Below are 72,089 nucleotides of genomic sequence, written 5' to 3' on the forward strand. Positions count from 1 at the left end.
GTATTTCAGCTCCTCTGCAGTCAGGGCGGAGCTGGGGAGTCCGGTCAGGAGGCCAAGCCCTGGCAGAGAGCTGCAGTCATGGAAGGATCCGGGATCTGCCCAGGCATCCTAGCAGGAGGAGTGGCAGTCCAGCCCTGCAGAAGTAGCAGGGGGAGGCTGCAACCCTGGGCCCTGGGCCAGACTGCAGGCACCATGCCCACTCAGGAGCCACAGTGGGGCCAGCCCCGCCCTGCAGCATCCATGGCTGCCAGTGCCTACTGTCACAGCTGCCGAACGACCCTCTGCAGGCTGTGGTCTGAGTCTCCCTCTTTAAGATGACCCATCGCAGGGCTCTGCCTGCCTACCTGATCGCCCCTAACCCCTCGCCTGCCTACCTGATCACCCCTAACCACTTGTTAGGGGGCCATCTGCCTACCTGATCACCCCTAACCTTTCATCTGCTTACCTGATCACCCCTAACCACTCATCTACCTGCCTGATTGCCCTTAACTGCTTGCTGGGGGGTGGGGCCAGCCCAGCAAGGGGCCGTGGTGGTTCTGGTTTCTGGTGGTTCTGGTCATTTTGCCCCTGGGCTTTTATTATATAGGATGTGAAGGAAGAGGTAGACTAGTATAGACAACCTTAACAGAGGAAGTGGAGATTAGGGCTTAGGTTTGGTGACTAGAGCAAGAGTGAGGGGGAGAGAAGTGACAGGAGAGACTGGGAGATGAAGAAAGTCACACACACAATTCTGGGAGAATTTTAGGAAGGGAAGAATTTACAGGGGTGAAGAAGAACAGCTGCTCCTGCCCGAAAGACAGGGATCCACTTGTCAGTGGGATGGGCGGAAGCTGCTGGAGCTATCTGAGTCTCCCACCGCTCCACCTCCCTCCTCTTGGGGAGGGTCTAGCTGCTCTGAGCATTAAGGGAGAAATAGCTTATCTGCCCTCTGACAAGGAGACACAGCTCTGTTGTTAGTGAAGTGAGAACCAAGTAATTCTCTGGGCAATTCAGGCATCCATCACCATTTTCAACTAACATGTTCAGGTAAAAAAGGTCTAAGAGTCAAGAAGAACAGATGAATCTGAATTAATTGCCTCAATTTACCATTTTATATTGGACTTGTCCAAATTAAGTCACATAAATGGCCTTTAGCCGTGCGTGTGGGTCAGCAGTGATGGAGAATGCTGCTGGCCAGTGTTCTGCCAAGGACTCTAGTCCCAAGACCTGGTCTGGAATGAGGGGACAGACATCATTTCACACTGACTCACTCTAGGAGGTACTTTCTGGGGGTGAGGCAGTGTGTCAATCCAGTAGGATTACCCACGCCAAGATCACAATGTGCAGGATAAGAATGGAAAAAGAACGGAGGTGTCTGAGCCAGCTTCTTGTTTACCTACTTGAAGAAGATGCAGGCAGGCATTTGGAAGGGGAAAATAACAAACAGTATCGATGTTAAGACCTCATCCAAAGAGCAGCAAGCACAGGTGTCGGCACATCTGTGCTTTTTCCCTAATCACATCTCCTCAGAAATCTGGATGTTATGAAAGGCAATGCTTAGCAAATGCCACTTAGCCACCAACCCCTCCTCTGGCAGCAGTATTTCTATGGTATTTTCATCTTGTCTCTCTTAGTATCCTCTCTGAGAGCCAGCTCAGGCTCAGAACCCCCATGCCTTTTTTTTTCTTAAAAAAAAAGAAAGCAAGATTTAGAGAGATCTGGGTTTCCTAATGCTCTCGTTGAGATTCAGGTTGGTGGAGTATAAGCCACAGAATGGCTGAGCTTGAGCTCCAGCTCAGTTAGTTATTATGCCAGGTGATCCTGAAAGCCATTTAACTCCAGGGAGCCTCAGTGTCTCACCTGTGATATATACCATAAACTCACAGTATTATTAAAAGGATTAAAAGAAATAATGAATACCAAAGCCCCACCAAACCTTACAACAGTGTGCGATGGCAGCTCTTGTTAGTAGAACACTGACTTATTTCCCCAGGTAGAGGGCAACTAGTGTGTGGATGCTCAGAGTCACTGAAATGCAACCTGATGGGGTTTATTTGATCCTCTTACACATCCATCCTCATCTCTTCTAGCTGCCTGTACTTGCATAATGAAGACAGTAGAAGTGGGTGAGTTATGCAGAATGCAGCCTAGCTTCCTTATTTGCAGGAACTGGGGTTAAAATATCTATTTTGTAGGTTTTGTCTTTTGAATAGTCAAGGAGATCATCTATGAAATTTATTTATCACAATGATTGGTAAAATTTTGGTTCTTAATAAATACTGGGTTTTTAATAAATATTTGTAACGACATGACTGCACAGAGGGATGACTGCTCACCCTCCCCAGCACCTGGCTCACAGTTACCATGTGAAGTGTGAAGGCCCCATCTCATTTTTTTTTTTTTGGTTTAACTGTTTTATTCCCCATCCTGACTCCCCATCACTACTCCCAACTCCTGTTCTCTACTTCACCCCAAAGCAACCAACCATTCTAAGGTGTTTGATGTCGCTTTATTTGTTTAATGATTCCTAGTTTTGTATATATTTTCTTGTAAACCATATTGAGCTGTGTGGGGTGAAGGAGAGCTTCGTGTCTCAACCACTGCATACTCTCCAAAGGAAAAAAGAATGCTCATCAGAGGATGATGCACTCCAAAAGCAGACCCAGAGACCGAGAACATCCCTTTTTCTCCTTCTGAAAGGGCAAGGGCTCAGGGCCTGGCCCCTCAGTGACTGTGAATGGAAGATTCCTTTCAGAATCTTCCAGACTACTCTTGGCCCCATGAAACTGATCACTGGTTGGAAAGCACCCGGGAGGCACAATACCCTGATAAGGGACTGACGCTGCTCATTGAGCAAGAAGACTGATGTCATCCTCACATGGGAAGAGGTCATGCCCTGTTAGCAGGGAGGCGGAAGAGGTTACTCGGGGCTATATGCAGGCTCATGGAACCTGGAAATGTCTAATAACAAGGCTCAAAAAGGAATCTTCCATTCACAAAAATTAATAGAGTGTAGACATAAACATAAGTCCTAAAACTATAAACCTCCTAGAAGAAAATATAGGAATAAATGTTCTTGACTTTGTTTTAGGCAATGCTGCTTAGATATGACACCAAAAGAACAAGTAACAAAAGAAAAAATAGGTAAAGTCAACTTCATCAAGATTAAAAACTTTTGTACTTCAAAGAACACCATCAAGAAACTGAAAAGAGCCAGGCTAGTGTGGCTCAGTGGTTGAGTGTCAACCCATGAACCAGGAGGTCACAGTTCGAGGGGGCACATACAGGAGGCAGCTGATCAATGATTCTCTCTCGTCATTGATGTTTCTATCTCTCCCTCTCCCTTCTCTATGAAATCAATACAAAATATTTTAAGTGAAAAGAAACACACAGAATGAAAGAAAAAATTTGAAAATTATATGTCGCATAAGAAACATATGTAGAATATATAAGGAACACTTACAACTTAATAAAAAGTGAAAACAACTCAATTAAAAAGTTCAAACTCAAAGGATTTGAATAGACATTTCTCCAAAAGAGATATACAAATTGCCAATAAGAACACAAAAAGATGCCCAACATCATTAGCCATCATAGGAACGCCAACCAAACCACAATGAGATATCACTTCACACCCACTAGGATGACTATAATGAAAAAGACAGATAATAACAAGTGTTGGCAAGGATGTGGAGAGATTGGAACCTTTAAACACTGGCGGTGAGAATGTTAAATGGTCACTTTGGAAAACAGTCTGGAAGTTGCTCAAATAATTATACATAGAATTACCACATTACCCAGCAATTTCACTCTTAGGCATATCACTAAGAGAAATGAAAACACATGCCCATGCAAAAAAAACTGTACGCAAATGTTCACAACAGCACCATTCAAAATAGCCATTAAATGGAAGCAACACAAATACCATCATTTATGAATAGATTAAACTGTGGTATATCTATTTCATGGAATATTGGTCGGCATTAAAGAGGAATGAAATGCTACAACATGGATGGCCCAGGAAAACATCAGGCTAAGTGAAAAAAAAAATCACAAAAGGCCACACACTGTGTGATCCCATTTGTATAGAAGGTCTAGCATAGGCAACTCTATAGAGACAGAGTGTAGATCCGTGCTTTGATTTGGGGGAATGAGGGCGTTTGGTAAGTTATGTCTAATTGGTACAAGATTTCTTTTTGAGGTGATAAAAATGTTACAAAATTAATTATGGTAATTGTTGTGGAATCCTGTGAATATACTAAAAACCATTAAATTTTACACTTTAAAGGGGTGTATTTTATGATTCTAATTTTATCTCAATAAAACTGTTTTTAAAAGAAGTCCCTTTCCAGGGTTGACCACAGAACATCTGAAGGTGGCCATTATTTTTTTAATGACTTTATTAAAAGCTGAATGTTGCCATTAAAAAAAGAAAGAGAAGTAAAATTGTCCCTATTCGCAGATGACATGATACTGTACATAGAAAACCCTAAAGACTCCATCAAACAATTATTAGGATTAATAAATGAATTTGGCAATGTAGCAGGATACAAAATTAATGCCAACAAATCAATTTTATACACCAACAATGAACTTACAGAAAGAGAGACTAAAAAAACAATCCCATTTACCATTGCACACAAAAAATTAAGATACATAGGAATAAACTTAACTAAGGAGGTAAAAGACCTATATGCTGAAAACTACAGGACATTGAAAAAAGAGATAGAGGAAGACATAAACAGATGGAAGAACATACCATGTTCATGGATTGGTAGAATCAACATCATTAAAATGTCCATAATACCCAAAGCAATCTATAAATTCAATGCACTCCCCATTAAAATACCAATGGCATATTTCACAGACCTAGAACGAACTCTCCAAAAATTCATCTGGAATAAAAAAAGACCCTGAATATCTGCAGCGATCCTGAGAGAGAAGAACGAAGTAGGAGGGATCTCAATACCAGATATCAAGCTGTATTACAGAGCCACTGTTCTCAAAACTGCCTGGTACTGGCACAAGAACAGACATATAGATCAATGGAATAGAATAGAGAACCCCGAAATTGACCCGAACCAATATGCTCAATTGATATTTGACAAAGGAGGCAAGAACATACAATGGAGTCAAGACAGTCTCTTTAATAAATGGTGTTGGGAAAATTGGACAGATACATGCAAAATAATGAAACTAGACCACCAACTTACACCACACACAAAAATAAACTCAAAATGGATAAAGGACTTAAATGTAAGACAGGAAACCATAAAAATACTAGAGGAATGCAAAGGCAACAAAATCTCAGACATATGCCAAAGCAATTTCTTCACCGATACAGCTCCTAGGGCATTGGAAACTAAAGAGAAAATAAACAAATGGGACTACATAAAAATAAAAAGCTTTTGTAGAGCAAAAGAAACCATCAACAAAACAACAAGAACCCCCACTGCATGGGAGAACATATTTGCCAGTGTTATCACCGATAGGGGTTTAATCTCCAACATTTATAGGGAACTCTTACAACTTAACAAAATGAAGATAAACAATCCAATCAAAAAATGGGCAAAGGACCTAAATAGATACTTTTCAAAAGAGGACATTCAGAAAGCCAAGAGACATATGAAAACATGCTCAAAGTCACTAATCATCCGAGAGATGCAAATCAAAAAAACAATGAAGTACCATCTCACAGCTGTCAGAATGGCAATTATCAACAAATCAACAAACGACAAGTGCTGGAGAGGATGTGAAGAAAAAGGAACCCTCCTGCACTGCTAGTGGGAATGCAGACTGGTGCAGCCACTATGGAAGACAGTATGGAGTTTCCTCAAAAAGTTAAAAATGGAACTCCCATTTGACCCAGTGATCCCACTTCTAGGAATATATCCCAAGAAACCAGAAACACCAATCAGAAAGGATATATGCATCCCTATGTTCATAGCAGCAGCCTCCCTATGTTCATAATTTACCATAGCTAAGATTTGGAAACAGTCTAAGTGCTCATTAGCAGATGAGTGGATTAAAAGACTGTGGTACATCTACACAATGGAATACTAGGCTGCTGTAAAAAAGAAGGAATTCTTACCATTTGCCACAGCATGGATGGAACTGGAGAGCATTATGCTAAGTGAAATAAGCCAGTCAGAGAAGGATAAATACCACATGGTCTCACTCATTTGTGGAATATAATGAACAACATAAACTGATCAACAAGGACAGATCCAGAGACAGAGAGGCATTGATTGGACTGTCGGGCCTTGGAGGGAAGGTAGGCAAGGGTGGGGGTAAAGGGGAGAGATCAACCAAAGGACTTATATGCAAGCATATAGGCCTATCCAATGGACACGGACAACAGGGGGTGAGGGCATGAGCGGGGGGGTAGGGGTAACGTGGGGATAAGGACACATGTAATATCTTAATCAATAAAAAAATATATATTAAAAAAAGAAAGAGGTGCACGATTTTTGTCCAGTCTCTTCCCGCATCCCCCACACCCCTTTTCCCCCCAAGAATAGTCAGTTCACTCCCTTTCTATGCCCCTGATTCTATTATAATCACCAGTTCATTCTGTTCATCAGATTATTCACTTGACTTTCAGATTCACTTGTTGATAGATGTGTATTTGTTGTTCAAAATTTGTATCTTTACCTTTTTCTTCTTCTTCCTCTTCTTAAAGGATACCTATCAGCATTTCATATAATACTGGTTTGGTGGTGATGAACTCCTTTAGCTTTTTCTTATCTGCGAAGCTCTTTATCTGGCCTTCAATTCTGAATGTTAGCTTTGCTGGATAAAATAATCTTGGTTGTAGGTTCTTGGCATTCATCACTTGGACAAAAATCGTGCACCTATGGATGAGGACAGTGGGTGGGGAGTGAGGGAGGAGGGTGGGGTGGGAACTGGGTGGAGGGGAGTTATGGGGGGGGGAAGAGAAACAAATGTAATAATCTGAACAATAAAGATTTAATAAAAAAAAGAAAAAAGAAAGAGAAGGAACCCCTGAAACTAATTGGTACATGTTTCTACCCCCGCTTCTGCTTTAGTAACCAAAGCCAACTGGGTTCTGGGGGTGGCCTGACTCCTTCCTCCTCCCCATGCTAATAACTTCTATTCCAAAGTAAATACCTTTCCCTGTGACCTGGATCGGGGACAGAAATAGAAGGAACCTGAGATATGACCTCAAAGCATTGCTATCTATATACAAGACCTATCTGGCCATCTATAGATTTGCAGGGAAGAGAAGTTTCCCTTTTAGGGACTCTTAATTTCTATGCTCACTAGAGCATTACCTAATTTTACTAAATTCTACCAGTTAGGCAGCCTGCTAATGGGTGGCCAGGTACTCTCAGATTGATGGAACCCTTATATTGGGAGATGAGTTGGATTCAATGACCTTAATGGCCCTTTGAGGCCCTGAGTATCTGTGATTCTATATAACCAGTTACATAGCAATATTTATTCTGAATACAAACCCACAAAAAAATCAATTAAGTTGATCACTTTTAATGACTAATCAATTACAAGGAGAAAAAGTATCAAAGATTCATCATCTTCAGAAAGCAATCTCCAAGGAATTTTATGTCGTCAACATAGATTTAGTGCAATTAAGGTAAAATGAATATTCTAGATTATAAACTAGAAGATCCAAGTTCTTGCCCTACCTCCATTTATTTTCATGGGGGGAAAAACCCACAGGCTGTCAAGACCTCCGTTTATCTGTGAAATGAGAATATCTAGAGTCAGTCTCTCTGGTCCTCTCCATGTCTGACACTTTCCTCCTCCATGTCTGACACTTTCCTCCTCCATTTCCCTTCATAGCTCTGGACCAAGAGAGTTGGCCCAATACCCATGGCCTTCTATACAATCTAGAGTCTTCATGCCATATGTGCTAAATTTTATGCTGAATACGTAAGATGCAGTTTATACAGTAACCCATAATTAAACAAAGACGGAATTAGCCAGAAAGTCCTGTCCACCGCCCAGGCACAATGAAGTATGATCTTTCCCAGTCCTCATCCGACTTTTCTTCACCTTCTCCATGTCCACAGACTCAGCTGGCTGGCTGGGTTACAGACTGTCAGGCATGTCTAACATAGTCTCAGCTTCCCGCCATTGCTCTTCCGTGGTGCCGCCCAACCCAATTACGCAAATCCTGCCCATCAACCAAGATCCTGCTCACGTTCACCTCCTCCAGAGCCCCTCAGAGCACCTTAGACCAATGCGGTCTAGCTGTGTAGACCCCACCTTGGGCGCGTTATGGGCACTCATTCCTAGCTGAGATGTGTATTCATGCCCCTTTACTTTTCTGTAGGCTCTCAGAGGACAGAAGGCTCAGGGGCTCCCTAAATCCTTAAAGAGAACCAGTGGTCCTGGGAATGGCAAGGCTTGTTTATCCAGCCAGCCAGCCATTTATCATGAGCACTGGTCTCAGCCTTTTGAGGGTAGTTCTTTCTGGTTCTTAGTCCTATGAGAATATAAAGAAAACTAAAACAAAACAAAACACAAATGGGTAAAGAGTAATTGACCGCCCTGGCCAGTGTGCTCAGTGGTTAGAGTGTTCTATTTCTCAGGCAGTGTGTCTTTGTAGAGGTGGGTCACCTCCTGGAAAACCCATCCTGCTAATGGTTCTGAATTCTCAGCCCCTAATTGCCCGGAGACTTGAACCCCATATAATTTATGCCTTTTAAAAAATTACCACATCCTCATAGAACAGTGGTCGGCAAACTCATTAGTCAACAGAGCCAAATAGCAACAGTACAACGATTGAAATTTCTTTGAGAGCCAAATTTTTTAAACTTAAACTACATAGGTAGGTACATTGTTATTAACTTAATTAGGGTACTCCTAAGCTGGCCTTTGCTAAAAATGTCCTCAATCTGATTGAGGTACGTTCACTGAGGTCGACCCCTTCCAACGCTCCCATCCACACTCATCTTGTATACTTGTTTCATCTACCTCCTTTCGTTCATCCTCTCTATATGTCCAAACCATCTCAATATACCTTCCTCAATCCTCAACACTACATCTTCTTTCACTCCACAACGTTCCCTAAAATTAACTTAATAAACTTTACTTAAAGTTTTAAGTCAACTTCGCACTGTACGTGCGCACCCGCATGTGGTATTTTGTGGAAGAGCCACACTCAAGGGGCCAAAGAGCCGTGTGGGTCGCGAGCCGCAGTTTGCCAACCACTGTCATAGAATCAAAGTAATCAGAGCTACAATGGGCCTAAGAGGTCATCTAGTCCTGTCCACTCATCACACAGACGGAACCAACACTCAGAATCTTAGAGACTGTCCCATGATCCTAGTTTATAGATGCTGCCCCTTCTCGTACTGATTCAAAGTTACCATACATACACCGAAACCGGTTTGGCTCAGTGGATAGAGCGTCGGTCTGCGGACTGAAAGGTCCCAGGTTCGATTCCGGTCAAGGGCACGTACCTAGGTTGCAGGCACATCCCCAGTGGGAGATGTGCAGGAGGCAGCTGATCGATGTTTCTCTCTCATCGATGTTTCTAACTCTCTATCTCTCTCCCTTCCTCTCTGTAAAAAATCAATAAAAAAATATATATATATCAAAGTTACCATACATTCTACATTAAGCTATACACATATAAAGCAAACCTATCTCACAAGGACCATCCCACATTATAATCAACAGTGTTTACTCCCTAGCTACTATGTGCCCAGCCTGAAAGAGGTGTTGGTGAGGGAGAGGGGAGAGGGATACAAAGGTGAAAACTTCACACCATTCTTGCCCTCTAAGCGTCTCTCTCTGGTTTCAAAGGTAATATGTAAACAGGTGAAAAACTAAGTCTTATTACTAGAGAAAAATATCAGTTCAGGGCAACAATAGACAGTTTGTACGAGGGCCCTCTATAGAAACTGATAGGAGATCAGGGTCAGAAGCCAGGAGGTCTAACTGGGCTGGACTAGGGAAAGGCTCCTTGCAGTAGGTGGGGCTGGATGGATGAGCTCTGCATCGTCAAGGAAGTGATACTGCATCGCACAGGAGTGCATATGGACAGTGTGGACTTCGGGCCTCTTTTCCCCAGAAGTAACTGCTGCTCAACATTCTGACCTTGGCTCTTGGATAGCAGAACGACAGAGTAGGAAGGTCTCTTTTCCCCTCCTCACCGCAAGTTCATTATCCATTGGTGATGTCTCCATTTGGTTGATACTAGCCCATTCCACCATCTCCCACCTGTGCCATTCACCTGAATGCCCTATTTTTTCTTGACAGTTCTCATTTGTGTGTGTGTGTGTGTGTGTGTGTGTGTGAGAGAGAGAGAGAGAGAGAGAGAGAGAGAGAGAGAGAGAGAGATGTACAGACCACACTGGGCATAGTTCCATCTATAATTCTTGAAGTTGATGAGATTTCCAGCTTCTGGGCATCATTTGCAATTATAATGCCATCATAGGCAGAAAAGAGATAGACTAATTAATCATTGTCAATACTCATCCCTATTTGCCAAATGAGCTTTCCGAGCAGCATAGCTGGAGGTTCTTTGTATCAAATCAGATACCCTTGTTTCATTTAGCATCATGGTCATTGTACGTAAGTATCCTGGTAGCAATGGGGTATATGAAGGGCATCGATTCATTGATTTGTATTCACCAAATGATGTACTGAACGCTTATTTCAGTATGAGAACAACACTGAACTCAGAAATTGGGCTTCTGAGGGGCCTTTCATAGCATCCACTGTTTCCTAGACTTGGCCAGGACCCTTCTGGTCACCTTCAGATAAACAGAATGCATAGTCTCCCTTCCAGAAGCCATCACTGGTCTAGTCCGCATTATCTAATTCCTTGAAATTCTGCCGGCCAGGCTGCTTTCTAATGGGTACCCAGAGCTCTGTGATCACTCAGACTGATGGTTCACCCCATGGGACTTTGCATTCATGAGCTGATAAGCCATAGCCACTCACTGAGATTAGCTTTGTGACAGCGGAGTGTGTCTCTGCTGGAGTCACTAATCTGTCTGCTGGAGCAAGGCCTCCTTTCCCTGCAAGAGAACAGTGATTTCAAATACCCAGAAATGTTAGGAAGCAGCAGAGACAAATGGTGTCTCAAGCACACCAGCAGCCGCAGTGTTCGTGGCCCTCCTGAATGCCTGATTTTGCTTCTGATCCCTTTCTTCAGCACTGACTTCCTATGTTTGTCCTATTAGCCTGTGTTCATATAAGTTGTGGTTAGCTAGCTCCAATTGGTACCCTTAACATGTACTTCCTCTCTAACACACACATATAAGTGGTAGCTGTTACCATTTACTGAGGATCTTTTATTTGCCAGGCATCCTGCTGTCAATGCAACTCTTACATAGTTGTTTCATTTAAAATATGTATTTTATTGATTTTTTTTTACAGAGAGGAAGGGAGAGGGATAGAGAGTTAGAAACATCAATGAGAGAGGAACATCAATCAGCTGCCTCCTGCACACCTCCTACTGGGGATGTGCTCGCAACCAAGGTACACGCCCTTGGTTGGAATCGAACCTGGGACCTTTCAGTCCGCAGACCGACGCTCTATCCACTGAGCCAAACCGGTTAGGGCTAGTTGTTTCATTTAATTCTCAGAAGTTCCTACGGGAAAGGGAGATCTTTTTAATTCCGTTTTAGGGATGATGAAAAAGAGACCCAGGCTGGTGAAGTCACTTGCCCAAGATTTCAGACCTCACAAGAAACCCAGCTCGGATTCGACTCCAGGTCTTCTTGACACTGGTTTCCTTTGCGTAAAGCTGACCTCTACGAACTAGTATTTTCTCTGTTCAATGAGTAACTTATACTGGAAGATTTTCTGACTCTTCGTTCTATGTGAGGTCTCTCTGAAAAGTGGTCTATAGTCTTGAAACTTAAAACATTTTTAGGAGAGGGAATTGAGAAATGTTCTACTTACTAGTAAAGGGAAAGGATGAAGGGTGGTATCTGTGGTCCCAAATAAAACTATATTTCAAATCACTTTTGAGAAAGGATCTAGGTGGATTTTGTAATTTAAGAAAAAATCTGTGCACTAAACCTTACCGTATTTTTGTGAGTCTGCTCAAGTTCAGCTCAACAATTCAACATGTGCTGTGGTGCTGGTGCACTTGAGAAATGAGCACGGAGGCCCAGGGCAGGGTGACTTCCAGAGGAAATCAGAGAAAGCAAGAGATCACCCCAGTCTCCAGGCTTTCTCCTTTAGAGATGATGACAGTCAACTCAGGGACAGCCAAACATCCCACAAGTTTTCCCTGCACCCAAGTTATCAGATTCATTTTTGATTCCCAAATCATAGAAATCACGTTTGTCTGCTGACGCTGACTCTAGGACAGTGACTCCATCTGTTATCAAGAGAGGAAGCCTGGATTTGTGCTGGTGAATTGGAGTTAGCCATCTCTATCTGGTTTCTTGTGACTCACCCATTCTCCTTAAAGAGACCATTTCCTAAAATACAGCAACTCCTTCTGTGGCAAGTCAGCCCACTTAAAATAGGTGTGTGTGTTTTTAATGCTCAGAGAATACACCTGAAACAAATACAAAATAAGTAAAATGTCATTTTAAAAAGATTTAATGCTCAGAGAAATGGCATTTTGGAGTGATGAGTTTCTCCAGCAACTTCACAGTTCAGTGGCGTAGGCTTGGCCAGCCTTGGGTTGAGACCTTTTCAATATCCTCCTTTTACAATGGATGCAAAGCAACTGACCTTTGAAGGGAGTGTAGCTGCCCATGGGGGTTTGTGTTAAACACAACAATACTGTACATGAATGAGGAGACAGGTGGAGCCCCGAGGCCGGGAACAAGGCCCACATCACAGTCTTTGTACACTGTTACTATTGCAGAATATGACCCTTCTGGAATCACCGGTCCCGCCAGCAGATTTTTAAATCTTCACGATTATTGGTTACATCTGGATATGGCACAGAAACAACGAATTTTAGCAAGTAGTGATTCTGTGATAGGTGTTTTGGGTATTCCTTAGTCCACACTCTCTCTTCATGGCCCTCCACGCCCACTCTGCCAGCAGGCATACCCGCACCATTCTGCCCTGCTCACGGCCTACCTCCATGGCTCACCAGCAGTTTCCTGTTTACCCATCTTGTCTACCCAACCAGATTGGAGGTGCCTTGAGGACAGGGCCAGTCCTAAGCGATCTGCACTGAGCCTGATTCTCCACAGCCTGGGAGAGGAGGGGCGCCTTGGGAAGTCTCCTGTGGGAAATGTCCTGTGGAGAAGGTTCCCAGATGTTTGGGAGGAACATGGCATGTCCAGTCCACTACTCTGCTTCTCCTTTCCAGCCTCCCCATCTCCGGAGGAAACCCAGGCTCCTCCCCTCAATTTGCCCAGAAGACTCTGCCCAAGGGGTGGGCTCTGGGGGGTGGGGGGGTAAAGGGGTGGGGAGACCCCCACTTCATGAGGGGTTCTGGAAGATTTGGGCACCTGGCTCCTGCTGTGACTATGACTTCCTTGCCCCTTGGGGTGACTTCAGGTCCCTCAGGGTAACTTTGGGTCAGTTACTCACCAAACCTCCCTCCTTCCCTTTTCTCTCTGCTTCCTTCCCATGATATGAATCCTGAGCAGATAACCACAGCCACGGGTACCTATCAGGATTAGGGGTGCCCCATCAACCCAAATGGGAAAGAATGGAGAGGGAAATGTCTCCACCAAGACACTGTGAAGGGCTGGCTCCCCAAAGGGCTACAAAGTGGGACTAGGGAGCTGGGGTGGGTTGGCCCCAGTGCCTGGTCATCTGAAGGCCCTCCTGGGCCAGGCAGGCTTCTCAGATGCCAGCCCACTGTCCCCATGGCCTCACCTTCTGAGACCCCCTGGGGGAGAGGACCAGCCAGGCCAGAGGAAAGGCCGGTGTGGCTCTGCTGGGTCCCAGCTGAGCCCCCTCGCCGCAGGCCCCTCCTCAGGTTCTGAGAGGAGCCCTGGAAAAGCAAACAGGCCTGGAGGCTGCCCTTTGGACCTTTTGTAGTTCACTGGGCGTTCCGAAAGCTGGGCGGGCGGCCTCATATAAATAGGGTGCCGACTCGGGGTGCGCATTCTCACCTGGGTGCGGAGACCTGCCTGCGTGTACCCCTCCCGGAGCGCCTTCTCACCTCTGTGCAGAGTTCTGTCTGTGTGAACCCCTGTGCGTGGAACCAGCGAGCGTCCTGAGGCCAGGCCCAGCCTGCGAGGTGCAGGGAGGTAGCAGGCCGAGGTCGGCCATGGGCCCATCAGGCCCCGCGCTGCTGGCGCTGCTGCTGCTGATGATCACAGCAGGCGCCCGGGCAGGTGAGTGCAGCGGCCCCCAGCCCGCCCGCCCCGCTGGGGTACAGCATCCAGGGTGTCCAAGAACCCAGCCAGAGGGGCAAAAAACCAGTGGCAGGAGAGGTGACTCAGACCTGCTGGGGCAGCTGAAACCTGGGTCAGATGGAGGGCAGTCACGTCCAGGGCCAAGGGGCTGGGGGGCCAGGGCCTGGTGGGTGGCTCCAAGCCTCAGGATGGGGGGAGGCCTGGGGGCAGGGGACGGAGGGGCTGGGGAGCCGGTTCTCCAGAACCTTCTTCCTCCTAAAAGAGAAAGGCGCTGTGGGTGCAGAGGTCCTCCCTATAAGACCCCAGGGCCCATCGGAAGACAGGAAAAACCCACAGTTGTCCTTCTCCATTTCTTACAGAAGATGAAGTGCTGGAAAATGTCAACCCGAGCTGTTCAAGTAAGGCATTTCCCCACTGGGCAGGGAAGGGCACCCCCAAACCCCCACCCACCCACCTGCACATCACGATGCTGTGATGCTGGGACTAATGTGCACCGCACTGAGCCCAAGGAGCCATTTCTTTGGCCTCTGCCCACCCCCACGGGGTCTCAACTCCCTTCTACCTGACCTTCTGTCTATCCGTGGCCAGGGGTAGGGTGGGGGTAGGAATGTCATTCTGTTGGCCCCTGGACATTTTGAGACATCACCATCCTGTTTGTCAGTGGCTAATCATTGATTCCAAGCACATGACTGTGAAAAAATGCTGACTTTAACCTTTGTGCGGAGACCCAGACACCCACCCCTTTGTATTTACCTGACCCCTAAGGGTCAAGGGAGCTGGCCTTGCAGTGGTACCCTGTGTTCTTCCGAGAGCAGAAGGGTGGCCTCTGACGGGGAAGCACTGCCATCTGGTGGGAATCTGCCATCACTGCAGCCCGGTGCCTGTCTCAAATGTCCTTTTTCTCAAATTGTTCAGAAAATTCCTCTCAAGCACAATGGCAACATTCCGATGTTTCTCCAGTCAGCCGATACCCCTAATGCTTAACGAGCTTCGCCTCAGGTGTTTAGGAGCACCGAGAAAGAGCCACAGGAGTGTGCTAGTTTCCAGCTGACCAGGCTTTGGCGATGTCTGCTTTCTGTTGGCCTCTTAATTTTCCAGTCTCTCTTTTAGATTTTCTGAGCCCCACCACTTGAAAATCACCTCCTTGTATCTCAAATGGCATATTCAAGGAGATCTAGCTAATTGAAACGTTAGCCCCAGCAAAACATCGTAGAGACATTAAACCTATAAAGGAAAATTCAGCATACTACGAAGTCAATTAAAAATAATTTGAAAAATAAAATTTAAAAAAAGAACAAACAAGCAGAAATCAACCATTTAACCTTTAATATAAATAAAGATAATTTGAGTTTAATTACCTTTTTTAAAAATTATCTATGCCCCTGCCCCTCCCTGCCCAGAACTGACTCTTAGGAGTTATTTCTGCTACGTGGCTGACTGATCTCTCCTCATTTTAGAAGGCACAACTCGATTCAAGCACCTCAGGAAATACGTATACAACTATGAAGCCGAGAGTTCCAGTGGAGCCCCCGAGTTTACTGACTCGAGGAGTATCACCAAGATCAACTGCAAGGTAGGAGGGGGGACACTGGAGGACCCAGAGGCCACGGCTGAGCAAACCCAGCTCACGCCAAGACGTTTGTGATCCCAAAGGGCTGGGAGCTGGCCCTCAGTGTGAAAGCCACTTTGCTGAGTTGTCTGCCACAGACACACACACACACACACACACACACACACACACACACACACAAAATGCCAACCGGAGTTATTTTCCCATCAGTTTCTAAGATGTCATTGTAATTTAACATGACGAGGGAAGTCTGGTGGGTGAGCAAGGGGAGTGGGTATCTCAGGAGAACATTCTGAAAGTCCGTGTTTATCATCTCAAATAGCATCTTTTACTAAAAACCAATGGGAAAGGAGAAAAAGGGAAGCATGCAGTTTGTTCTCAAGTCTGACTTTTCTTATTGAGGCTGGGCGCACTCCTGTGTGTTCATATGGAACAAAGCTAAGAGCCACAATGGGGGTTTGTGTGGGGAAACCAGGCCAGGGAGCTGCCCTTGTCTTCCTAAGGCCCCTTTGTCTGTGTGGTCAAATAAGGTAGCCATTAGCCAAAGTGGCTATTTCAATGGAATAAAAGTAAGACTTCTCTTTCTTAGTCCTACCAGCCACATTTCAATGGCCCGAGAGCCACACCCAGCTGGTGGCTCCCATGGTAGATAGTGCAAATAGGGATCCCTTCCATCATATGGCAAGTTTCTGAACAGTTCTGGGTGACAAGTAGGGAGCTGTTTAAACGCCAGCCAAATGTGAAGGCTTGAATGGTTCCTAAGAGATATAAACGGGTTTGATTTTTCTGATTTTTTTTTTTTTTTTGGTGTGTGCGATTTTAAGGACACCTTTGCTATTAAAACTAATGGTAGCCCTCATCCCACTTCCTGTTTTTTCTTCTTACCTCCCACTCCCAGGCTACATGTCTTCTGAGCAGTCATAACTCTTTATAACTGAAGTGAGCACATCTAGAACCAATAAAAGACATCCTCCTTGACATGCAGGAGGGCAAGCTTAAGAGACAGAACAAAACATCAAAAATAGGGCCTGGCCAGTATGGCTTAGTGGTTGAGTGTCGACCTATGAACCAGGAGGTCACAGTTCAATCCCCGGTCAGGGCACATGCCCGGGGTTGCAGGTTCTATCTTCTGTAGCAGACATGTAGGAGGCAACCGATCAATGATTCTCTCTCATCATTGATGTTTCAATCCTTCTCTCTCTCTCTCTCCCTTCCCCTCTGAAATGAATAAAAATATATTTTTAAAAGTAGGACTATGTCTAGGTTGATTCAGGAGGGCTACTGAGACCTGTTAAGGACACCTGTGGTGTCAGGGGGCAGATGCCATGTCTGACGGGAAGGAGGAAGCCCTGGGCCGCGGGGGTGGGGAAGCTCACATTCTTGTTGGAGGGTCTCAATGTGCTGCTCCTCTGTCTTCTAGGTCGAGCTGGAGGTCCCCCAACTCTGCAGCTTCATCCTGAAGACAAGCCAGTGCACCCTGAAAGAAGTGTATGGCTTCAGCCCCGAGGGCCAGGCCTTGCTGAAGAAGGCCAAGAACTCCGAGGAGTTTGCTGTGGCCATGGCCAAGTAAGCAAGCGCGGGCTGTGCATTCCAGCTCCTGAGCTTTCGGTGTTGTGTTGCGATCTGTGTTGTGAGTGAGGGTGTGTGTGTGTGTGTCCACTGAGGTATGAATATGTGTGTTCACAGTAGGCACATATATGAATGTATTTGTATTCGATATTCACCATGGATCAGGGAATTACTGAGTGTTCACAACAATCCAAGGGAGGAAAGCATTGTTTACCCTCCCCTAGCGATGGTCCCGTTATTTAAATGTGTGTCTAAAAGATCTCATGCTTAAATTCCTTGAGATAATAAAGCTGAGATGGTTTGTTCAAACACGGAAATTCTTGTTTAAGGAATTAAGTAAGAGTGGGTGGATGGTGGTCTCCAGGGAGGGTCCCAGCAGGACTAGGTGCTGGGGCCTAGCCATGGCAGGGCAGGGGCTGCTCAGTCTTCTTATAGACTACAGTGGGAAACTGAGAAGCACATAAGGGGGTCCTGGCCTGGCCTCAGGGAGTCCAGGGGGAGCGCAGGCCTGAGCCTTTGCCAGGATACCCCCACCGGTGTAGTCCTATGGTCCACCACTGGCACGTCTTCTGACTGATCGTGGCCACCTGGTACCAGTTGCTAAATACTTTGAACGTCGCCCCTGCCTCATCTTCCAATCACAATTTTTAAATTCCCATGAGTGTGGAAATTCAGGCAGTCATACATCCGTGGACTCGGTAGCATTGGAAACTCCCTGCCCATCTTTCGGTTGGCAGAGAAGGCCTTGACACTGCTGTCTCTCATCAATGCACCTTATGTGATCTGAGACTTAGATGTATATGAGGGAGCAAGTACAGTGATGGAAGGGAGTGAGCAGTCATTATGTGTTGGTCCTTACCCTCCTCCAAACTAAAGGGACTCCTGCCCTTGACCACCTCAACGCTTCGCAAGCCTGCATCACAGTGTCTGAAACTTTCTGAGGGAGCGCAGATCTGGGGGGACGTGCCTGTACTCCTTCTCCTCCTGACTTAACTAGAGCAGGTGTGGCAGGTGCTTTGAAATCCCCAAGAGGAAGTTCCCAAAGGGAAGTCCTTGAGAGTGAAGGCCTCGGACATGGCCTGAGACCATGTCAAAGAGTGAATGTCCAACAAGTGTGTGAAAAGGCGCTCAAATGGCCTAGCGGTCAGGAAATGCAACTGATGTCCTAGGATCTGTATCCCCTTTACTCATAAGATGACAAAACTGTGAAGCAGCTGTAGCACCTGTTGCAGGTGGGTCTGTGAGGAAAAGTATACTTTCATGCATTGTTGATGGAATGAGAACCATTAGTCAATATCTATTATTAATAAAAATACTATAGCCTTTTGACAGCAGTTTTGCATTGCAGGACTCCAGTCCATGAAAAGAAAAGCAGTATAGTGTGTGAAGATACAGACATAGGGATGTTCATTTCAGTGTTGTTCATGTAGGAAAAAAAATCCAGAAAGGGAGAAAGTCAATGCCATTAAATAGGGGAATGTCTGAATAATAATAATAACAACAACAACAACCCTATATAAGCATAGAATTCAGTGTTTTGCAATTTTTTAGAAAGAATCTGTTACGGCTCTACCAAATGACTCAGAAGGATTTTCGTGGAGAATTGAAGAAAGGGAGATAAAAAAAATGTGCAGAGTGTGATGCCACTTGTACAAAACAAGCGCCGAGGAACTCTTTCTGTGTAGATGTTTACACCCGCACGTCTATGTAGGACTATCTGAGTGGGGAGGGACAGCAGCAGAGCTATGGGTGGAGCAGAGAGGGGACAGGTGAGCCAGCATTAAAGGGAAAGAAATAAAAGAATGCCAATCACATACACACACTTGTATAACTTTTTAAAAAGGTAGGGATATATTTCTAAAGAAAAGATGTAAAAAGAAAAACAACAAGTAAAATAAAAAACTTTAAAAGGCTGCAGAGCCACCCAGCTTATGTCCAACAGGCTCCTGCTGGAGAAAGGACACTTCTGTGACCTCTCTCTCTCTCTCTCTCTCTCTCTCTCTCTCTCTCTCTCTCTCTCTCTCTGGGACAGGTTCGAGCTCAGGCTGGCCATTCCCGAAGGGAAACAGGTTTTACTTTACCCAGACAAGGAGGAGCCCAAACACATCCTGAACATCAAGAGAGGCATCATTTCCGCCCTCCTGGTTCCCCCAGAAACGGAAGAGGACAAGCAAGTGTTGTTTCTGGTGAGAATTTAGAAAGCTGATAAGAATGGCCCTTTGACCTCATCTCCCCATGTCTGAGCTGGTCCCACTGTAGACATGAAGTGTTGGCTTAGCTACATACACAGGAGACCCTACATCCGTGTGAAACACCAGTGCCCACGGCTTTCCTATTCTCTGGGTCCACTGTCAGATCGTCCCGAGCAGATCTAATGTTATAGCAGTTCCTAGGGAGCCCTGGCCACCCTACTCCTTTGTTGGGTTATGTTCTATTCCCACAAGGTGCAACGTGGTGAAACCTATGAGTGTTTCAAACACGGGAAAATGATTGAACCGGTTGCCAGCCTCATTTAAGGATTCAAGGTTTCAATCTGAGAGAATTCCATTTCCTTCAGTCCCACGACCATTTTTGAGCCCTTGCTGGGTTCTCGGTTCTAGACTTCATCACAGTTGGAGAACACAAAGCTACATCCTGAGGGGGCCTTCTTGGGGCCTGGGGGGAGAATCAGAACAGTACAACCCAAGGCAGATGGAATCCATGTTGTTAATGAGCAGAGGAGAAAATGTTCTGAGAGCACAGAGCATAAAGTCAGAGTCGGCTGGGTCCCAGGCGGCCAAGCCACTTTGCCTCAGAATCAAAACCCTCTTCCCCATGTCCTCACCGCACCTCTGGCTGGCCAGGCACCTGCAATGCCCACGCTCTGCCTGGGGGAAGAAGGTCCCTCCAAATCCATGTCGCTCCTACCTTCTCTTCCAGCTTCTTTCCCAGCCCTTTCCAAAGCACCTAAGGATATTTTCCCACGTTGAATATGCCTGTTGTATCTTCTGCTCCCATAGGATACCGTGTATGGAAACTGTTCCAGTGACGTTACCGTGAAAACGAGGAAGGGAAATGTAGCAACAGAAATATCCATCGAAAGAAACCTGGAGAAGTGTGACCACTTCAAGCCTGTTAGCACAGGAGTGAGCCCACTGGCTTTGATCAAAGGCCTAGTAAGTCTCACATCAGCATTGCTGTTCTCACTATCCTCTTTGTTAGCAAACTTCTGGAATGTAGAGCTAGCAGGAATCTCAGAGAAGGACCTGCCCAGCCTCCTCCTCTTATAGACTACAGTGGGAACCTGAGAAGCATATAAGGGAAGAGCTGCCCAAGGCCACATGGCCTGTTATGAGGTGATCCAGCACTACAATCAGGTTTCTCACTTCCAATCCAGAACTCTGTCCTTTTTGCTGTCATTCTGTCACTGGCACCAAATCTTCTGCCATCACTTGAGAATAATGACTGGCCATCCCTCAGAAGGCTCCAAGACCCAGGGTAGGCGAGCAAGCCACATCCTGTTCCTTCCTGTGCAAGGGCTGGATGTCTGCAGCTCTAAGCCTCTAGCCTCCAAGAAAGTCCCAAGACCTGGGTTCTGCCCTTCTCTCCCCCTAACTCCCATGGAGTGGCATGGCTGAGAGCACACCAGGGTCCTGTCTTTCCATTCCATGTATGACCCTGATCCATGCCTGGCCCCTCTGTCTCCTGCCTGGGACACACCCTCGGTACTGACCTCTAATTGTCCTTAACAAAGGTCATGTAGCACCACATTGCCTGAGCTCACCTAATGCTTATAATATCTCCTGGACATGAATCACAGCTTAACTCGGTAAACACAAAGGACTTGAGCAATCACGCCATGCCTGGCGGTGCTTCTGGTCACTGTCCTTGGCCCAGAAAACAGGGAGTCTGGTGACCACAGGGCCATCGCCAAAAAAGGCCAGTGCCCTGGTGTCTGTTGTTTTTCCTAAGCAGCTACTGTGTGCTCAGCCCCACTCCGGGCAGCACGGAGGGAGGGTCAGTGGCAGGTGAATGTGGACCTTGTCCTCAAGGTGTTTTCAGTCTAATGCGGGAATATGGTTCATACACATGTCAACTAAGGACAAAGATGATATAGTGATGAACTGAAGAGGTCAGACAAGCAGTCCTAGGCCTGACCACAAAAGGGAAAGCACTAGTCACGTAGCTCTTTGTGCAAAGCAGCTGGTAAAACCAGTTAGAAGAAATGATGAGTGAACATCGAGTCTAGCTCAGTTTCACAGAAGATGTGGAGCATGAGACTGAAAGATACAAAGGATGTATCGATGGAAGAGAGACACAAGGATGGGCTTCCAGGCAAAGGAAACATGGGGACCAGTCGTGTGTGAAGTAGTAATGTGTGGTGGGGCAGGTATGTGTAGGATGCCAGGCTGTATATCCTTTGTGAAGGATGAGGTGTCCAATGGGGCAGAATAAGAAGAGTCTGTAACTTGACTCAGCTTTGGGTATGCCAAGTTATTCATCCCCTTGTCTCAATGTCAAGTACCAAGTTCTCTTCTTCAACCAAGTTTGTCTAATGGTACATAATTCCCACTCTCTCCCCACCTGACCCCTTCTTCCTTGAAGGTAAATGCCTATGGCAGAAGACTCAGGTTCAAGCCCCAGGAACTGATCAAAATGCTTTTCCCTCCTCTCATTCACAGACCCAACCCTTGTCAACTCAGAGCAGCAGCAGCCAGTCCTGCCAGTACACCCTGGACCCCAAGAGGAAGCACGTGTCAGAAGCCATCTGCCAGGAACAGCACCTGTTCCTACCTTTCTCCCACAAGTAGGTCACCTGCTGCACCCCTGGTTTATCAGTGAATGGGGTCGGGGTGAGCTGAATGCCTCTCAGCTTCCCTGGTCCAGGCTAGGCTGTGAAGAAGTACAAAGCAGTGCCCATCCCTGACCCCTTTTCAAGCTAACAGGTGATCTGTTAGGAAAAATCTTAGACAATGCAAAAACAATTTGAGACCAACAAAGGATACCTGAGACTCAGACTTTAAGGGTTATAGGTCAGGAAAATCCAGGATCATTGCAGGCTTCCCTGGTTAGAAAGACTTTGTGGAGGATTTGGAATTTAGACTGGAGACCTATGTATCCAATCCATTTTGAAAACTGATCAATCAACTAATGTTTATTGAATAACTTACATTCTTGGCACTGTGGTGGGAGATACCAAGGAATTTTGAGGCACAGACTTAGTCCTTTACTCTCCAGACACTCCAAACTGGTTGAAGGTATAAGGTGCATATGTCCTTTGATAGAAGGATAGCTAGTGTGACCAGGAGGAGGTGAGTGCTGTTTATTAGGAGGGTCAGGATGTTTGGATTTAACTACGGTTTGAAAGGTGGGCAGGACTTAGGTAGAAGTGGAGACAGGGGTAACATTCAACATGAAGTTACTCTGGGGAGCGGGCCATCCCTTGTTACCTGTTGTCCTTCCTTTACTTCCAGGGACAAGTATGGAATGATGGCACTGGTTACACAGACTTTGAAACTTGAAGATACACCAAAGATCAACAGCCGCTTTTTTGATGAAGGTAAGACTTTATACCCACATGTTTTCCAGGGCTGGGGAATCTGCCCAACATGGTTCACATGTCATAGCTTAGCTCTTTGCTGGGGCCCAGGAAACATCTTCTGACTAAAGAGTTAAGTGGGCTCTGGTGTTCTAGCTGTGGGCTACTCTAGTGAGAAAGCATGTTCATTTGAGAATGTCAGAGTGACAATGACATATAGGAATGGGAGAAGTTTCCCAAAGCTACCTAGGTTTTTGTAAGTAGGCAACTGGCCTCCTAAGTCTAACTTTCATAGATCTGACAACCTCATACACCCTGTGATAAGACCTTGAACCTGGGGCAAGTGGCAGAGAGCCTTCGGAATCAGGAATCAGTCTTTGGTAGGGACTTCAGAAGTCTCAAGCCCAACTCTAGCCCTGCATTTGTCTTGTATTTAAATCTGTCTTATGCATTACTTCATTGTTCTCAGCAACCTGTGATGTTAGGTGGTAACAATGTGTGCTTTTACACTCCTTCTGCAGAAAAGAAAATGGCACATAGAGGGGCTTAGTGATGTATTCGAGGTCATAGAATATTAGAGGTGGTACAAAAGGAGTTCCTATGTTTAACCTCTTTCCAATACACATTTCCATGCTGAATTACACACACACACACACACACACACACACACACACACACACACACACTCACATCCTCCCTAGGAGGTCAGAGGAAGATACTAGAAGGGACACAAAAGGATCCTCCTGTCCTAACAAGATGCTGTTAGATTCAACTGGAAGAAATGATGGGTAAGCCTCAGCTCTCGCCTTAGCTGTAGCCATATTAGCAGCAGCACCTACTCAGGGGTTCTTGTGGCTAGAGAGGTCATCTAATACCACATTCAAATAAGCCTGGATTCAATTCCAGCTCTGCCTCTTATACCCAGAGAGGGCTTGGACAAGGCAAGACACTCCAACATGAATCTAAGTTCTCTTATCTTTAAATTGAGGAGTAATACTCATTCATAGTGTGATGACTCAGTGAAAACCTTGAAGTCACATGCCTAGCACAGAGCCAGATACACAGTAAGCCCTGATACAGGATAGTTTTCTTTTCTTCTCCCCTTTGCTGAAACCCCACTGATTCCCAGTCTCCAGTAGACCAAGATAGCATTGAGCTGTAGAGGTAAGCAAGGGTTCCTTTGACACTTTCCTCCTTCCAGGTACCGAGGAGGTGGGTCTTACCTTTGAGACCACCAAGTCTACATCACCGCCAAAGCAGGCCGAGGCCATTGTCAAGACCCTCCAGGAGATTCAAAAACTGCACGTCTCCGAGCAGAACGCCCAGAGAGCTAACCTCTTCAGTAGACTGGTCACTGAGCTGCGAGGCCTCAACAACGAGGCAGTCGCATCCCTCTTGCCAAAGCTGGTCGAGGTGTCCAGGTATTTCTTCAATGGTGGCAGCTCCGTCTTTCATAGGTTATACACCTATGGCAGTGCTGAACCTTGGCCAAACAGAAAAGCTCAGGGACCACTGAAATATTGACCCAGCTAGTCAATGAGTTCACGTTTGCTGGACAGAGAAATAGCAGCTAAGCTGCCTAGAGTTCCATGGGGAACACACGCATACTTTGCATCTAAGACAGATACGTATATTTTTTTAAATAAGGAAATATTTCCCACATTTTGATGGGTATCTTCTCATTCCTTGTTCTGTTACCCTAGAAGGTTTCAGAGACAAAGAAGTCTGGCCTTTTGGAAGCCTCTTAGTGGGAAGAGAGCTCAAGCAAACAAAACAATACTGTGGTTTCTGTATACGTCAAGGCACTTGCTCTTAGTGCTGTGAAGGTCAGAGAAGAAAGTGAGGGCTGAGATGAGACCATGCTGATATTTTCTTGACTTGTTCTGTGTCCTGGCCAAAGGACAGTGGTAACGGTGCTCTTTGAGTTATAAGACCAGAGGTCCTTCTTCAGACTTGGTGCCACGATGCCTCTTCTGTGGCTAATGCTCAGAGGGAAGACTTCCTGGTCCTTGGGAGAATGGTTCTTGGGTCTGAGTTGGATTTTGAAATAGGTCGGATTTGAACAGTGAATAAGGGAAATAAGGGCAGAAGGAATACCACGGGCCAAGGAGCTTTTAGCTGCCTTGAAGGTGACGTATGTAACTTTCTCTGTCCTTTCTTCCTCAGCCCCATCACTTTGCAAGCCCTGATTCAGTGTGGACAGCCCCAGTGTTACACTCACATCCTCCAGTGGCTGAGAAATGAGAAAGCCAACCCACTTCTGATAGATGTTGTGACCTATTTGGTGGCCCTGATCCCAGGGCCCTCGGCCCAGAGGCTGCAGGAGATCTTTAACACAGCGAAGGAGCAGCAGAGCCGGGCCACTTTCTATGCTCTGAGTCATGTGATCCACAAGTAAGTTTTCCCCTGGTTCTCCTCATAGGAGCTGAGGGACACCCATGTCTCTATATTAAGAGTGTACCCCTTCTTCTGCATTCAGACTCTGATGCTCGCTCTTGTTTTTCTCCTGGTCTTTTTGAGAGTAATGACTTGAAATAAGAAATCAGCAAATGCAATTTGGATTTTCAGATAAGCTTAGTCATGGTTACTGAGTCCTAACTCTTATTCTGTAGCTATCATAAGACACACCCTACAGCGACTCAAGAGCTGCTGGACATTGCTGATTACCTGTTGGAGCAGATTCAAGATGACTGCACTGGGAACGAAGATCACACCTACTTGAGTCTGAGGGTACTTTTATCTTTTGTATAATATGCATCATTTCAGAAGCACTTTTCCTGGGCACCTCTTCCTTCTCCTGCATCCTGATTCCCTCTGGTTGCTTTTCAATGCAGGTCATTGGAAACATTGGTGGAACCCTCCAGAAGCTCACCCCAAGACTCACTTCTTCAGTCTTGAAATGTGTCAAAAGTACAGCGCCATCCCTGCTGATTCAGAAGGCTGCTATCCAAGCCCTGCGGAAAATGGAAAATAAAGACGAGGTAAGGTCCACAGAGGAGGTCTTAAATTGAACATTATTCAGACTGACAAGGATTTGGAATGCAAGCCTAAATCTCATCATTCTATGGACTTAATTCTACTGCTTTCTAATTGTAAATTTTCAGCAAGCCTATTGACTTGACTGCCTGGCAGTATGTGAACATGAGAGAAATATTTGACCTTGCTGCTGCTCCAGAATGCAGAGTTCGAAATGCTCACTGCATGTTACCCTCCTACCAGATCAAACATCATGTTCACCCTCACTTAGGAAAATAGGACTGATTTCCCCCAATCTAAAATAGGCAACCTACCCTCATCTCAGTTGGCAATGGCTCCATATCTTTGGATTCTACCTTGTTTATTAGCGCCAACTCTCACTATCCCTTTCAACCTTTACCCTCATATTGAAATAATTTATGTTAAAAGCAACTTTATTTTCAGTTAGTGGCAAGTCTCCAACAAGTCATAACTTGGCCATAACTTGCATATTTTAGTGAAATTGAATTTGACATGCATTTGATAGGAGTCTTCTGAGAACCCCTCCTTGAGCTGGTTGCTTTGGGAAACACTAGCAAGAAGATTCAGTACCAGCATTAGAAGAGTTATTAAAGAGAAATTTGGCTTATACATAATAAATTGCTTACAAACCATGCCAAGTGTTTGCCAGGCTTGTTCTGTGTCAACCAAAGGACAGTGGTAACAATCTCCTCCTTTGGCTCCAGGTCCGGGAAGTCCTCCTTCAGACTTTCCTGGATGATGCCGCTCCAGGAGATAAGCGACTGGCTGCCTACCTCATGCTGATGAGGGACCCTTCTCAGTCAGATGTTAGCAAAATCACCCAACTTCTCCCAGAGGAACAGAATGAGCAAGTGAAGAACTTTGTGGCCTCCCACATCGCCAACATCTTAAACTCAGATGAATTTTATGTCCAGAGGTAAGAGTAGTTTTCCCCCACCTGTTACAAAGGGCAGAAATTCCAAACCTAGATTGGGATTTAGTCACTGACTGTTCTTTCTAAAGCATTCTTTCTTCTGGAAAAAAACAAACAAAACACTTGTTCAAAAGTACAGCAGACCTGAGCCAAACTCTTGGGGGCAAACTCAATTGAAAATCCATCTTTACTTGGGGTGAGAGAGATAATGCATAAATTACATGATGTGTCAGCTCAAAATATACTCCTTCTTTTCATCTAGTTTGAAAGAGTTAGTGAAAGAAGCTCTGAAAGACTCTCAACTTCCAACTGTCATGGACTTCAGAAAATTTTCCCGGAACTACCAATTTTCCAAATCCGTTTCTCTTCCATCCCTTACCCCATTCCTAACCAAACTCGAAGGCAATCTTATATTTGATCCAAATAATTACCTGCCTAAAGAAAGCATGCTAAAAACGACCCTCACTGTCTTTGGATTTGAATCAGCTGACCTCTTCGAGGTAAGTGTGAGACTGGGAAGAGTTGTGTTTTCTAGCCTATTGTGTTCTACACCATAAATAGAAAGTCAAGAGATCCATGAGCCAGCAGGAGAGGAACAAGAATGATCACTTTGAGGCCTTTTTCTTCCCACCTCCCTGCCTCCCTGTGAGGGGTCATCTGAAGCATGACTTCTTATTGTGAATGGAAATGCAGATGTCCCAGAAAAGACCTTAGACCTAAAATCCAAGGGAGTACATGAGGTGTGCTGTCAGACAGACCTACCAACTCTGAATTTTTGATTTAATTATTTGTTCTCTCTAAACCTTAGCTGCCTCTTCCAGAAAAAGGCGAATAATAAGTTCTGTCTTTCAAGGTTCTACTAAGATTTAAATAATGCAACTCCTGAGTAGTGCTAAGCTCAGTTTCTATCTTACGGTATTTACCAAATACTTGTTTAATTGGATGGACCTAAAGAGGGAAATGAGAGGTGGAAATACGACAAGGAAACCTGATAGCATTTTCTTCCCTGGTTTTCTTTCTCAGCTTGGTTTGGAAGGAAAAGGGTTTGAGCCGACCCTGGAAGCTTTCTTTGGGAAGCAAGGATTTTTCCCAGACAGTGTCAACAAGGCTCTGTACTGGGTTGATGGTAAAGTTCCTGATCGTGTCTCTGAGGTCCTGGTGGACCACTTTGGCTTCATCAAAGATGATAAACGTGAGCAGGTATGTGTTTGTTAAGAATCCTCTTAAGGAAAGGTTTGGGTCTCAGTACAAAAACATTCTTTTTCTAAACCTGGAAGCAACCTGGAAGCAACTATTTAACTGAAGTGACAACTATGACTTTTATTAATCAGTCCCATGAAAGTAAGAACCAGTATCTTCTGCCGTATGGGCCTCCTGGCGATATAGAGTGCCCAGGAACCAGACTTTTTAGGGGCACCAAAGCCTATTGACTAAGAGTGTGAACTCTGGAGCATGGGTTTGAATTCTTACCTCACTGTCTTCAAGCTATGCAACCCTGGGCATGTGCTTGATATTATGTCTGTCTGTTTCTGCATCTCCAGAGTGCTAATAATAACCCATACCTCACAAGGTTATTTAAAGACTAAATGCGATAAAGTATATAAAACATTAAGCAGAGTGCCTGGCTCTGACACTGATTATTCAATAAACAGATACTATTAATAATTTTTAAATTCATATTTTCATTATTAACTTCTTTTTTTGGCTCTCACTCACATCAGTGCAATAGCTTAATGAAAGCAAAATTCACATTGAAGTTAGCAAAAGCCCCCACTAACAGAGTAGAAAATAGATTGTATAATCTGGAGCTTCTTGGTCTTTAATTTTTTGCTACCCAGAGTGTGGTCCAGTCATTGGCATCAAATCAAAGTTTGTTAGAAATGCAGGTTCTCAAGCTCCACTGGGATCTACTGAATCCAAGCCTGCGATTTAATAGGATCCCCAGGTAACTTGCACACACATTTCATTTGAGAAGCAGGGAAGTCATTTACTCCTAGGTGCTCACAGATGGTCCCACCTCCATCTTCTAATCTACTTACCTCCACTTGAGGCTGAGGGTCCTTGATCTGTTTTGAGTCTGTCAATCACTCTTTTCTCTCTCAATGCCTAAGCATCAGTCTATGGAATTCTGATTGCTAAGGAAAAGCTTGTCAAGTATCAGGTGTTTTTCAAGCATTTGGCCAATTTATTTGGCAGCTCATTTTCCCAAGAAACCCCTACCTACTATTCTTCCGTAGACAAAGGAGAGAGGGTATAGGCAGGGGAAGGGGTGGGGGATAGAGGATTTGCTCATTGTGGGGAGCCATAGGGATCCTAGCATCCTGGAGAGTAGAGATCCCTCTTACTATGCATTCACTATTCAAGGTAAGAACAGTGGGGAAGCACCACTGTTCCTGACAAGACCTCAGTTTTTTTCATCTCAATTTGGAGAAGCTCTTTATTCTTCAAATAAGAGGCGAGAGCCTGGTTCCAGTGTCTGCCCTGTACCTACCCTGACTGTTTGTGTTTAGGTCCATCGTGGTCAGCAGACAGGCCCCATGTCAGAAACCTAAAGGTGTTTGACAGCTCTGACATCTCACTAGATATGTTGTTAAAATCCTAGGACATGGTCAAAGGAATTATGGGTAATGTTGAGAAGCTGATCAAGGACTTGAAATCCAAAGATTTCCCAGAAGCCAGAGCCTACCTCCGCATCTTAGGAGAGGAGCTTGGCTTTGTCAAGCTCGACGACCTCCAGCTCCTGGGAAGGCTGCTCCTGAATGGTGTTCGTACTCTGAAGGGGATCCCCCACATGGTAAGTGGGTCAGGCCCCAACACGGGTAGTGAGATTAGCCTGTGCTCTTTCTAGATCTCCCTGCAGATTCTAGCCACACAACCCAGCAAAAGTGCATGAGCTTCCTTCAAAGGTTTGCCTTGACATTCAGTGAAGAAGATTGTTGGATCACAGGGAATTGGTAACATTTAGAAATTAAACTGTTAGATGTATCTCTTAAGAGCATTCGTTTGTTCATGTGGAAAACAATGCTACAGGTTTATTTTAATATTGAAATGATGCAGTGATTATGAAAGAACATATTTGGTCAATTGTAATCTATTATCTAAATGTGAGCTAGTTTTTATTAATTTATTAAGAAGGGAGAAAATATGGACATTTACTCCCTAGGATTTAATAAATAGTTTGCTTTAAGAAAACACCTCAAGTTATTTTCTAGCTACATCTTAAAAAACAAAAGCCAATGAATACTAATATGTATGTCATCTCAATAACTCAGTTTCAAAAAATTAGTGGCTTTTAAATTCATTTTATCATAACATATTGTACTTCAAGTAAATCTTCATTTACATTTAGACTCCAAAAAACCAGAATGAAGCCATGCCAGGTAATGAGACTTCAATCCCGAAAGCTCTGAGGCCCAGCAAAGTCTTAAATGCCTTCTGAATCACCAGTTGAAAATGATATGATATCTATCCAGGGCAATATTTTACATTCCAATGTGTTGAAATCAATAATTCATGTTTACTTATTATACCATTCAGCTAATCTATGCTAGATCCCTCCTTTCTGGCGAAGAAGAATTATTGTCTAATGGGAGGGAACACTTCGAGGAGGCTGACGTTTCGTGGTTCTCCCCTGTTGGGTCTACAGGTCGCAGAGGCCCTAAAGAAAGGTTCAAAGAATGACTTGTTTCTTCACTACATCTTCATGGACTATGCCTTTGAACTCCCCACTGGACTTGGGTTACCACTGCAAGTGTCCTCCTCTGGAGTCCTCGCTCCTGGAATCCAGGCTGGGGTGAAACTGGAAGTAAAGGATGTAAGAGTCTGTTCACCTTCTTATTCCTCCGGTTCTTCTTTTCCTCTTGGGTGGTGCCCTTGTGCAACTTTCAAATGTGTTTCCAGTTCAAGATGAAGTGCCTCATCAGTGCAATCACCACATTCATGTTTATGAAAAACTTTAGGGTTCCAACTCGCTAGCTGCCACGGGGCATGGTGGTCACATGAGAACTCAGCTATTCTCTCAATACATGAGGATTCCTGTCATCTTTTTATCTTATGCTTAAAGTTAACTTGGGCACTTTCTCATCCTGGGTATCAGTGTTGTCTGGATAATAGAGAATGGAGAACTTGGCTTTTCTTCCTTCAATCAAATCACAGTAATGTTTGCTGAGGTGTGATCTATCCAGACATGTTTGCCCAGGGATGGGGAGGGGGCTTGATCTGACTGCATGGGACTAAAGTAGTTAACAAAGCTGAACAGGTCATTTTCTGACTTACAGGAGATGCAGATGGAACTGGTGACAAAGCCCTCTGTGTCTGTGGAGTTTGTGACAAATATGGGCATCGTCATTCCAGACTTTGCTAGGAATGGGGTCCAAATGAACAGCAACTTCTTCCATGAGACGGGCTTGGAGGCCCGAGTTGGCCTAAACTTGGGGCATCTGAAGTTCAGCATTCCAGCTCCAAAGAGGCCAGTCAAGCTGTTCAGTGTCAGGTAATTCTCTCAGTTAATTCTAACTAGCCAGTTCGAAAGAGAATCGAGTCTGTACCTGCAGGACTTGGCCAGGCCAGACAGTTAATTGAGATAATTCTGGCCCCAGTGGATATGTGGTGACAGAGGGAGAGAAGGTACTGGATTACCTATTTTAACCTAGCTAGACTCACTAAATAATTACAATTTCCCCAACCTTCCACATTTTACTAAATAGAGACTAAAGACCTACTGATTAACTAGTTATTAGGTTGTGATTCTTTGTTATTCATCTGTTTTGAGAATGAAAAAACACTAGCTCTAGAGAAATCATGAGAGAGAGAGAGAGAGAGAGAGAGAGAGAGAGAGAGAGAGAGAGAGAGAGAGAGAGAGAGAGAGTGTTTGTGTGTGTGTATGTGTGTTTAATGCAGATGGAAAAAAGCCAGTAGAGACTGAGATTTCAGATGAAAGGGAGACAGGGAACTTCTTACCCTGCATCACAAGAAGGAAGGAACACACCTGAAGTCAGGTCCCAGCGATAGTTATTTAACACCTCTGAGCCTCTGTTTTCTGTGTAAAATTAGGCTCCTCGGTACCTGCTTTTGTGGGTATTACAGATTACAAATGTAAATAACCTAATGCAGTGTCTGAAACATAGAGTCACTGTGATTGTTAGCATTGTGGATGTTCTTCTTACTATGATTTGTTTCAGAGTAAATCAAAGAATTTGAGGTGGGTTTAACCGGGGGTGGGTGGATATAGAGGACAAGATAAGGGGACATTTGTGATCAGTGATGTTCATTTTGATTCATGACTTGGAGATAACTCAGGATTTTTCTTTCTTCACTAGTAACAAAATTCATTTGGTCTCTACCACCAAAACGGAATTGATTCCACCTCTAAAGGAGAACAGAAATTCCTGGTCAACTTGCAAGCCTTTCTTTACTGGCCTGAACTACTGTACCACAGGCACTTACTCCAACACCAGTTCCTACTCTCCTCTGACTGGAGACACCAGGTCAGTCATGCTCAATGTCCCGCCCAGCATCTGCTTACCTTCTACATTATGACCACATAGCAGGGCAACGGAAAAAAATGCCATGTATTGTAGGCCTGTTTCACAAGCCTCAGGGATTTGCACCATCTAGTAATTATTTAAAACAGTGGTCCTCTACCCAGCACACCTGAAGGTTACACAAATTCCTGCCTAAACTTTGAGTCTAGGACTGGGTTCTTCCATAGGAGGGAAGGGAGTGGCAGTATTGGAAGGTGAGGAGTCATAAACACTGAGGGAAGTCTTAGCTCAAAAAATAAATAGCCAAGTTGATTTTCTCATACTACCCCGAGGGACCTACACCCATTGCCATTGAGAATCACTCCTTTAAAAGCACCTCTTTGGCCCTGGTCAGTGTGGTCAGTAGTTGGAACATCAACCTGCGAACTGGAGGATGGTGGGTTCGATTCCCTGTCAACGCAAAGTGGAAGGCCACCAATGGATGTGTCTCTATCATATTGATATTTCTCCGTTTCTTCTCTCTCTCTCTCTCTCTATCTCTCTCCACCACCACCCCCCCTCCACTCAATCAAAAAAAATCAATGGAAAAAATATCCTTACTCCTTGAGTGAGGATTAAATAAATTTATAATTAAGTAGTAAAAGCATCTCTTTGTAGAAGGTGCCCCCTCTTTCTCCTTATGCATTAGATGAGGGGATCACAGCACAGATTGCGATTTTCTTCTGACTCTTTCTGAGCCTCCAGATACATTGGGGTGGCCTTTCCTGGAGTCCATTGTTATCCAAAGCCCTCACCTTGCTTAAAAGCAACTTGTCTTCAACCCCCTACCCCACTTCCACTGCTTGGTCTCATCTTTGCTGACACAACCAGCAACTCCTGCTGCTCTGCTTGTCCAGAAAGCCTGGGAATCCTGGGTTTTGTCCTTGCCTTGGGCTCTTGGAGGGACTGAAAGGGACCATAAAGCTCATCACTAGTGAAGGAGAAGAGTCAATGTTAAAAAAGGACCATGTTTTTGTTGCTATTGAGGCTAAGTTGCTTTGTTGACGTTCTCATTGTCATAAAAAGCTCTAACATCATTCACTCTATGCATTGTACCATCTTCAGATATGAACTGGAACTGCAGCCCACGGGAGAAGTGGAGCAGTATTCTGCCAGCGCAATCTACAATCTCCAGAAAGAGGGCGAGGCCCGGGTGGACACACTGGAGTTTGTAGCTCAGGCAGAAGGTAAGTATCCAGAAAAGGGCTCTTCCATCTCTGCCCTCAGTCTCAGGTCCAGAACTCACAAGGAGGACATCTTCAAGTTAATGTGTATAACAAATAGGTACTGAGTGCCTGATATGTGCCAGGCCTATTCTTAGAGCTGAGGCTAGAACAGTAAACAGTGGAGATGGTTTCTACCCTCATGGAGTTTATAGTAACCTAGAGGCCCAGTGCATGAAAATGCATGCACTTGTGGGGTGAGGGTGAGGGGTCCCCTCAGCCCAGCCTGCACCCTCTTGAAGTCCAGGACCCCTCGGGGGATGTCCATCTGCTGGCTTAAGCCCACTCTCTGGGGGATGAGGCCTAAGCTGACAGTCAGACATCCCCTCTGACAGCCCATGAGCCCTCAAGGGATGTTTGACTGATGACTTAGGCCCACTCCCTGTGGGGAGCGGCCTAAGCTGCAGTTGGACATCCTTAGCACTGCCATGGAGGTGGGAGAGGCTCCCGCCACTGCTGCTGCGCTCGCAGCTGTCAGCCCAGCTTGTGGCTGAGTGGAGCTCCCCCTGTGGGAGTGCACTGACCACCAGGGGGCAGCTCCTGCATTGAGAATCTGCCCCCTGGTGGTCAGTGCACACCATAGCAACCAGTCGTTCTGATCATTCTGCTGTTAGGGTCAATTTGCATATTACCCTTTTATTATATAGGATAACCAAAGTAAATATTGAGAATGTCAAGATTGGTGCTGAGGAGAAAAATAGGACATAGAGGAGCCCAAAGAATCTTGGGAATAGGAAGAGACGGGAAGGCAGTGCCATTTCGAATGATACAGTCTCACCACTAGAGGGAGCATAAAAGAGAGACTTGAAGGAAGTAATGGGATAAGCCATATGGAAAGCTTTACAAGCTGAGGAGCCAGGAAGTACAAAGGCCCTGAGGCAGGTGTATGGCTGCTATGGTTGAGGAAAAGGAAAGAAGCCAGTATGACTGAAGCAGAGAGATTAGGGAGGAAATGGTAGGAGATGAGGTCAGAATGAAAGGGGAGGTGGAGAAAGAATAGCCTTGTAGGTTTTGGTAAGGACATTGGCTTTTACTAAGTGAAATAAGAGGCCACAGGAGAGTTTTCACGATTTGATTTATACTTATGTTGAGGAAAGACTCTAGGGGCACAAAGGCAGAGAAATTAGTATGTAGGCTATGGCAGTAATCCAAGCCAAAGGTGGTGGGGCTTTGGATTAGAGCAGTGGCCTAGGAGATCTGAGATGTGATTGGATTCTGGCCATATTTTTAAGACTAGACTGACAAGATTTGCTGATATAGTGGGTGTTGAGTGTAAGGAAAAAAGGGATCCGACAACTGTAAGTATTTTTGGCCAGTGCAACTGAATAATGGAGATGCCATTTACTGAGCTAGGAAAGGCCACTAGAGAAGCATTTTAGGAGATGGGGCAAATTTAGATGTTCACTTCCAAAGATCCAAAGATTTTTTTTAGGTAGGAATAGTATGTTCCAAAATTAAACTAGAAAAACAAATCCACAGGGTGCCTGCTAAAAAATATGTCATGTAACAGTTTTACAAAAGACATAAAATGGGTAAACCTCTGAATTGAAGGAAATATGAAACCTTGTTACAAAGAAAGAAGGAGTCAGGGAGGAAAGAAGGTGAGGGAGGGACAAGGAACCAGGGAGGGTGTCATCATTGGAGAGTCATATAGAGGTGTCCCATATGCCTGACACAGAAGGACCTTGAGCCCTTACCGTTTCCTGAACATGCTGAGTGTTTCCCACAGCAGGTCCTCTGTATTTCGGGTTCCCTCTACCTGGAATGCTCCCCCCCCCAGAATGTACCATGGCTCCACCATTCTCTTCATTCAATTCTCTGCCCAATTATTCCCTTATCAGGGAGAACTTCCCTGACCACCACACATGAAATAGCACCTCTTATATCTCTTTCTCACTTTATTGTCATATCCAGTTGCAGTTTCTTTATATTATTTACCATCTGACGTAAATAACTACTTGTTTGTTATCTGTATTCCCACACCAGGATGTGAGCTCCATGAAGGCAAGAACCCCACCCCCCACCGCCAAGAGCAGTGCCTAGCACATGCTATATATTTGCAGACTGAACAAGTACATGAGCACCACTGAGTTAAAAAATTAGGGTAAAATCCCACAGTGTTTCCTCATTTAAACCCATAGAGTACTTGGTCGTTTCTCTACCCTTTTCTCTCTCTCCTTCCCAAACAAAGCTTCTGAATACACGTTTTAATCATCTTTTGCATTCTTGCAGGTGTAAAGCAGACCGAGGCCACGATGACAATCAAATATAACCGGCAGACTATGACTTTGACCAGTGAAACACAAATTCCAGATTTTGGCATTGACCTTGGGACAGTCCTCAGAGTTAGTGATGAATCTGCCGAGGAAAAAACATCTTACAAACTCACCCTGGACATTCAGAACAAGAAAATCACTGAGGTCGCCTTCACAGGCCACATGAGGTAAGGAAGGCTTGGGGTGATCTACTTGGAGCTGCTGGCCCTCGTGGCTCTTTCCTGTCTTCCTTTGCAGCTCTAAAGCTGACCAGACCAATCATTCATTCCCGGTCTATAGCCCAAGGGGCAGAGCCCTTAACATTCTCACCCTCTGCACATGTCCAGTTAGACTTTTTTGCCATTTACTGGGCACTTACTATTCATCAGGCAATGTGCTGGGTGTTTTAAAGAAATCATCTCAGTTCTTATAATAAACTCCAAGGTAGGTACAAGTTTCCCTGCTTTGTATATAAGGAGACAGTAGCTCAGAGGGGTTAGATGCTTCGGCCAAGACAATAGAGCTAGCAGATGTTAAAGCAGCATTCAAACAGTTTCTGAAAACCTTCTTTTTCTCCCGTATCTCCCTGGAAAGTCCTGAATTTGTGCTGAAGTTGACTGTAGAAGTTAATGAGCTTGATCTCTGGAAATTTCTCTGAGCCATCCTGTATTTCATTTTTATCACCACAAGTCGAACTTCTGTTTAATTTTGCGTATCTCCTTGGAATGGACAAAGTCATTGATGTCAATTGATTTTCTTTCCAATAGTTATGACAAGAAGGAAGAAGCCAACATCAAAGGTGTTCTTTCTGTACCCCGTTTGCAAGCAGAAGCCAGAAGTGAAACCCTTGCCCAGTGGTCTCCCACAAAACTGCTCCTCCAAATGGACTCATCTGCTACAGCATATGGCTCAACAATTTCCAAGAAGTTGGCATGGCGTTATGGTGAGTACCTCTTCCCCATGGGAGCCCTTCTGAGAACACTCTGGACTTGAGTGCAGTGTTGCAAGCCATTGGTTAGAAGCTGACCTGATACCATTGACAACTATTTCACATGTGTGTTTTCAGATGAAGAGAAGATTGAATTAGCATGGAACGCAGGCACCGATGTGGATACCAAAAAAGCAGCTTCCAGTTTCCCCGTGGATCTGTCTGATTATCCTAAAAGCTTGCATATGTATACCAACAGACTCTTGGATCACAGAGTTCCTAAAACAGACATGACTTTCCGGCACATGGGTTCCAAATTAATGGTTGTAAGTACAAATCAGTCAATAAATGCATGGTTGTAAGTGCTAATTACATGCTCAACTCTGAGTTAGGTGAAGGAGGGGATCCAAAGATGGATATGGCATGCTTCCTGCCCCCAGGGAATTTTCTGGGGAGAAAAGAAGCATGCACATGGTTAGCGCCCCCCCCCCCCCCGCCCTGCTCCCGTTACCCAAGGCTGTAGATGATAAGTAAAAAATGAATATACTAGTAAACAGAAAAGTTTGCCAAGACCAAAGGAAGTGTCAGGACACTGGCTAGGAGTCTTACTATGTTATGCGTTCCTTTAAGAAAATACAGGAAGTGATCCATGACAAACAAAAATTTATAATTTTCTATAATTTATTTTTTAACTCTCAGTGCATCATCCTGTTTAGTGATTGATCTGTCAAATATGGATTATCACCTAATGTTAATTGCACTTTGAGGCCTTTCTATGCTCACTGCTCTGAAAATGTCTATTATGTTGTAGGCAACAAACACGTGGTTTCAGAAAGCATTCGCAAGTCTTCCTTATACCCAGAATTTGCAAGAATACCTAAAACAGTTGAACCTCCAGAAGATGGCACTGCCAGAGTTCCACATTCCAGAGAACCTCTTCTTGAAAAGGTATAAAAAAAAAAACCAGAAAATTTTCTTTTTTCCATTTTTTAAATTATTTTTCTTTATTTTAAATATATTTTTATTGATTTCAGAGAGAAAGGGAGGAGAGAGAGAGACATAAACATCAATGATGAGAGAGAATCATTAATCTGCCACCTCTTGCATGCCTCCTACCAGGGACTGAGTCCGCAACCCGGGCATGTGCCCTTAACAAGAATCAAACCTGGGATCCTTCAGTCCGCAGGCCAATGCTCTATCCACTGAGCCAAACCAGCTAGGGCCATTTTTTATTATTGACAGTACTACAGATGTCTCCCTTTATCCCTCTTAGCCTCCCCCCAACCCCAGCTCCTATCCTACCCTAGGCCTTTACCACACTATTGTCTGTATCGTATCTATGGGTTATGCATGTATGCATATAAGTTCTTTGGTTAATCTCTTCCCATCCTCCTCCCCCTCTGATATCTGTCAGTTTGTTCCATGCTTCTATACCTCTGGACCTATTTTGTTCCTCCGTTTATTTTGTTCATTCGATTCTACATATAAGTGAGATTATGTGATACTTGTCATTGACTGGTTATTTCACTTAGCATAATACTCTCCAGTTCCCTCCATGCTGTCCAAAAGGTTAAAAGATCCTTCTTTCTTTTTTTTTTTTATAGCCACATAGTATTCCATTGTGTAAATGTATCACAGCTTTTTAATCCACTCATCTATTGATAGGCACTTGGACTGTTTCCAGATCTTAGCTATTTATTGTAAATAGAAAAATTTCTTGAACCACACAAAGTAAATGGAAGATTTTACTTAGCACGATTTAGATTCTAATTCACATTTTTAAGGAAAATAATTTAAGCACTTTAAGGAGATTAATAACTGAAGCATCAACACTGTGGCATTTTTGCATTATTAAACATGAGGTCAGAATGTGAATGCCAATCCAGTCAGAAAGAAGCTTAGCAATCGTTGAGGATTCTAGTACTTTCACCCTAATATATTTTATTCACTACAACCTGAACTTGAAAGCCATTCAGTTTTCCTCCATTATAAGTGAATTCCCCCTTTGTTCAGGATCAGGATGTACTCATAATTGGTTGACTGTGAAGAATTCAAGAGTGTCTAGCAGAATTGCTGACTATAAGTTTGCCGTTGAGCTCGGAAGGGAAGGGGCAGTCACTGAACACTGAAGAGAGGCAGCATTCCGAGACAGTATTTCACTTTAGCAATATGGCTTCATCCTCATAGGGAAGTCAGATTCCCAATTTCTCTGGCCACCTTTATATTTACGGAAATGCACGTAATGCTTTGCTTTATTTTATGGAAATAAAATTAAAAATCTGAGTATGAGCTGTATAGGCAATAGTCTCTCCTAGATCGACTCGTCTCTGTATGATCTCCAGGGTTAGGAAAACAAAGGGCCTGTGTCAGATGGGCCTTTCCATAGTGCGTGGCTGAGCTGCAGAGTTCTTGATGTCTGATTGTGGACATTATCTTTGTTCTTTATTTCAGTGATGGCCGGGTCAAATACACCTTCAACAAGAACAGTGTGAAAATTGAGATTCCTTTGCCTTTGGGTGGCAAATCCTCCAAAGATCTAAAGATGTTGGAGACTATTCGGACACCAGTCATTAGCTTGCCATTTTTGGGATTCTACCAGCCTCCTCAAGAGTTCCAACTCCCCAGTTTTACCATTCCCAAGTTGTATGAACTGCGGGTGCCTCACTTGGGTGTTCTTGACCTCTCCACAAATATCTACAGCAACTTGTACAACTGGTCTGCCTCCTACACTGGTGGCAACACCAGCACAGACCACTTTAGCCTTCAGGCTCGGTACCACATGAAGGCTGACTCTGCGGTTGACCTGCTGTCCTACAGTGTACAAGGTGGGTCATACTTGGGTAGAGGGTGCACAGGGATAATTCATTGCAGGTTCTGATGGGATAGCCTCCTACAGGGAGAAAAAGACTTAGGCTTTTTACAAATATTTTTCTTGTTACTTGGATGTCTATTCAATTATTCATTCATTTATTCAACCAGTAAAAATATTTATTAAACATATAAAATATACTAAGTAGTCTACTAGGCAGTAAAACAGGTAAACTGGCAATTAAAATTCACTGTAAGAGGTACTATGATAGGGTATCATGTATAAGAATAAGGTACAGAGGAAGCACTTAATAACGAAACCCAGCAATGTCGTCAGTGGTCAGGGAAGTCTTCCTGTGGGAATACTTATTGCTATCAGATTCTATCCTTATAGTAGAGATGGAGGAGACTGTTACACAATTGACCCAGATCAATGGGGTTTTATTATTGAAAGTCTGACAACACAGAAATTGTTCTGGAAATGTATAGCCTAATTTAACCCGTGTGATTTAATTTTTGTGTTAGGTTCTGGAGAAACAACATACGACCACAGGAATACATTCACGTTATCATGCGGTGGATCCCTACACCACAAACTTCTGGATTCGAATGTCAAATTCAGCCACGTAGAAAAGATGGGAAACAATCCAGCCTCCAAGGGTTTGCTAACATTCGATGCATCTAGTCCCTGGGGACCACAGATGTCCGCTTCCGTGCACTTGGACTCCAAACAGAAGGAGCACTTGTACATCAAGGAAGTCAAGATTGATGGGCAGTTCAGAGTCTCCTCATTCTATGCTAACGGTGCATATGGCCTGTCTTATGAAAAGGATCCTGCCTCTGGCCAGCGAACCGGAGAGTCCAACCTGAGGTTTAACTCCACCTACCTCCAGGGCACTAATCAGATAATAGGAAGATATGAAGATGGAACATTCTCCCTCACCTCCAGCTCAGATCTGCAAGATGGCATCATTAAAAATACTGCTTCCCTGAAATATGAGAACTACGAGCTGACTGTGAAATCTGACACCAACGGGCAGTATGAGGACTTTACCACTTCTAACAAAGTAGAACTGGCCTTCTCTACACAAAAGGCATCACTGAGTTCTGTGTATCAGGCTGACTACAAGTCACTGAGGTTCTTCACCCAGCTTTCTGGATCCATGAATTCTCATGGTCTTGAACTAAATGCTGAAATCTTGGGCACTGACAAAATTAATACTGGTGCTCACAAAGCAACACTAAGGATTGCCCGAGACGGAATGTCTACCAGCGCAACGACCAACTTGAAGTATAGTCCCCTGATGTTGGAGAATGAGCTGAATGCAGCCCTTGGGCTCTCTGGGGCATCTGTGAAATTAACAACAAATGGTCGCTTCAGGGAGCACAATGCAAAATTCAGTCTAGATGGGAAAGCTGCCCTCACGGAGGTGTCACTGGGAAGTGCCTATCAGGCCATGATTCTGGGTGTCGACAGCAAAAATATTTTCAACTTCAAAATTAACCAGGAGGGACTTAAGCTTTCAAATGACATGATGGGCTCATATGCTGAAATGAAACTCCACCACATACACAGTCTGAACATGGCAGGGTTATCACTAGACTTCTCTTCAAAACTGGACAACATTTATAGCTCCGACAAGTCATATAAGCAAACGTTTAATTTACAACTACAGCCCTATTCTCTTGTAACTACTTTAAACAATGACCTGGAATTCAATGATCTGGATCTGACCAACCATGCGAAATTACGGCTAGAACCCCTGAAGCTGAATGTGGGTGGGAACATAAAAGGAGCCTACCAAAATGATGAAATAAAACACATCTACACCCTTTCTTACGCAGACCTGTCAGCAAGCTATAAAGCAGACACCGTAGCTAAAGTACAGAACACAGAGTTCAGCCATCGGCTCAGCACAAACATCGCCGGGCTAGCTTCCACCACTGACATCAGTACAAGCTACAACTCGGACTCACTGCATTTCAGCAACGTTTTCCACTCTGTGATGGCCCCGTTTACAGTGACCGTTGATGTCCACACAAACAGCAACGGGAAACTGGTTCTCTGGGGAGAACACACTGGGCAACTGTACAGCAAATTCCTCTTGAAAGCAGAACCCCTGGCCCTAACCTTCTCTCATGATTACAAAGGATCCACCAGTCACCATCTCATGTCCAAAAGGAGCGTCAGCACTGCTCTTGACAACAAAGTCGGCGCCCTGCTCACTCCAGCTGAACAGACAGCCACCTGGAAACTTAAGACCCAGGTGAACAAAAATGAATACACCCAGGAGTTTGATGCTTACAATACCAAAGACAAAGTCGGTATGGACCTTACTGGGCGCGCCCTGGCTGACCTCACCATGCTAGACTCCCCGATTGAAGTGCCATTTTTAGTCCGAGATCCTGTCAATGTAATCGATGCTTTGGAAATAAAGGATACTATTGACCAGCCCCAGGAATTCACTATGGTTGCTTCTGTAAAATATGACAAGAACCAAGATGTCCACACCATCAACCTCCCATTCTTTAACCTCCTGCCAGAACATTTTGAGAAGAGTCGAATAATAATTATAACTGCATTGGAAGCCATACAGAGAGAATTGAAACATATCGATATTGATGAGTTCGTGATGAAATACAGAGCAGCCTTGGACAAATTCTCAGAGAAAGTTAATGTCCAGCTGAATGAAGTCAACTGGGAGACACAAGTTTCAAGAGCCAAGGAGAAACTGACTGCTTTCATAAAAACTTATGGAATTACAGAAAATGATCTAAAAATGGCACTGGACAATGCCCAAATCAACTTTAATGAAACACTATCTCAACTACAAACATATGTGATACAAGTTGATCAGTATATTAAAGATAATTATGATGTTAAAGCAGCTATTGCTAAGATTATTGATCAAATCATTGAAAAATTGAACATTCTTGATGAACGTTATCGTATCCGTGTAACTTTAGTAAACGTAATCCATTCTTTACATTTATTTATTGAAAAGATTGATTTTAACACAGTGGGAAGTAATACAGTGTCTTGGATTCAAAATGTGACTGATGAAAAATTGCAACAGCTCAAGACACAAATTCAGAATTTTGACATGCAGCACCTTGCAGAAAAGTTAAAACAACAGATTGAAGCTATTGATGTCAGAGTGCTTTTAGATCAGTTGAGGGCTGCAATTTCATTTCAAAAAATAAAGCAAATGATTGAACATGTCAAAAACTATGTTGGAAAGCTCATTAAAGATTTTGAAGTAACTGAGAAAATCAATGCTTTTAGAACCATGGTTCACAAGCTAATTAATAGGTATAAAATAGAGCAGCACATCCAGATTTTAATGGATAAATCAGTACAGTTGGCCCAAAAATATAAGTTGAAGGAGACTCTTCAGAAGTTGGGCAATGTCTTAAAACAAGTTGGGATAAAAGATCACTTTGAGAAATTGGTTGGGTTTATTGATGATGCTGTCACTCAGCTTAAAGCATTGTCTTTTAAAAATTTCATTGAAGAAGTAAACAGATTCCTTGACATGTTGATAAATAAATTAAGATCATTTGATTACCACCAGTTCATAGATGAGACCAATAACAAAATCCGTGAGGTGACTCAGAGAATCAATGAGGAAATCCAGGCTCTGGACCTTCCACAGAAAGCTGAAGCACTAAAACTGTTTGTGAAGGACATCAAGACTGCGGTCTCTGACCATCTGGAAAACCTAAACAGCACCAAAATAACTTTATTCATTGCTTGGTTACAGGAGGCTTTAGGGTCACCATCTTTAAATCACATGAAAGCCAAATTCCAGGAGACCCTAGAAGATATACGAGACCAAATGTATCAGATGGACCTTCAACAGAACCTTCAGCGATACTTGCCCCTAGTAGGCCAAATTTACAACACAATTGTTACTTATATTTCTGACTTGTGGAGTCTTGCTGTTAAAAACCTCACTGACTTTGCAGAAGAGTATTCTATGCAAGACTGGGCTGAAAATCTGAAAGAATTGGTAGAACAAGGGTTCATTGTTCCTGAAATACAAACCATCTTTGTGATCATACCTTCCTTTGAAGTCAGTATCCGGGCCCTTCAGGAAGCTACGTATCAGACTCCTGAGTTCATAGTTCCCCTGACAGATTTGAAGGTTCCATCAGTTCAGATAAATTTCAAAAAGTTAGAAGACATAAAAGTCCCATCCAGGTTTTCCACACCAGAATTTACTGTCCTCAACACCTTCCACATTCCTTCCTTCACAATTGACTTGGTAGAAATAAAAGCAAAGATCATCAGAATCATTGACCAGATGCTGAACAGTGAACTGCAGTGGCCAGTTCCAGAAGTATACTTGAAGGATCTGATGAACACGGACACCATTCTTGCTAGAATCACTCTGCCAGACTTCCATGTATCAGAAATCACAATTCCAGAATTCGTAATCCCAAAGCTTGACCTTAAAGCTTTTCAAATCCCTGACCTTCACATACCAGAATTCCAGCTTCCCCAAATCTCACAGACAATTGAAGTACCTACTTTCGGCAAGCTGCATAGCGTTTTGAAAATCCAATCTCCCCTTTTCACGTTAGATGCGAATGCTGACATTCACAATGTAACAACATCCGTGAATGAGGCAGGGGTTACGGCTTCCATCACTGCCAAAGGACACTCCAAATTCGAAGTTCTCAAATTTGATCTTCAAGCAAATGCACAACTTTCGTACCCTAAGATGAAACCACTTGTTCTGAAGGAATCCGTGAGTTTCTCCAGCAAGTACCTGAACACAGAGCATAAGAGCGAAGTGCTATTTTTTGAAAATACTTTCGAGGGGAAATCAAACACAGTGGCAGGTTTGCAAACAGAAAAAAATACAATGGAGCTTAGTAATGGTGTGCTAATCAAGATAAACAATCAGATTACCCTGGACAGCAACACAAAGTACTTTCACAAATTGAACATCCCCAAATTGGACTTCTCCAGTCAGGCTGACCTACATGATGAAATCAAGACCCTGTGGGACTCTGAAAAGATAGCATGGACTTCTTCTGGGAGAGCATCATGGAAATTGGCCTGCCCCAAATTCTCAGATGAGGGAACACGTGAATCACAAATTAGCTTCACTATGAGAGGACTCCTCACTTCCTTTGAATTTTCTAATAAGATCAATAGCAAACACCTGAGAGTAAACCAAACCTTGGCTTATGAATCTGGCTTTCTCAACCATTATCAATTGGAAATCCAGTCACAAGTTGAATCCCAGCATGTGGGCCACAGTATTCTTACTGCTAAAGGCACAGCACAGCTTAGTGAAAGGAAGGTAGAGGTAACTGGCAACCATGATGCTCAATTAAGTGGAAAAGTTAGTGGAAATTTGAAAAATTCTCTTTTCTTTTCAGCAATTCCATTTGAGATTACTGCATCCACAAACAATGAAGGAAATCTGAAAGTTATTTTTCCATTAAAATTGACAGGGAAAATAGACTTCCTGAATAATTATGCACTGTTCCTGAGCCCCAATGCCCAGCAAGCAAGTTGGCAAGCCGGTGCCAGGTTCAATCAGTATAAGTACAATCAAAATTTCTCTGCTGGAAACAATGAGAACAGCACCGACGCCCATATAGGAATAAGTGGAGAAGCCAACCTGGATTTCCTAAACAGTCCTTTAACAATTCCTGAAATGACTCTACCTTATACAGGATTCAAAATTCCCCAGGTGAAAGATTTCTCCTTATGGGAAAAAACGGGCTTGAAGGAATTCTTGAAAACAACAAAGCAATCATTTGATTTAAGTGTAAAGGCTCAGTATAAGAAAAACAAAGACAAACATTCCATCCCAATTCCTTTGGACGTATTTTATGTGTTTATCAACCAGAACATCAATTCCTTCAACAGGCATTTTGAGAAAGTCAGAGGCAAGGCATTAAATCTTTTTACCAAATCCTATAATGAAGCAAAAAATAAGCTTAATAAGTATATGGTTGAAAAATCTCTGAACAAGGAACCCATGACCCTTCAAATTCCTGGATATACTATTCCAGTAGTCAACACTGAACTATCTCCATTCACAGCAAAGATGTGGACATTCGGCTTTGAGATCAGCACCCCCAACCTCACCACCCCAGATTCTGGCTTCTATGTGCCCTCCTATGCAATAGTCCTGCCATCTCTAGAGCTGCCAGCCCTTAATGTCCCTAGGAATTTTCTCAAGTTTTCTCTTCCAGAATTGAAGGTATTAAGTATCCCAAACATTTTAATTCCAGCCATGGGCAATATTACCTATGATTTTTCCTTTAAATCAAGTGTCATTACACTGAATACAAATGTTGGACTTTATAACCAATCAGATATTGTTGCTCACTTCCTTTCTTCCTCCTCTTCAGTTATTGATGCACTGCAGTACAAATTAGAGGGCTCCTCGAGTTTGACAAGGAAAAGAGGGTTGAAGTTAGCCACAGCTTTGACTCTGAGTAACAAATATGTGGAAGGCAATCATGATAGTACCATTAGCTTAACCAAGAAAACCATGGAAGCTTCAGTGACAACAACAGCAAATGTTCAAATTCCAATTCTGAGGATGAATTTCAAGCAGGAACTGAATGGCAATACCAAGTCAAAACCTACTGTCTCTTCTTCCATTGAATTAAAGTATGATTTCAATTCCACCAAACTGTACTCTACTGCTACAGGGACAGTCAACCACAAATTCAGCTTAGAAAGCCTCACTTCTTACTTTTCCATTGAATTATCTAACAAAGGAGATATCAAGGGTTCAGTCCTTTTACGGGAATATTCAGGAATGATTGCCAGTGAGGTCAGCACTTATTTAAATTCCAAGGGGACTCGGTCTTCAGTGAAGCTACAAGGGGCTTCCAAAGTTGATAGACTCTGGAACCTTGAAGTAAAAGAAAGCTTTGCTGGAGAAGCCTCTCTCCAACGCATTTATGCCACCTGGGAACACAACACCAAAAACCACTTTCAGCTACTATACCCCTTAACATCTGGAGAGCATTCAGGCAAAGCCACCCTGGAACTCTCCCCATGGAAAATGTCAGCCCTTGCTCAGGTCCACGCAAGTCAGCTCAGTTCCTTCCTTGATCTCAATCACTTTGGTCAGGAAATGTCCCTGAATGTCAACCCTGAGAACCAGAAGGCTAGCTGGAAAGGTGAGGTCCAGGTTTACTCCTTGTCTCTCCAGAATGATGTACAACTCTCCAATGACCAAGACGAGACACGCCTTGACATTGCAGGTTCCTTAGAAGGGTACCTGAAGTTCCTCGACAGCATTGCCCTACCTGTTTATGACAAGACTTTATGGGAATTCTTTAAGCTGGATGTAACCACCAGTAAGGATAGGAAACAGTATTTCCATGCTTCAACAGCCCTTGTATACACCAAAAACCCCAAGGGCTATACTTTCTCTGTCCCTGTGCAAGAATTGGCTGATAAATTTGTTATTCCTGGACTGAGGCTAAATAATCTGAACTCGGTTCTTCTCACACCTGCATTCCAAGTCCCATTTACAGATCTCCAGGTTCCATCCTACACACTTGACTTCAGTGAAATTAAGATCTACAAGAAGCTAAGTACTTCACCATTTTCCCTCAATGTACCAGCTCTACCCAAAGTGAAATTCCCCGAAGTTGATGTGTTAACCAAGTATTCTGGACCAGAAGACTCCTCAGTTCCCTTTTTTGAGATAACTGTGCCTGGATTTCAGTTAACTATGCCCCAGTTTACGTACCCAAGCAGTATTTCTGTTGGTGCTACTGTTTTGGATCTAAATGAGATGGCCGGCAAGATTGCAGACTTCAGGTTGCCAAACATCACTGTGCCTGATCAGACTATTGAGATTCCTTCCATTAAGTTCTCTATACCTTCTGGGATTTACATCCCTTCCTTTGGAGCACTGACGGCACGTTTTGGAGTGGCCTCTCCCTTGTATAATGCTACTTGGAATGCTGGCTTGAAAAACAAAGAAGATCATGTTGAAGCATACCTGGATTCCACCTGTAGCTCAATTATACAGTTCCTGGAATATGACCTTAAAGGTAAGGAAATGTCCCGACTCCTCCTATATAAGAATTCTATAAGTTATATGTTTTCAGGGGGAGTTGTGAATCAATAATGATGTATTTATATATGACTAGAGGCAAATTTAAAAGAAGAGATTCGTCTATACCGACATGTAGCATCCTGTAAAAACCTACTGACATTTAAGAAGAACACGTTCAAAGAAAATAGAATTTTCTATAATGACTTAAGACTGATAATGTCTCCTATTTTTTTTAAATGTGGCTGCATGTTTCAAATATGTGTGTGTGGGGGGGTGTATTTACCATTTGAGTTAAGATAGATTTATCCTGTTTTTCACAGTGAAAATGTCTGTGTCCTACAGTTATTAATCAAATGAAAAATCTCTCCTTTACAGGTATTGAAACATACAAGATTGAAGATGGCATGTTTGTCTATGAGGCTAAAGGAACATTTACACACCGTGACATCAGCGTGGAATATAAAGAAGATGCCAAATTACAAGAATATCCGTATAGAACTTTTATTGAAACTTAATTCCTTTTCAGATCATTGTGATTTTTGCCACCTTTGTACCCCTTTCATGATGGCTCATCTGCTTTTCTGCTTGCAGGGACTGGAAAGTAGAGGTCCGCCTGGACATCACCAGCCCCGTATTCACTGATGTCCATATACACTGCCATGCACATGAAAACGTCTTCTACTCAGCAGCCTCTCCAGCCATAGGCACGGTGGTCTTGGACTTGGGATCTGATAATACTACCATAACATACAATTTCTACTACCGCCCTCAGGTGAGTCCCACCTAATGGGGAGTAGAGATTTGGGGCAGATAAATATAATTCAGTACAAAGTGTTTTCTCAGGGCTTTCCCAGATTAGGTGAAACACAGCAATGAGCAGGTCTGGAAATATTACAATGAGTCTTTTATTGATTCTAATTATTAGACAGACCTATGACATCATTTCACCAGTTATTTTACTACTATTGGGCAAATATAGAAAGAGGAGAGTTATGGCTCACCACCTGAGGCATGAGCAAACTGTGCAATATGCTGCATACATTTCCAGACAGTGGCTTCTGGAGAATTTTCAGATGAGATATCCCAGATTGGTCTCATTGTACTTTGCAAGCTCTCTGGGGTCAAGTCAAAGATGCCATTCAATTTCGTAGATGAGAAGAAGCTATGAGATTCTATGACTAAAGTTTGTCATAGGCTTGGAAAAATGAATGGCTCCCGATGCTAGATGTCTGCTGGATGGGCTCTGGACATTAACCTTTTTTGCTACTACTTTTTTTTCTCTGAATTAGTCTTTTCATGTTGGTATAGAGGAGTCTCTTTCTCCCCTTTCTCTCCTCCCCCTGCTCCTCCTCTGATCTTCAGTCCTGGGAAGGCCTTAATGTTAAGTGTTACTGTGTATAAATGCCATGCATAATTTTATCCTTTCTGAGGCGCGTGATAAAGAGGAATTAACAACAGTAGACTTGTTTAACCGTAAGACAAACACATGAACCGACATAAGAAAGATAAATTCCCTTGAGAATGTGAAAGACCCTCTGATCTTTACTTTCAACCGTTAATGAAGTTTTAGTGTAGTATATTATGTAATCAGGATAATTGAAAACATGTTCTTTTTATCCTTTTTTTTTTTCCTGGTTTTAGTCATCTCCAGATAAAAACCTCAGCATATTCAAAATTGAGCATAGGCACCCATACTCTGAATCTAATGAGAAATTTCAGATCAAAGTTAACTGGGAAAAGGAATCAGTGTCTCAATTGCTCAGTTCTCTAAAAGACAACGTGCCCAAGGCAACAGGGGCCCTTTATAACTATGTCAACAAGTGCCACCAGGAGTACACAGGACTTAATCTGAGAGAGGCCTCTTTAAAACTGAGAAGAGGTCTGCAGAACAAGGCTGAGGAGACCTACCAAGGAGCGCTGATTCTGATTGACAAGGTGGACAAGACACTCGAATTCAAGAGGGTGGCCAGAGGCGCTGCTAGAACCTACCAGCTGTGGAATGACAAGGTCCAGATTCTGTACAAGGATCTGTTGGACCAGGAAGGCCACATCGATCTCCAGAGACTCCAAAATAAGGTGCTTAACATCCTAATAAATATTACTAGGGAATGCGAAACAATAGTCAGGCACGTGATTGCCTGGTTGATTGATTACCTGCAGCTCACAAGATTCCAGCTCCCAGGAAGAGCCAGCACGAACACTGCAGATGAACTCTCTACTTTGGTCATGAGGGGAGTAGGGAAGATACTGCTGCAGGTACATTCAAATATCCATAATGGGTTAGAAATACTGCTTTCCTATGTCCAAGACCTGATGGAGAAATCCGAATTAATCAAGGACCTAAAGATTAAATTTCCTTTTGATTCAAGAACTCTTAAACTAACAAACGTAACCTTGGAGTATGGGAAACAGTTGAACTCTTTCTCACAAATGGTCCAAAGGGTATTGAATGCCCTCAAATCAAACAAAACTACAGTAATACTAGGTGATCTTCAGAGATATTTAGAAGGTGTTTTCGAATACATAAGAGAAGAAGTTAACCACTTAAAGATGAAGAGACTTACTGTTATCATTAAGAACATCAAACACGAGATCAAGCTCATCTTCGACAGTTGTATTCAATATGTTTCTCAATTCCTGAAAGAAAACCTAGACCTTGACTTCGATAAGTTAGATGAACTTGTTCAAAACAAATTTCAAGAAGCGTCTGAAGAGTTAGAGCAGCTCCATCGGTACATAAAGGCTCTTCGCAAAGAATATCTTGATTCAAGTGTGGTCAGCTGGACACTGAAATATTATGAATTTGAAGAAAAGGTAATCAACCTGGTCAAGAAGTTAGTACATGCCCTTAAGTACTTCCATTCCAAATACATTGTCAATGCTGCTGACATTGCTTCCCAACTCTCAAGTGAGGCTGAGCAATTAGTGCAGCAAGCAATCCAGAAATCTCTTAGCATTCTTGCCGATGCAGATGGAAAAGGGAAAGAGAAGATTGTGGAGCTTTTTACCAGCGCTCAGGAAATAATTAAAAGCTGGACCGCTGCAATGAAGGAAATCATTTCTGATTACCACCAGCAGTTCAAATATATCCTACAGAATTTTTCAGACCGACTCTTTCTTTACTATGAAAACTTCATTGCTGAGTCCCTAAGATTGATTGACCTGTCCATTCAAACATACCACATGTTTCTGATATATATCACTGGGTTACTAAAACAGCTGCAATCGACCACAGTCTATGACTTGAGCCGTTATCTAAAGATTGCTCCAGGAGAATTAACTATCACCTTCTAATTTGTGTAAAGCAATTCTCATTTTTCCTTCTATCCCAATTAAGTTTCCATATAGTAGAAAAAAATCAAGCTGTATGCATTGATGTAATTATACGCTGAGCTGGTCCTGGAGCTGACTGTGAGCAGAAGCATGTGGGAACTGGACCTGCACTGACGCTGGTGGCAGGTCTCTGAAGGTCTCTGAACTCTAGGGAAACATATTTTTTTTTTGCAAGTTAAAGGAAATCAGTATCTGAATTATTTTGTTAAACTTGGGGGAGGGGAGGGAGAACAAATAAATGAATTCTTTATTATGTATCATCTCTCTCATATGGTTCATTCCTCTTGAAAGCAAAATGAGGGTTTTGATTCACTTGTCTGATATTTCAAAACCCCCAGAAGAACACACTGTATTTAGAGCGACAAAGGGAAAAGGGAGAATTTGTGAAAGGAAATATTTTGCCACTTTAACTGATCTCAGGGATTGTATTTGCCAAGTAGGACGGAAAAGCAATTTGCAAAGTTTGTCACATAATTTGATCCCGAGGCGCATGTCATTTGTCCTCATGTACCCACACCCTTGCTCACCAACCCTCTGCCTCTGCCAGGCCAGGCCAGGCTCTCTGCTAGGCTCTGAGATAAACCAACCCCAGAGGTCTCCCAGAAGTCTCAGCCAGGATCCATTGAATGCAAAGTAAGGGTAGAAGAGAAGGCAGGGGGATATGAATTCCTCACATTCCTGGGATCCGCACATATTTATTCTCTTGAATGTTCTCCTTTTTCCAAGTGTGATATCTAACAATCCCAAGTGTGATTAAGACCTGAGGATTTCTCTTGCCACATCCACTTACTTCAATCTCTGGCTGTAAACATTGGAGAGGTCCCTTCAGAACATCCGAGCTGAGCTTTAGTAAGGGAAAGCGGCAAAGATCCTATGCAACACAACTTTCACTAATATCATTGGGAAAACTAAACATGGCTTTCCTTTCCGTGGCACTGAAGAACAAAGGAAGGCTGTGTAACTTAGGAAGTTAGAGATCACCCCCAAGTCTTACATGAGTTCTGTTTGGAGAAGGCCCTTCGTATCCAAAAATGCCTTCCACCTCCACCATTCTTTCATAAAGCCTTCATATTCTCTTGGTGAAGCCCATTGTTAAAATGCACACATGTGCCCTAACTGGTTTGGCTCAGTGGATAGAGCGTCGGCCTGCGGACTGAAGGGTCCCAGGTTCGATTCTGGTCAGGGGCATGTGCCTTGGTTGCGGGCATGTCCCCAGTGGGTGGTGTCCAGGAGGCAGCTGATCAATGTTTCTCTCTCATCGATGTTTCTAACTCTCTATCCCTCTCCCTTCCTCTCTGTAAAAAATCAACAAAATATATTTTTTTTAAATGCACACCTGTTACCTAGGAAAGAAAACATGTTAGCCCATTGGGAACTTTGCAGAATTCTTCGGCCTGGAACTGAAGAACCAGAAAGCATCCTAGGAAGTGGGATCCATGGCAGTGCATGGATCTGGTGCTCAAGAAAAGTCTATTGGATAATGAATCAATGGATAGATGTATAAGTGAATGAATGAATGAATGAATGAATGAATGAATGAATGAATATATAAGGAGTCAGTTCCAAGTGTGAGAAAAGGGGGGAAATTAGGCCCAGATCCCAGAGTTTCTTTTTTTTTTTTTTTAATATATTTTATTGATTTTTTACAGAGAAGAAGGGAGAGGAATAGAGCTAGAAACATCGATGAGAGAGAAACATCGATCAGCTGCCTCCTGCACACTCCCCACTGGGGATGTGCACAAACCAAGGTACATGCCCCTGACCGGAATCGAACCTGGGACCCTTTAGTCCGCAGGCCGACGCTCTATCCACTGAGCCAAACCGGTCAGGGCGCCAGAGTTTCTTGATGAGCTATGAGCAGCCAGAATCTACTGAATGTTCAAATTGAAAGGAGGCCTGAAGTTATGACTTAATTTGAAGGGCAAAGAGGAGTCCAAGGTTCCTGGTGCTCATATGATGCTATGTGTATCTGGGGCTGAAAGGAAAAAAAAATGACACAAATTTAAAATGATCATGTAATTACACAGCACCACCTTCCCAAGTCCCTGACTGATAACCCGTTATGAGGTGCTCCCGGCTGGCTTAGAATATCTTCATCACACTCAATAACGTGGGAAGACAAAGGGGTCCTTGGGATGACTGGGGCTTCACTTGATCTCTTCCCTGGTCTTTGTCTGTGCATCAGGATACTCCTCTGAGTCCAATTAATGGCTACATTCTTTACATGCTTATAGCTTTGGGCAACCTAGTTCCCCTCTGTGAGACTGAGTTTTTGTATCTATACAATGAGAATAATATCTATCCAGCCTGCCTTTAAGGGCCGTTCATGAACATCAGATGTGAAAAGGTTTGTAACTTTTAATGTAGAGAAGCAAAGTGCCATTTTTATCAGATCTTACTCTCTTTACTAAGAGAGAGAGAGAGAGAGAGAGAGAGAGAGAGAGAGAGAGAGAGAGAGAGAGAGAGAGAGAATCCAATGAAAGTTTTTGAGTGGGAGGGTGATATGAGTTGTGATTTATAAAAAACTGAAATGGCAACTCATGCAGAGTGAACTATAAATGAATGAATCTTGGTATGAGACTATGCCAGGGCCCAAGGAGAAGATGCTGAGCATTTTGACCAAGTCATAGATGCTGGGAATGGTGAGGAGGGTTTGGATACAAGAAGCATCATGAAGGCACAAGGGTTGATTGTTCAGAATAGAAGGGACAAGTTCAAAAGCTGCCAGAAGTAGAGCTGCCTTGGTAAGTCTTTGGAGCCTAGAATGGGAGAGATAAGAAGAGCAAGGGTGAACATTGAATAGAGCAGACTTCAGAGTTATGAAATTTTGAAGCTGCATAACTTGAAGAGCTGTGGGCACCAATAGAAACAGGAGGGGTATTTTGGGGAGAGGGATATTTTTAGTATAAGGCAGGGACTCAGAGACTCTCAGACCAAAAAAGGGACTGTGATGTCACATGGTGAGTTTCAAGTTTCAGTGGTATATCCAAGCAGAAATATCTAGCAGACTACTAAATTGGAAATGTGGGCTAAAGAAACAATATCCAAAGGCATATTTTCACTGGGAATGCAGACTGGTGCAGCCACTGTGGAGAACAGTGTGGAGTTTCCTAAAAAAAAAACTAAAAATGGAACTCCCATTTGACCCAGTGATCCCACTTCTAGGAATATATCCCAAGAAACCAGAAACACCAATCAGAAAGGACATATGCATCTCTATGTTCATAGCAGCACAATTCACCATAGCTAAGATTTGGAAACAGCCTAAGTGCCCATCAGCAGATGAGTGGATTAGAAAACTGTGGTACATCTACACAATGGAATACTACGCTGCAGTAAAAAAGAAGGAATTTTTACCATTTGCAACACCATGAATGGAACTGTAAAGCATTATGCTAAGTGAAATAAGCCAGTCAGAGAAAGATAAATATCACATGATCTCACTCATATATGGAATATAATGAACAATATAAACTGATGAACAAAAACAGATCCAGAGACAGAGAAGCATCAATCAAACCATCAAACCTCAAAGGGAAGGTAGGGGAGGGTGGGGGCAAGGGGGAGAGATCAACCAAAGGACTTGTATGCATGCATATAAGCCTAACCAATGGACATAGACACCAGGGGAGTGAGGGTATGAGTGGGGGGTGAGGGAGGTAATGGGGGGATAAGGACACATATGTAATACCTTAATTAATAAAGAAAAAATGATATTTTGGATATGATGGATTCAATAAAATACATTATTCAAATTTTAAAAAATAAAATATCTGTTTTCTAAAAAATACTAAAAAAACACACAAAGAAATATTTAACCAATTACTGTATTGATTTGATGTTCTTATGAGTACCTTTACAAACTAAACAAGAAAACAGCTTTTTCTCTTGTACAGTTATTAATTGGCCAATTGTCCTGAGAGTCAGCCAACGTGTACATCTCCTAAGAACATACTGTGCGATAACATGGAAAGTCCTGCTATAAACACAGATATTCCTCCTGTAAAACAAATATCCAAAGTTTAAAACCAAAGGACAAATGAAATAATGGAACCTAGCCCAGGTTCATAGAATGTTGGAAGAACTTTCGAGCTGTGTGCTTTGATTTGACTCCCACATCCTGCCCAGACTAGTTGCACTGTCCCCAGAACATGCCTTGTAATAAAGGGGTCAGTTGGGAGTGGGCACCACCAGGTGCATTCAAAACTACCTCCATTTTCTTTGCTTTTCACTTGAAGGCTGGTCAGCTGAGGAGCCCAACTGCCCTTTTTGGTGAGATGAGCAAAGCCCTATCTGGCTTCATATTCCAGGTCCCTCTTGTGGCTCTAATTTATGACTTAGTCCCCATTCAGTCAGAGAAGGGACCAAGCTGGACCTCAAATGGGGCCTGAAATATGGGAGCCAGAGTGGACAAACAGATGTTCCCTCTAAAAGTGTCTAATAACCAGAGATAAATGTGCAGAAACAGACCCTACCTCTTAGCTCATCTCCTTGTCTTATTGTTTCACACTAAGAGGTCAGCTACAGCTCCCTTCAGAGAAATCCATTTGTTGGTGGGATGGTTGAGTGGTCAACCACAAATAACATTCCAGGGCCTCATAAAAGTTGGTGGAGTAGGTACACATGTTTTATGAGGAGCCCTGCCCTTCTTCTCCTGTGCAAATGGACTCACACCTACCTCAGGTCTGAGCGGTGCTTCAGATCAGTGATACTGGGTACTAGGTGCTAAGCTCTGGCCATGGTATCAATTGTATCCCTTGACTGGCACCATGGACACCTGGCTTTGGGTGAGAAGAATAACTCAAGCCTTGGAGTTGGTCTGGTTTATAAGCTGGTGACCTGTGTCCCATCCTGGTTTTAAAGCTATATCTAGGGCTACAACTGTACCAAAAGCCACACTGAGCAGAGGCCCCCAGAGTTTAGCCTCTATACTAGAGTCTGACCTGAAGAAAGGGCAGCTCAGCAACAGCTCAGCTCCACCACCATTTCTCATGTTGCCCAAGTAGACTCCCCACTCCTTCTCATCCATTTGTGAGACCCAACTAGGTTGGCATGTAGGTCCCTGTAGAGCAGTGGGCCCAAGATAACTCCAGAAGCCTTAAGGCCCTTGTCCTGGGGCTGGGCTAGCTGGCCCCATGATGCATTGGGAAATTATGAGGGAAAACAGTAGGGAGAGATTGGAGTACTGCGTGCAGCTCTACTGAACTGAGATCAAGAAGCCTGGGGCAGCCAATATGTCTCTCTTTTCAAAAGAAGGCCTAAACTCTGAGGCCAAATTTAAGTGTCACTATTGGTGAACTCTGTAAGCTCATGAAGGTACCTAATCTTTCTAATCCTTAGTTTCATCTTTAAAATGGGGATCATGAAAGAAGGATAGGTTGAGGCACTCTGAACAGGAGTAGGAGGTGGTTCCCTCTTGTGTTACAGGACTGTAATGAAGATTAAATGAAATCAGGTCTGTCAAGTGCCTGCACACAGAGTGGATAAATTGATAGTATCATGTTGACAGAAGTTAAAATGAATGAAGGATAATTACAATTACACACAACTGTGAAATACACACATTACTTCAGTGTGATATGGAGTAAAAAGATAAGTCCCAGAAAATAAAACACAACACGATACACTTTTTAAAAAATTAGACTCAACTAAAACCAAATAATTTGCTTTCTAGGATGATAGTTTTAAAGAAGGGGAATAATAAACTTAAAATTCAGGATAAATTACATCTGGTGGAGAGAGGCAGGGGAAAGATGGATGTATTAGAGTTCTTCAGAAAAATGGAACTGAAAAGATAGAGTGATAAGAGATTTATTATAGGAATTGTCTAGGAAATGGAGGCTGAGGAATCTTACTATCTGCTATCTGCAACCGGGAGAACCAGGAAAACAGGGTGGTATTTTGCACTTGAAAGCCTAAGAATCTGAAAGCCAATGGTGTCAGTCTAGTCCAAAGGCCCGAGAACCAAGAGTACCAAAGTCCAAGGGCAGGAGATGGATGTGCAGCTCAAGGAGAGGCCAGTTCTCCCTTCCTCCACCTTTTGTTCTATGTAGGCCTCAACAGACTGGGCGATGCCTACTTATATTGGTGAGGACCATCTGCTTGGCTCAGTCTACTGAGTCAAATACTGCTCTCTTCTGGAAACACCCATTGAATGCTGGGAGACCCCAGTGTAAACCTGGCCTTCCAGGAGTCCTTCATCTGGTCCAGTGGGCAGCCGGCCATTTCTTAGCTGGGGCCACTACTCAAGAGAGCTCCCCCACAGAACCATGAATCACTGAGCAACATCCCATCCAGCCACTAGAAGGGCCCTCCCAGAGGCTGTACAAAATGGAGTTTTTATTGAAAGAAAGGTGGGCAAGATATTAGCAAAAGAAAGCAAAGGATTATGTGTAGGCCAGGACATCTTTTGGAGAGGAGAATGCAAGGTTTCTATCACGCAGATCGCCCCCTCTTCCTATGGAGGGGATGGTGAGGGGGGGATGGAGAGGGCCCACCCCCACCCGCTGACGGGTTACCTTACTGGCCCTTGACCAGAAAATTTCAGACTATTTAGTTGATTAAGATTATATTTCTGGGAGAGGTTGAAATTGCAATGAGGTCAGGTATTGTCTAGGTTTGGTATCATGGACACCATTTGGGGCCCGTGGTTTTCTCTTTGATAGAATATGTGATACATTTTCCTCACAGAAGCCCCAGACTGACATGGGGACAGGAGATGTTTCCTGTCACCTCATTATAGCTGACACATACTTGAGCATGGGGTTTCCTTGGGTAGTCAGTTAGTAAAGTTTCCACTCACACCTGACAGTGGGTTCCTCCTGCCTCCTTGGCTCTACACCATGCTTTCTCACCCACCTCCAGGTTTTGCTGAACCCCCTCCCCATGCCTGGGACTCCCTCCCCAGACTCTCTACAGAATATTTGGTGTCTTCTCAAGTCCCACCTCCTCTAGGAAGCCTTCTAAGACTTGCCAGCCCTCTCCTGAGCTCTGTCAGCCTTGGCCATCTGTCTGCGCACAGTGGAGCCCCACTGTTCTCCATCAGGTCTGCTGTTCCCGCGATGCCTAACTCGGGCTGGTCACCTCAGCACCATCAGCCTGGACCATGTAGTCTGCAGGCCCTCTCAGAGAGGGGATGAGTTTCCCTTCCCCACTCAGCCCCCATGAAAACAGGATTTGGTTGTGCTCCCCCAAGGAAGGTATGCCCCGCCCAGCCCTGGAGGTGGCCCTGCCTCAGGCCAGCCAGTAATTTCTTTGTGGTGGAAAGGGCAGGTTAGGTTAAGGCGAGACTGGACTTGGGGGCCAGAGGGACTGGGTTCTGATCTCAGCTCTGCCTCAGTCAGGCCTGTAACCTTAGTCTAGGGAAGTCACGTGTCCCTGAGCCTGTTTCTTCATTGGGTCATCTCTCCCTCTCACAGGTGCACAGGAGCTCCTGGTGGCTGCGGGAGGCATTGCACACGCAGCCTCACATACTGCCCGCACACAGCCATGCTCAGAAAGGTATGTTGCGTGGGTGAAGGAAGGTCCGGAGTCCTTTCCTGGAGCCCTGACCCCACCCTGCCCAGCTCTGCCCAGCCTGGCCTACCCACCTGCCCAGCACAGGCTAGCTCTCTGCACGACCTTGATTCTCTGATTGGACAGAACACACTTCCCTCCCTGGCCGGTTTGGCTCAGTGGATAGAGCGTCGGCCTGCGGACTGAAGGGTCCCAGGTTCGATTCTGGCCAAGGGCATGTGCCTTGGTTGCAGGCACATCCCCAGTAGGAGGTGTGCAAGAGGCAGCTAATCAATGTTTCTCTCTCATCGATGTTTCTAACTCTCTATCCCTCTCCCTTCCTCTCTGTAAATAATCAATAAAATATATTTTAAAAAAAGAACACACTTCCCGTCAGCTTTGATTTCAGAGGGCTTGCCTGCAAGCAGGGCATTCTGTTCTTGGAATTTCTTGTTAAAATATTTCACTTAATTAAGTTTTTACAGCCAGCTCTGCGTTGTGTCTGTCAGAAGGTAGGGGCCCGGGCAGCCCTCTCCACAGCTCTCCGGGAGGCCAGGTCACGGGGACTCTGGGGAGAGGCGAGCCCAGGCCAGGGACAAAGTCCCTGGGTCTCGGGCATTCTATGCAAACACAGGTCTGGGATATCAAAGGGTGGACCACTGCAGGCCCCACTGGAGACCTCGGTGCCACCATACGGCTGCCTGAGCCCTCTTAGGTGGAAAGGTCTCTCAGCCCAGGCGCTACCCTGTGTCTGAGCCACAAGCACAGACAGTCCAGAGCGAATAATGGGTGATGATAGCCACCTCTTAGCACTCCGAAAACTCCAGCCCATACCATGTCCCCTTCATTCCCAGGGCTCCTCCTTAGCCCATTCCCTGGCCTCTTTGAGCTTTGTTCAATCCCTTTCCCCTGAGGGCCTCCCCAAGTCAGAGCCGCTTTCCTCCTCTACCCACACCCACACCCACACGGTGACTGTCCTGCCTGACCTGGTCCTTTACCCACCCTCTCATCCCCAACCAGGGCACACCTCAGGCCACAGCTGGGGCACCTCTGTCTCCTGCACAGGCCCAGCTCAGGGCCTCGCTGAGGCAGCCTTGGGAGGTGCCAAACTCAGCAGAGCATGGCCTTCCTCTGCCCATGGAGCCACTGCCACGGGACAGGAATCAGTGATCAGGGAGGAGGCAGAGCGTGCTGTTTCCAAAGGTTACAGCCCATGTGTACCTAACAGGCAAAGCAGGACGCCACAGTGGGGAGGGCAAGTGCCCAGGTAAGCAGGTGAGCAGGTGACTTGTGCCAAGTGTTCCCAGTAGAGATCTGGTTGCACCCAGTCCCTGGCATGGAGCCTTGGTGAACTCTACACAACAACCAAGCCAGTGCTCCCCTGTATCCCTCCAGGGTTCTGTCACGCCCGCCCCCCGGCCCCCCCAAAGCTGCTGGAAAGCCAGGACCCACCCGATAGGGTGCGGAGGTGGTTGCTCCTGCACCCTTCCCAGCTCACCACCTGGCTGAGGACATACCCCGGCCTGCCCCGGGGCAGCACTGGGGCCCAGGCGCTGCTTCTGTGGGCTCCTTCCCCACAACAGGCCTTCCCTGACCCGGCCCGTATCTGCCCAAGGGAAACCACCGTGGCCCCTGGGTAATTCCGGGCTCCTTCTGCTGTTGCTAAGCGCCCGGCTGCCACCTGTCAGGAATTTGCGGTCAGGGATGTGGCAGAATGCGCTGTTTTCCCACACTCATATTTTAAAAGGTTACAGACCATGTGTGCGTAACAGGCAGAACATTAGGTCACTTGTCTCACTTAGAACAATAATCCGTTTTGCTAGGGGTCAGGTTGACACAAAGAATCTGCCCAGACCAGGTCTCTGGATGGGACTTAGCCCTCCCCTCAAACTAATGAAATTTTCAACTCGTGGGTCCTTGAGTTAATAAAGTGTGCCACACATCTGCTCCGGCTGCTGGCAGAAGAAAGCGCTGGGGTTCGGTTTTGAGATCCCTGACATAATGTTTGAGTGGCCTCCCGCGGGCGCCCGGCAGGACACCAAATTAAGGAAAGCCGCACAATGAATGTGTGAGAAAAAACATTAGTGTCTAAACACAGGGGCCAAGGTTCCCCGAGGGGAGGGCGCGCGAGGGGAGGCCACGGGATTACAGACAGAGGGTCCCGCGGGGCTCCGCTGGGATTTCACGCCAGTGGCCTACAGGTAATGAATTATTTTAAAGGAAATTGGCACCAACATGATCTTAGGTCAAAACGACAAGAAAAAAAAAAGAGCAACGTTTTCTAAGGCTGTTGAATTCAGTGCTAACGTATAATGTGATCTGTTCTGAACAAAATACAAAGCTGGGGGTGAGAATATAAAACAGCCCCAAGAGAGATTAGGTTTCAAGCCCATGGACCCCGCAGGATCTCGCCACCTTCCTCCTGTGCCCCCACCAGGCTGGGGCCGGCTCAGGGGCCAGGGAGGAAGGAGCCCACGGCCCTGGGACATAAACTTGCCACCGGCTTTCCCAGCTGCCCACAGATAGAAAATCAAACTTAAAATTCTTCAGGATATGCAAACCCCTGAGACACGCACCCATCCTAGAGAGGAAGGGGAGAGGGGCCCCTTGGGGAAGGGGGAGAAGACTCCTTCATTCCACAGTCTGGCTCCCAGGGAATACCACAGTGTCTGCTTTGAGGTCACTTTAAACCAAAGTGAGGCTGGGGTAGCTGAAGAGTGAGGGGCACCTGTCGGGCAGGCACCCCCATACCACTGCCCTGTATCTCCCCTAGTCCTGCCTGGTGGGAGGGGGTGGGAGGGGGGGTGCTGAGGGCTCCCATGGCCGCAGACAAGGCCCCAGAAAGGAACCTGAGACTGTGCGGGCTGCGGAGGCACACACCTGGGTAAGGTCAAGGCCACACCTCAGTCCTGGGGCTTGGCCAGACCTTCTGCTGCAGGTGCTCTGCTGGGGCACCAAGGGCAGGCAGGGGACCTCCTGTTTACTCGTCCTTAGTTCTTTGGTCCCTTCAAGTGCCTCCCATGTGCTTTGGGGCCTGCCCCATGGGGTCACAGAGGGCCAGGGTGGTGCGAGCATACGGGGTGAATAAAGGAGCCTGCACAGGGTCTCTGTGGCCAGCACCTTGAGATGCGCACACATGAGGAAGGGGTTCATAAAATGGCTTTGCCAGCAGCCCCCAGCCCCACTCTTCCCCTTCCCCAGTGACATGCCCCCTCCCAGAGTCCCCCATCTCTGGGAAGCCTTCTCTGACCCAGTTTCCCTTTCCCCAAGGACCCCCGTTCCTCTGAGCCATCAGCCCTCTCCTCCTGGCCCTGTGGCCTGTGCACTCCCCCTGGCAGGCCTGGGCCTCACACATCTCATCCCCTCTGAGCTCACCTGGTCCAGGTCCCTGGCAGGGGCACAACTGGTCCCAACTACACAACTTCGGGGGGTGCCAGAAGCCCACCCTCCAAGGGAAAGCCAGGCTCCCTTTCTGGGTGAGAATCCAGCAAGTGAGAGAGGAGAAGCAGGGCGAGGTGGGGTTGGCCCCCAGGAGGGGCCACACCATGATTAATGATGCTCCCCAGAGGCTCCTAAGAGACTGCGCGTGGCTGCTGTGGAATGCAGGGTGAGCTCCCCCTCCTAGCTGCCCGGCCCGCTGCGGGCCCAGGCTTCCCTCTTTCCGGGAGAAGATGTCCGTGCTTACCGTTTCCAGTGTTCAGCCCAGATCTCCCCAAAGGGAAAAGACAGCTCTGTCCCTCGGGCCCATCCTTCAACAGGGGACACAGAAACAACAGACTCCAGGGACCAGACTCCTGGATAGAATTCCAGCTCCCTCGGGAGCCAGCGGGTCCCTCAGGCCACAAGGCCAGGGCGGCGACCTGAAGTCAGTCCCATGTCGCACATCTTCAGACCCCTGCAGTCCCATCTGTACAGTGAAACAATCTAACCACGTGATTTCTAAAGGCCTTCAGGTTCTGCTAGACTGCGGAGGGGTCCCTCCTGTTACCATCATCATCATCATCATCATCAGGAATAATAATAATGGGACTCATGCATAGATTACTTCCTGGGTGGAAGGCAGTGTTAATAGTATTAGAGCAAACCCTTCTGTATTTTACAAATCGGGAAACTGAGGCTCAGAGAGGTGGAGCCGCTTCCCTTTACAACTTATAAACAGCAAACGAGGCTTAAATCTAGCTCCATGTGATCGCCAAAACCATGCTAGGAAACATACAGTATGCCATTTGTACAATACAAATGATGGCACCAATGTTAACAACTTCCCTGGGCCAGGCACACTGCATGGACGTAATCCCGTCTCGCCTTTACACCAACTTGGCACAAGGTGAGGCAGGACATCCCAGGTTTACAGGGGGGTTATGCAACTTGTCTAGAGCCAACAGAGTGCCCTTTCTACCTGCCAGTCCGATCCTGGGACTCCCTTTACTGAAACGCTAACTCGCCTTAGCCAGACATGTTTTCCTAATTACATACCCAAGTTCATTATCAGTGATAGCAGAACTTCTGTTCTCTCCACCGGCACAAGGAAGGCTATTAAAATTCTGAAATGCATCTGGACCAATTGGTACATAGCTACTTCCACAAGCTCTTCACAGGCTCAAATAAACTCTTAAAATGTTTACTGTGCCTCAGCTCACCTTTTACCACCTGTATAAAGACACTATGCATGGGCATGCGCACGCAGATTCACATAGACCTGCACTCACCACGAGCGGCCTTTCTGGAACCGTTATGGAAATCCCCACAGGCGTGCATCATAGGACTTTGCTCTCAGATGAACTCCTAGGCCCATCAGCTGACACCCCCAGGCCTGAGCGCAAATACGGCTCCCTCAGCTCCCTGCCTCCTACTCCAGCCAGTGCCACGGTGCTGATCCAGGCCCAGAAGTGGAGGGGGGCTCTACTCTTTCAGTCAACAAACATTTAATGAGCATCTGCTACATGCCAGATACTCTTCTAGGAGAAAACAAAACAAACGCAAATCTGTTCTTTGAGGTATTTGGGTCTCAGAACACTTATGTCCCTCCCAGCTTGGGCTTTTACCAGGGTAACTCCCAGAGATACCTACTCTCCCCGGCCAGGCCTGCAAAGTCTGAGTCTGGTGGGTGCAGCAGCAATCGTGGTCCCTGCAGGAGAAGGCATCCCCTTAGCACAGGCCACAGGCTTGGGTTTCTCCGGGGAATATCCCATTTAAGCTAAACTAAAACCCACTTCTCGCAAAGAACTCCCACCGGCCTGGGCCCTGGCTGCTGGGGGCACATGCTTCCAGGCACACACATGCTGTCTCTGTTTCATTCCAGGGAGAGGGCCTGGGGAATTTCAGAGGTGACCCTGATGAATGGAACCCACAGGGCCTGCCTGCCAAGACCAACAGGACTACTTAAAGACACTCCCAGCTAAATTTCCGTGCTCTGGAGTCCTCACCGGGGTTGCCGCCACGGGACCAAGCCACTCCCGACTGGGGCCACCTGCCTGCGTATAGCCTGAAAGAGACCTGTGCCTTTCCCAGCTTGCAAGGGTCATCCCACAACATCTTCACCCCCAGCTCAGGACCAGACACAGAGTAGTAACCCCATTTGCATTTGCCTTCGGCAGCATCAGTTCAACAAGGCAAGGTCTTTGTTTCAGACCCTTTCTGGACCCCCACGTGTCCTGTCCATCCCCTCTCTCCTTGTGCCACCTGCCCCCAGGTCCACATCAGCTGAAGGGGTCAAGCCAGGCAGCCAGTTTGCTGGGTAGATCGCTCCTGCTTCCAAGGAGCTGACTTGAATCCCCCCCGATGCTCACCCCAGCCTCCTCTGCCCCTGCAGCCACTCCAGGGAGAGGAGGCAACATCTGCACACTGGCGGTCCCCAACCCGGGGAGGCTGCTGTTTTATACACAACCTTGAGGTGCAGGGAAGGCCCATGACTGGCTCCAAGCCAACCTGCAAAATTGAGCTAAAGCTCACAATGTGCCAAAAACGCTCAGCCCAAGACAGGAATTTACAGAGTGCTGCCCACACCCTGCGTATTAAGCTGACGGTGCATTCCCCACTGGAGGGAGGTCTCGTGTGGAGCAGCAGACCTGGGGCTGATCTCGGACCCCAAATCCTCTCGAGGTTGAGGATCTTCTCCCCAGACCTCACCACTCAACCTTGCAATTCAGGGGGTTCCCTGCCCCTGACAACCAGCTGGACACCAGCGGGCCTCAGGCAAGGCCAGTGGGAGAAAGCCTTGCCGGCAGCATGCTGGACAGGGCTGCACCCCTGCTTCCTCCCCATCCTCAACAGGAGCAGAGCGGGATGGAAAAGACAAGAGCAAAATGCTGCTTCGACTCGCCTTGGTGATCGTTACCATTTCCACCTCTCCTGGGCAGAGGTCCAGCCAACCAGCCCTGAGCCAGCTGGCCAGTTCTATGACCCTGAGCAAGTCATACGGGATTTCAGGCTCAAACGGACCTCAGGTCACCATAAACACTCCGAGGATGAGAATGGATGGTAACCCCCAGGCCACAGGATCCACATTTTTCTGGGAGATGCCAACACTGTACCAGCCACGCTCTCCTGTCTGCCCTCCCTCCACCCTGGGAAAGGAGGCTAGTGATGTGTTTTCGAATCAAGCCAGGTGAAGAGTGAGCAGGGGAGCAGGCGAGTGCTTGCCCACGCAGACTGTGAAATAGACGACACCGGCACCTCCCTAATCCCCTGGTCCCTTTGCCCCAAGTGAAGCCCAGGCCAGGAGGACTCAGAAATGCGCCTCACAGGCATCCCTAGCCCCTGGCTCCTTATTAAACATTTCCATACTCATTTGGGCACAATCAGAATTTTTTAATCACCTTCCTGAGCATCAGTTTTGGGGGACAGATCATTTCCAGATGTGAGTGCACATACCAAAAAAAAAAAAAAAAAAAAAAAAAAGCACCCTCATTGATCAACAAATGGTTTCTGGATGGAGAAGACATGTATGTGACTAGCGATCCCCAGCTGAAACGTGCGTCAAGTTCTGGTCCCCCTGGGCTAGTCTGCCTCTTTTCAGCTGAGTCTCTTCTGCAGGCTGGCTCCAGATGCTCCCGTTTCAGAGCAGATCAAACAGGAGCTGGAGAAGGAGCTTTGGCCTTTATCAGAATCTCTCTCCCACTGTTGCTAGTGATTTCCCAAAGCCCCCAGGCTCGAAGTCCAGGGCAAGAGCAAATGGTACTCGGAGGAAGACTTCAGAGTTTCGGATCAAACGATAGCTCTCTAGCCCCTACAACACGCTGCCTGTACGACCTCCAGGGAGGCACATCCCCCCCCCCCCCCCCCCCCCCGTTCTCTTCACTCTTCACTTGGCAACTCGCTTTGAAGATATTTCTAAATCACTTCCCGGGCACTTGTCCCCGATGAGCCTACGCTGAGTGTGCCCTTGTTAAGGCAGACATTGCTAGCCGATGACTGCACACTTTCGCAAAGATCCTTCACGTGGCGCAGTAGACGCCCACTGAAAATCTACTCCAAAGAGAAGGGTGTCCCTCGGGATTCAAAGCTGGGTAAGACTTAGTGTCCTCACCTGAGCTGGTAATTCAACAAGCGAGGCAGATCCAGGCACACCTGCCACTGAGGCAGCATGAGACAAAGCCACACCTGAGTAGGGACTCCAGATTCCCAAAGGGGGAGGGGGTTACCGGGCTTGGTGTTTGGGGTCTGGTGTAGACACTTACTAGTTCAAAGAGCGATGTACCCACCTAGAAAGAAAATAAGGGTCCAGAGAACTTGGGAGGATGAGCCAGAGCCCGTCGAAGCCACTAGACTAGACTCGGCACCCGCAGCGGAGTCCTGGCCACGCGGGGACGCCCTCTGCTGCTTTCCCTGGCCTCTCAGGGCCCCCGCAGTTCTCTGGATGCTCCACATTCCATCCGTTAATTGGTGTGTTCCTTCTCTGCTGTGCACAGCCAATATCACGTGACATCTGCATTACTCTCAACCCTCTTTCAAAGGGTATCAGTTCCTCCGGTGACCGTAAGTGAGTCTCAGTTCCTGCCTGTTTTACGGGGCCACTGGAAGGGCAGATGCGCCTATCGGAGAGGAAACACGTCTGCATCTTGGGCTGCAACCAAGCCACAACTTAATTTCCTCCTCTGGCTGGACTTCTTGAGAAGTAAATATGAAAAATGGGGCTGGGGGGACTCTGTCTCAGATAATGAGGCCGCACTCTGTAGCTGGACAAACAAGGTGGTTGGCTGGAAATAAGACGTTCCTTGGCTGGCATCTCCAAAAAGGGGAAGATGCTTCCTGGATGCTATTTAAAGCGTGTAGTGAGCTTCCCCCGCCTCGTTGTGCTGCCTGCAGCAGCCTATAAAACTCAGGCAGAGTGCAAAGGCAGCACCAGTATCACTGACACTAATGAAGCTAATGCTTTTCAGGTAGCAGTCATTGAGAGAAGCATTTGCCTGTGTTTTCTCATCTAATCCTCACTGCAACCCTCTGACGTTGATATTATCCCCCTTTTTCAAGAGAGAAAACTGAGGCTCAGTGAGGTGAAGCAAATTACCCAAAGACACACAGCTACTAGGTGATGCAGCAGGGATTTGAACCCAAGACTAACTCCAAAGGCCGTGGTCTTAATTGCTAGAGGTTATGCCTATGGACTCTGTGTCCATCCCCTGCTGGCCATCACATGCCCAGAGGATCCTGGTTGAAACTTGTCACCATAACAACAAGCATTTATTTGGGTCACAGTGATTCAAAGATTCTCAACAAATCCGAATTCCTTTCCGTTCTTCTTCCAGAAAGTTTGGGGGCCATGTTCTACAGGTGGGGCTTCTGACGGGCCAGGAAGTGCAGGGGCTTGAGTCTCAGGTCTCTGCCCCAACAGGATTGTCATGGCTCTGGTGTAAGGACAGGAATGTTTCTGATGAGCCGTGGAGCAGGCTGAGAGGAAGTATGTGGCTGGTTACTGCCTCACACTGGGGAAGGAAATGCAATGTGAAGGCCAAAATACAGACCATTGACAATGTGCCACTTCCACAGCCAAAAAGCTAGTTATTCAGGCAAAGCAGAAATTCTATCTTGAACATACCTCTCTGTCACAGCCCAGAGTAATGACTTTCAAACACAAATATAAAATAGTAACACACGGAATGTGCCATGGACCTCAGTTAATGACTCGTTTTCACCCTCCAGGTATAACCATTACCACTGGCTGGCATTTCCAGCCGTGGTTTCTTTCCCTGCTTCCTCTATACCTCCAGGGCCCAAGCCAGGGAGAAGATGGGCTTGTGTCTGTGCAGGCACTTCTGAGCTGGCCGCCCAAGAACTGCCAGGCTGGTAGGAGGGCTGACATCTGTTCTGTCCTCACTATTGTTGCCTGAATACAACAGCTTTTCCATGGGACAAGCAGCTTCTCGTTGTGCCATTGTGGAGTCTCTGTGGGAGAAGAAGGGTATCTTTTGTCTTCTAGGGTATCCCTGCAGCCCTGAACATGTTTTATGAGTTAAACTGGATTCTTCAGGTACAGGACAAAGTTCCCCAGGACCATCTGTGGGAGGTCGTAGGCTTGTCTTTTCGCCAAGTGTCCTTGGTCTTGGGGACTAGCCAGGCTCTAGAGAACCATCCCGGTGACTTTTGGCCCGAGGTTTCTATCCTGGAAAGTTGCTGGGATTTTAAGCTCCTAAGGCTCTCCCCGCCTCCCCTTCCTTGGGCCTGGGGCTCACATGCTCCTCTTTGTTTTTATTTACTTTTATTTTTTTTATTAAATGTATTAGGGTAACTGGTCAGTATGAACATATAGGTTTCAGACGTGGGTTTCTATGTTACAAGATCTGTACATTGCACCATGTTCCCACCACCCAAAGTCACATCTTCCCCTGTCACTCTCATGTTCTTTTTTATAGTTGTAGACTTGCCCTCCTGTTTCCTCCAAGATGCTTCTCGGACTCCTTCCCTGTGGTTACCCTCTTGCCTCTGAATTGGCCTTGAAACTAGGGCTTTCCCAACTATGAACTCAGCTTCTAGCCTGACTTCAATGACCTTTGCATGAGTAGAGCCCTTGTGGGGCTCCCAAAGCAATCAGGCTTTTTCTATTTATGCATAGCTCCCCTGCGCCAGACTTTATGTTGAGAACGGAGGCATAGCCTAAACATTGACGCCGCCAGCACCCAAGATTGCTATAATGAAAACACCACTGAAACACGTAAGTCAAAAGAGGGCACACTGGAAAGTAAGGAGGGCTCTCGTGACATCAAAGGGCAGAAACATAGGTAGGCCTTCCGGAAATCCAGCGAGGCACAAGAAAGCCCTAGAAACCCAAACCTGGCTCTCTCCAGCTCTCCGTTCCCACTCCTTTCTGTGTCTCTTGTGCCTTCTCTCTGCATGTGTGAGAAGGCGCTGACCACACAGTGACTAGTCCTTGGACCCTTATGAGAGTGTCCTGTGCTAGAGTTACAGGTTCCCAGCACATTAAGCCCTCTGCCAAAACCCAAATGTGAAGCAGAAATGCACGCACAACAGAAGACACTGCCCCTTAAAGTCAAGGTTTTCCCAACTGAGAAGGTGGCTGTGCCCTGGCACAGAGTAGTCCCTGGCACAGAACGAGGGGTGGGACAAGACAAACAGAAAGATGTGAGAAAAAATGATGAGAACTGGTGTGTGTGTTTGTGTGGCCTGCTTGACAGGTGCCCCAAGTCCTCTCTCACCCTCATCCCTAATTGGCAAGAAAACTGGCCTAGCCGGGGTGGCCCAATGGTTGAGCATCGATCTATGAACCAGGAGATTCTGGTTCAATTCCCAGTCTGGGCACATGCCCGGGTTGCAGGCTTAATCCCCAGTGGGGGGCTTGCAGGAGGCAGCCAATCAATGATTCTCTCTCATCATTGATGTTGATGTTTCTCTCTCTCTCTCTCTCTCTCTCTCTCTCTCTCTCTCCCTCCCTCCCTCCCTCCCTCCCTCCCCCCCTTCTCTTCCTCTCTCAAATCAATAAAAAAAATTTTTTTTAAAAAAAGAAAGAAAACTTCTCCCACCCAAGCTTCAGAGGCTCCATCTCCTGCTCCCTTTCCACCTCTGGCTCCATCCTTGCTCTCAGCACCTGCCACTTACAATGGAAATGCTGTAAGATCCAATGCTTTCCCTTTACCCACACCCCAATCTGAGTCATAAAGACCCCTGAGCTATCAGGCAAGGACAGCAGACGCTTCTTAGCAAGCAAGGTGAGGGCAAGGAGGAGTGTCTTATCATGGCAGAGACTGAGCCTCTGGTACTTTTTGGACCATCAGAAATGAATTATCGGCTATAATGAACAGATAAGAAAACAGAGGCCCAGAAGAATTAAATAACTTTACCAAAACAAACTAATAAATGGATGTACTAGTAAACCCAGATCATTTGCAAATAAGGATTTTTTTAAAGCTACAAAGAGCTGCCACCTACCCAAATTTGCTATTAGTTCATTGAAATGAGACTGTGCTCATCTCATCACCCTTCCTGGGTTAATACACAACATATCCTCTCCCACTCTCGATCTTTGACCTCTGGGGTGGCCCAGGCATAGATACACATCTGATGTACACACAGAGACCTGTGCATACCCACTGACCACAAGGCACACTCATGCCCAAGAGGCACACTCCTACAAACTCACCTACTATGTTGGTGAAATCTCTGGCTCTCTCCTGGCGAAGGGGAGCCTGTTTTTTGAAATGGCTCCTGAAAATCCAGAAGTTTTGCAATTATCCTTCTCTGCTAATTTGCAAGGAGACAAATTCTTCTCACCAATGTAGAAACAGCCTTAGGCAATGATTGTGCTACAGGGAAAGGCTAGCTGACCAGTGCTCAGTTACTGGGGCCAGCGTAAACAGGCCAACCAGCTAGGGCATGTCCTGTTTCCCACCAGGAGAAGTAAAGGGAGGATGGAGTCTGCCTCCTGAAAGAAGTGGGGGATTTTTAAAGAAGAGGGGTGTTTTTATAATAAGTTGAACACTTTGTGTATATTTGTAACAGGAATATTGTGAAAAATAATCATTAATTTTTTTCTTTTGATTTTCCCTGTAGATGACCTGCGAATGTGTATATGGGTTGGATTTGGGTTGGGTGGGTGGGGTGGGGTGGATTGGGGTGGGGTGGCTAATATTCTTATAACAGGAATGCATAAAGAGTTAATATTCAGCTCATATTATTGAAATACGATTTCACAGTAAGACAATAGGCCTAAAAGTGAGCATTGACAAGAGAAGAAAGGATGATCTAAATCACTCCAGCTTCTATTCACCGCATTGACCATCAAGCAGGCAGTGGGAGTGGGGGGGGGGGCAGTATTTACTGAGCCCCTTCTCTGCCCTATTCCAGAAGAATTGTGTTATCCTCCAGAAACTTAGAGGAAAGTGGGAGAGGTCAAATAAACAAACAAAGGACAATATTAGGGATTGGCAGTGCTATGAAGAAGATAAAGTTGGGTAATGTGGTGTGTGTGTGTGTGTTAGTTACCTGGGTGTTCAGAAGGTCCTGTGTTACTTATGGAGGTCGGGAAAGACTCACTGACGTTTTCATTGAGACCCGAGTCAGTAGTTAACAGCCAAGCAGAGGTCTAGAGAACACTGTTCCAAGCACAAGTAACAGCAAGGCCAAAGTTCTGAGACAGAAACAAGTTTAGAAAACTGGAGAGAAAGACAAAGGATCACTGCTGCCTGATTGTTGTGAATTAGCAGAATGGAGAACTAGGAAATAGGAGAGGTTTACAGAGAGTCGGTTCAATGGATTTGGGTTGGGTGGGTGAAGACTAGAATAATTCAAATTCTATCCTTATTGCACCAGAAAGCAATCTGGTTTTTATTCCGGGAGTGACATGATCTAATTTATACTTTAGAAAGATCACTCTACTGTGTTAGGAGAATCAGTCTATGGCAGTGTTTCTCAACCTTGGTCTATGAACATTTTGGGACAGGCCATTCTTTGTTCTGGATTGTCCTGTGTCTGCTAGAATTTTTAGCAGCATTCTTAGCTTCTATCCACTATATGCCAAAGCACACCTCTCCCAGTAGAAACAACCCAATAATGTTTTCCAAGATTGCCACATGTCCACTGGGGGACAAAATCACCCCCAGAGGAGAACTTCTGTTCCATGGGGACACTATTGAAGCAGGATTCCCAGTTAGGAGGCTGTAGCTATGGTCCAAGGGACAGAGATGACAGCTCAGATGCCTATAGTAACAGTGGAGATGGTGTGAAATGTTTGGGGTCCAAGATCTACTTTGAAGATACAGCCAATGGAATTTGTTGATGGATTGGCTGTTGGGTGTGAGAGAAACAAGAGTCAAGATGACTTAAAAGTTTGGCCTGGGCAACTGAGTTGACAGCAGTGCTGTTCACCAAGATAGATGTTGGGAAGGGGGTGCAGCACAGACAAATATTTCTGGGATTGACTATGTTAATGTTAAGATTTTTTTTTAGACATCCAAGTGTGAAGAAGGCAATCAGATATGCAAATCTGGAGTTCTGGGTAGAGATCCAGGGAAGAGGTGAGTATAAATTTGAGAGGAAGCCACCCATCGATTGAAGACAGAATATAGAATTTTTTCTGTAGTGAAGACTGGCCAAGAGATTGGCTGAGGCAGGTACCATGTCGATGAAGGAAAAGATAGAAGTCTAACCTTTCCCATTCTGAGGGATTAGGAGGAAGGGGAACACACAAAGGTGAGA

At 45.3% G+C, this 72,089-nt stretch overlaps 1 protein-coding gene and 1 pseudogene across 1 annotated transcript; one reads left to right on the forward strand and one right to left on the reverse strand.

Annotated features, from left to right (window-relative positions):
* The window catches only part of LOC118668758, a 474-nt pseudogene extending 367 nt beyond the window's left edge, over positions 1 to 107 (reverse strand).
* Positions 108 to 14,016: 13,909 nt separating this feature from the next.
* Positions 14,017 to 51,205, forward strand: APOB (apolipoprotein B). Its single transcript, XM_036335239.1, has 29 exons — positions 14,017 to 14,240; positions 14,621 to 14,659; positions 15,719 to 15,834; positions 17,252 to 17,397; positions 19,433 to 19,586; positions 20,400 to 20,555; positions 22,062 to 22,186; positions 22,854 to 22,939; positions 24,120 to 24,339; positions 25,085 to 25,312; positions 25,531 to 25,648; positions 25,753 to 25,899; positions 26,620 to 26,831; positions 27,091 to 27,328; positions 27,852 to 28,028; positions 29,431 to 29,622; positions 30,475 to 30,642; positions 31,106 to 31,320; positions 32,147 to 32,314; positions 33,416 to 33,537; positions 35,806 to 36,016; positions 36,596 to 36,771; positions 36,895 to 37,082; positions 37,568 to 37,704; positions 39,208 to 39,581; positions 40,090 to 47,610; positions 47,991 to 48,105; positions 48,207 to 48,387; positions 49,257 to 51,205. Exons 1-29 carry the CDS (start codon positions 14,174 to 14,176, stop codon positions 50,907 to 50,909), a joined length of 13,650 nt encoding a protein of 4,549 aa, XP_036191132.1. The 5' UTR covers positions 14,017 to 14,173; the 3' UTR covers positions 50,910 to 51,205.
* Positions 51,206 to 72,089: the final 20,884 nt, after the last annotated feature.

The sequence above is a fragment of the Myotis myotis genome, unplaced genomic scaffold (assembly GCF_014108235.1).
Source record: "Myotis myotis isolate mMyoMyo1 unplaced genomic scaffold, mMyoMyo1.p scaffold_m19_p_14, whole genome shotgun sequence".
NCBI lineage: Eukaryota > Metazoa > Chordata > Mammalia > Chiroptera > Vespertilionidae > Myotis > Myotis myotis.

Coding starts and splice junctions, on each gene's coding strand:
- APOB (XM_036335239.1), top strand. CDS start 14,174: ATGGGCCCATCAGGCCCCGCGCTGCTGGCGCTGCTGCTGCTGATGATC. Junction 24,340..25,084: donor AAGCTGGTCGAGGTGTCCAG/GTATTTCTTCAA, acceptor TTTCTTCCTCAG/CCCCATCACTTTGCAAGCCC. Junction 31,321..32,146: donor GTCAAGCTGTTCAGTGTCAG/GTAATTCTCTCA, acceptor TTTCTTCACTAG/TAACAAAATTCATTTGGTCT.